Source organism: Moschus berezovskii, chromosome 6, assembly GCF_049115385.1.
Source record: "Moschus berezovskii isolate FMDL1 chromosome 6, NW_MosBer_1.0, whole genome shotgun sequence".
Classification (NCBI taxonomy): Eukaryota; Metazoa; Chordata; class Mammalia; order Artiodactyla; family Moschidae; genus Moschus; species Moschus berezovskii.
In genome coordinates, this window is record NC_142465.1 from 101723165 (window position 1) to 101795253 (window position 72089).

General features: G+C 45.2%; 1 protein-coding gene across 1 annotated transcript; it reads right to left on the bottom strand.

Moving 5' to 3' along the window:
- Positions 1 to 9238: 9238 nt before the first annotated feature.
- On the bottom strand, positions 9239 to 31064 carry EMP1 (epithelial membrane protein 1). Its single transcript, XM_055394896.2, has 5 exons — positions 30906 to 31064; positions 14751 to 14863; positions 12635 to 12731; positions 12394 to 12534; positions 9239 to 11488 (listed from the first exon to the last, which is right to left on the bottom strand). Exons 2-5 carry the CDS (start codon positions 14826 to 14828, stop codon positions 11322 to 11324), a joined length of 483 nt encoding a protein of 160 aa, XP_055250871.2. The 5' UTR covers positions 14829 to 14863; positions 30906 to 31064; the 3' UTR covers positions 9239 to 11321.
- Positions 31065 to 72089: the final 41025 nt, after the last annotated feature.

Here is a 72089-nt window from a genome sequence, read left to right on the forward strand (position 1 = left end):
GCGACCACCTTTCCCCATCTTCTTTCTTTTGCTTTGGAACCCACTCCATCATCTGCCAAAGTCATCCTCTCAAAGCACACTCCAATTATGTCATGCCCCCCACCAAAAAAAAAAAAAATTTAATTACTTCCCATGATCCCACGCAATCAGTTTCAAATTCCTAACTCTGAGAGTTGGCCCCTTTTGCAGCAGAAACCACAATCTACCTTTTCAAATAAGTCACCTGCTCCAGCCAGGTTTCCCACTCCCGTGCTTTTTTCAGCCCGTCCTTCTGAACTAACTTCCCTCTTTCTCCAGTAAGTACAACTTCCAACATTTTACCTGCCCTTCAAATTCATCTCAGATGCTCCTCAGAGGCATGAGCCCACAGAGCACAGGTGGGTGAGGGTCAGAGCAGATTTTTCTAAGACAGTCTAAAAGGATGTGCTATATAGGAAATCCATGGATGGCTCCAGGGAAATTTGTCACTGTCCTAAATTTCATGAAAAAAAAAAAGTATGCACATTTTGCAGAGATGAGTTTTTTTTTTTTAATCAAATTTAATGACCCCAAGAAGGTTTTTAAACACCCACCTAGGGGCATCTTTGGGCATCCCTGGTGGCTCAGATAGTAAAGAACCCACCTGTAGTGCAGGAGACCTGGGTTCAATCCCTGGGTCAGGAAGAGCCCCTGGAGAAGGGAATGGCTACCCACTCTAGTGTTCTTGCCTGGAGAATTCCATGGACAAGAGCCCGGCAGGCTTGAGTCCATGGAGTCACACAGAGTCGGACACGACAGAGCAACTAACACACAAGAGCCTATATCCCCACTTCCTTCTCAGTACTAATCATTCAACACCTGCTTTGGAACAACTTGTCCAGTTCTCCGTTGATGGGGTCTGTCACACATTAAGTTAACCCCCAGCACCTCCCCTGGCATATCTCACACAATTATATTAAACATCTGCTAATTGCCAGGCAGAGTGCTACAGGCTGACAGTAATAAATGATAGGTGGATCCCCTGCCCTCGAAAGGAAGCCGTGCAGTTAAACCCACAATTAAAATAGTTCGTGAAAAACATTCTGATGGAATATGCACAGGGTATTATGAAGACATTGACAAAGGGCATCCCAGTAGGGCCTGGGGTTTGCCTGGCCGCTCTTCCGGAGATGAGGAATATGCTGAGCCTTGAGGAATCAGAAGGAAGGAGGGAAAAGGGAGTAGCATGAGGAAAGACTCCCCACAGCATGGAGTAAGTAGTACATTTTAGTTCCAGGATAGAACGAGGTTGGCGAGGAAAGGTGGTGATGGACAGGTTCTGAATTTTATCATGAACAACATGAAAGCACCAAGGAAGGATTAAAAGCAGGGGAAGGACATGATGGTGTTTGTATTTTAAGCAATCACCTTTGCAACACAGTGGAAAATGAGTTAGAGCCATGAATTCTTAAGAGACTTTTCAGCTACTTTAAATAAGTACTATTAAAGGTCTAAACTAATATCACTACAAAATGGTTAGAAATAAAGGGAAAGAGTCTAGAAATATTTAGGAGTTAAAATCAACAAGATACAGTTAGTAATTGGATATAAAGAACGAGGGTGAAGACGGAATCATGAATGTATCAGGTTTCTAGCATCTAAGAGCATCTAAGCAATGGGCGGTTGTTTCCTGAGACTAGGGACACACAGTGGGGAGGAGCATACTGGGTTCTGTCAAATTCCTGGTGCTTATGGGACTGGAGCCAGAAAATTGGTCTGAGTCAAGATGCAGATTTTGAAATCATTACAAGATCAGTGGTGACTCATTGTATGAATTTTAATTAAGTCTCTCACACAGAATACAGAGATAAAAGGAACAGGGGTCAAGGAAAACCAACTAAACAAACAAAAAGATTATTCACTGGACTAGAGAATCTAAAGGATCTATTGACCCATAAGAGACCAATTGTTTCGGCGTGATGAGGGGAGAAGCAGATTGGCTTGAGTGAGGCTATAAAAAAGTGAGTGAAGAGTCAGGCTGGAAAACCAGTGCCCTTAGACCAGGTGAGAAGGCCTTTCCCAGGCCAGTGTATTATGGCTCTGTCTGCCCCTCCCCTAACCACATGTCTACGTCGACAAGAAGTTCTTGGACTTGGAGTTAAAGGAGCATTCCCAGTGGAGCCCACACTCTCCTTCCAGATTATATTCTGATTATTCAGGACCCCAAGTTCCCTGCCCAAAAGTCCCCAAGCTCACTTGTAGCCTCCCTCCCCTGTGCTTCCTCCCAAGCCCACTCCATACAGAGGCCAGACCATGTCACGAGTGTGCACGCTCTTGGCCCAAGAACTGGCTGAGGGGTGGCCATTTTCAGGATGGAGAAGAAAGGAAGGCTGGACTTGGAGGTGTGAGCCAGGGTCTCCACAGTCAAGTACTCAAGGTCCCTCAGGATGACGGATGGAGCCATAAGTGAGGGGTAAGGAAAGCAGGCTGGGAAGCAGAGACTAAGCACCAAGCCTCCTCTGCAAAACCATGTTCTACCCCAGAACCCCAAGGACTCTGACAATTTTAAACCTGATCTTGACTTTCTAGACATACATTTACCAAGGTAGAACCATGGATCACACTTTTTATTTAGCAGCCCGTTAACTTGATGTGTAACATTTAAATATTTAGACATGGGGCAGTCCAGTGGTTAAGGCTCCACATTCTCACTGCTAAGGGCAGTTCAATCCCTAGTTGGGTAACTAAGATCCCACAAGCTGAAAAGCACAGCTAAATAAATATTCAGGCAGGTAGAAATGGTGGGACCTCCATTTCTACTCTCACTTGGGGCCCCACAGACAGCAAGAAGTAAAATATTAGGGTAGAAAAGAGTGTTTTGTTTTCTTTTGCTTACGACAAGATAAAATTAAACATATTTTATCCACAAGAGAACATTTCCACTAAAGAGAGAGAGAGAGAGGTTGGAGAAACAGGAAAAGGGGATGTGCCAAAAAATATCCTTAAAGAATTAAGATAGCATGAAGTTAAAAAATTAGAGGTGGGAATGGGAAGGTTCAAGGAAAAGTCATGGGAATGAGTGGCTGAAATGAAGTTAAGAGTTGTCGGCAATTAAGGGTTGTCTGCATTTAGCACTATTCACAATAGACAGGACATAGACAAGTGGATAAGAAAATGTGGTTCACATATACAATAGAATATTATTCCACCATAAAAGGAATGAAACTGCATCATTTGTAGAGACATGAATGGACCTAGAAACTGTCATACTGAGTGAAGCAAGTCAGAAAGAGAAAAATGAATATCATACATTAATGTATACATGTGAAATCTAGGCAGCGGCGACGGCACAAAGGGCAGCCGAGAGGAGCTATCCTGAGCCTGAGGTCAGGGGCGGTGGCTGGCTTTGCTGGAACAGCCGTGAAGAGAGACCCCACATCCAAGGTAAATGAAACCCAAGTAAGACGGTAGGCACTGAGAGAGGGCATCAGAGGGCAGACAGACTGAAACCACAATCACAGACAACAGGCCAATCTGATCTCACAGATCACAGCCTTGTCTAACTCAATGAAAAAAAGCCATGCCGTGTGGGGCCACCCAAGACGGGCGGGTCATGGTGGAGAGGTCTGACAGAATGTGGTCCACTGGAGAAGGGAATGGCAAACCACTTCAGTATTCTTGCCTTGAGAACCCCGTGAACAGTATGAAAAGGCAAAAAGATAGGACACTGAAAGAGGAACTCCCCAGGTCAGTAGGTGCCCAATATGCTACTGGAGATCAGTGGAGAAATAAATCCAGAAAGATTGAAGGGATGGAGCCAAAGCAAAAACAACACCCAGCTATGAATGGTGATAGAAGCAAGGTCCGGTGCTGTAAAGAGCAATATTGCATAGGAACCTGGAATGTTAGGTCCATGAATCAAGGCAAATTGGAACTGGTCAAACAGGAGATGGCAAGAGTGAATGTCGACATCCTAGGAATCAGTGAACTAAAATGGACTGGAATGGGTGAATTTAACTCAGATGACCATTATATCTACTACTGTGGGCAGGAATCCCTTAGAAGAAATGGAGTAGCCACTATAGTCAATAAAAGGGTCCAAAATGCAGTATTTGGATGCAATCTCAAAAATGACAGAATGATCTCTGTTCATTTCCAAGGCAAACCATTCAGTATCACAGTAATCCAAACCTATGCCCCAACCAGTAACGCTGAAGAAGCTGAAGTTGAACAGTTCTATGAAGACCTACAAGACCTTCTAGAACTAATACCCAAAAAAGATGTCCTTTTCATTATAAGGGACTGGAATGCAAAAGTAGGAAGACAAGAAACACCTGGAGTATCAGGCAAATTTGGCCTTGGAGTACAGAATGAAGCAGGGCAAAGGCTAATAGTGTTCTGCCAAGAGAACACACTGGTCATAGCAAACACCCTCTTCCAACAACACAAGAGAAGACTCTACACATGGATATCACTGGGTGGCCGACCAAAATCAGATTGATTATATTCTTTGCAGGCAAAGATGGAGAAGCTCTATACAGTCAGCAAAAACAAGACCGGGAGCTGACTGTGGCTCAGATCATGAACTCCTTACGGCCAAATTCAGACTGAAATTGAAGAAAGTAGAGAATACCACTAGACCATTCAGGTATGACCTAAATCAAATCCCTTATGACTATACAGTGGAAGTGAGAAATAGATTTAAGGGACTAGATCTGATATACAGAGTGCCTGATGAACCGTGGATGGAGGTTCGTGACATTGTACAGGAGACAGGGACCAAGACCATCCCCAAGAAAAAGAAATGCAAAAAAGCAAAATGGCTGTCTGAGGAGGCCTTACAAATAGCTGTGAAAAGAAGGGAAGTGAAAAGCAAAAGAGAAGAGGAAAGATAAACCCATTTGAATGCAGAGTTCCAAAGAACAGCAAGGAGAGATAAGAAAGCCTTCCTCAGCAATCAATGCAAAGAAATAGAGGGAAACAATAGAATGCAAAAGACTAGAGACCTCTTCAAGAAAATTAGAGATACCAAGGGAACATTTCATGCATAGATGGGCACAATAAAGGACAGAAATGGTAGGGACCTAACAGAAGCAGAAGATATTAAGAAGAGGTGGCAAGAATACACAGAAGAACTGTACAAAAAAGATCTTCATGACCCAGATAATCATGATGGTGTGATCACCCACCTAGAGCCAGACATCCTGGAATGTGAAGTCAAGTGGGCCTTAGGAAGCATCACTAGGAACAAAACTAGTGGAGGTGATGGAATTCCAGTTGAGCTATTTCAAATCCTGAAAGATGATGCTGTGAAAGTGCTGCACTCAATATGCCAGCAAATTTGGAAAACTCAGCAGTGGCCACAGGACTGGAAAATGTCAGTTTTCATTTCAATCCCAAAGAAGGCAATACCAGAGAATGCTCAAACTACCGCACAATTGCACCCATCTCACACGCTAGTAAAGTCATGCTCAAAATTCTCCAAGCCAGGCTTCAGCAATACATGAACTGTGAACTTCCAGATGTTCAAACTGGTTTTAGAAAAGGCAGAGGAACCAGGGATCAAATTGCCAACATCCGCTGGATCATTGAAAAAGCAAGAGAGTTCCAGAAAAACATCTATTTCTATTTTATTGACTATGCCAAAGCCTTTGGCTGTGTGGATCACAATAAACTGTGGAAAATTCTGAAAGAGATGGGCATACCAGACCACCTGACCTGCCTCTTGAGAAACCTGTATGCAGGTCAGGAAGCAACAGTTAGAACTGGACATGGAACAACAGATTGGTTCCAAATAGGGAAAAGAGTACATCAAGGCTGTATATTGTCACCTTGTTTATTTAACTTATATGCAGAGTACATCATGAGGAACGCTGGGCTGGAAGAAGCACAAGCTGGAATCAAGATTGCTGGGAGAAATATCAATAACCTCAGATATGCAGATGACACCACCCTTATGGCAGAAAGTGAAGAAGAACTAAAGAACCTCTTGATGAAAGTGAAAGAAGAGAGTGAAAAAATTGGCTTGAAGCTCAACATTCAGAAAACAAAGATCATGGCATTCGGTCCCATCAAACTTCATGGGAAATAGATGGGGAAACAGTGGAAACAGTGGGTGACTTTATTTTTCTGGGCTCCAAAATCACTGTAGATGGTGATTGCAGCAATGAAATTAAAAGACGCTTACTCCTTGGAAGGAAAGTTATGACCAACCTAGACAGCATATTAAAAAGCAGAGATATTACTTTGCCAACAAAGGTCCGTCTAGTCAAGGCTATGGTTTTTCCAGTGGTCATGTTTGGATGTGAGAGTTGGACTATAAAGAAATCTGAGTGCTGAAGAATTGATTTTGAACTGTGGTGTTGGAGAAGACTCTTGAGAGTCCCGTGGATTGCAAGGAGATCCAACCAGTCCATCCTAAAGGAACTCAGTCCTAAGTGTTCATTGGAAGATTGATGTTGAAGCTGAAAGTCCAATACTTTGGCCACCTGATGCGAAGAGCTGACTCATTGGAAAAGACCCTGATGCTGGGAAAGATTGAGGGCAGGAGGAGAAGGGGACGACAGAGGATGAGATGGTTGGATGGCATCACCAACTCAATGGACATGGGTTTGGGTGGACTCCAGGAGTTGGTGATGGACAGGGAGGCCTGGTGTACTTTGGTTCATGAGGTCGCAAAGAGTCGGACACGACCGAGCCACTGAATTGAACTGAACTGTGAAATCTAGAAAAATGGTGTAGATGATCTTATTTGCAAAACAGACATAGAGATACAGACATTGGGAACAAATGTATGGATACTAAGGGGGCAAGTGGGTTAGGAGATTGGAATTGACATATATACACTATTGATACTAAATATAAAATACGTAACTAAGGAGAGCCTACTGTACACCTCAGAGATCTCTACTCAGCGCTCTGTGGTGACTTAAATGGGAAGGAAATCCACAAAAGAGGGGATACACATATACATAATGCTGATTCACTTCACTGTACAGTAGAAACTAATAGAACATTGTAAAGCAACTATGTGTGTATGCAGTCGTGTCCAACTCTTTGGGACTCCAAGGACTGTAGCCCACCTCTGTCCATGGGATTCTCCTGGAGTGGGTAGCCATTCCCTTCTCCAGGGGATCTTCCTGACCCAGGGGTCAAACCAGGGTCTCCTGCCCTGCAGGTGGATTCTTTGCCATACATTGACATGGATCCACCACGGGTGTACATGTGTTCCCCATCCTGAACCCACCTCCCACCTCCCTCCCCATCCCATCCCTCTGGGTCATCCCAGTGCAGTTGTCTGCACTGATTTTTATCTGTCCTTTCAGGAGCTCTGACAAACATTAAATACAATGAGAGGTAAAGAATGTTTACTCTGGAGAAAGAAATTCGTAAAGTCAGCTCAAGTATGCCATGTTGAAGTGAGTTTGACAACTCGGTTTATGGAAACAAATCTGGATTTAAATATTACTGCCAGAAAGATTTTAACTTTTTAAAAACAAGGTGAGCAAATGTCAGATTCATTTGTGTAATCGATCACACTCATAAACCCAGTGCTATAATTCTCCAACTTGATTTTGCAAGGCCTAGTTACCTCAAGAGCTCTTGCAAATTGTGTTCAAATACTCAAAACAGGTTTACTTTTGATTCATCTTCAAAATTATAGATATGTGTGCCCTTTGTAACTATTTTATGAGAGCGGGGGAAAGTTGTGGAATCAAACTAAAATAGTAAGATTTCATCATTTCCAAAAGCCTGTCAATTATTGTACCAAGGAATAGGAATCATTCTAAGGTTCCTAGGCAAACTGGATTTAAGCTATTGATATGCTAATAAACGTGGGGAAATTAAGGTTGATTCTAAATCATGCAGTTGCAGAATAGAACAAGCAGTCCCAGTTTAAGAACCTCCAGTTTAAAAATTTATATATTTGAAGCCAGTCAGAGTCATGCTACATACCACGTTCTCCTATATTCAATGGCAAACTCTGACATGACCAGGGAAGAGTGATTCCCAGGCAGCCATGCCCCCTTGGCGATTGACTCCTATTCATTTCCCATCTCTGCCTCGATCAGATACACTCCTCTTGCAATGAAGGGTCTGGAGGGGCAACAGAGGGGTCCAGGTTTCAAAATCTGACTAACTCATTTCCCATTGACGATAACAATAATAATTAAATCATTCAGTTCAGTTCAGTTCAGTCGCTCAGTCGTGTCCGACTCTCCGCGACCCCATGAATCACAGCACGCCAGGCCTCCCTGTCCATCACCAACTCCTGGAGTTCACTCAAACTCATGTCCACAGAGGCGGTGATGCCATCCAGCCATCTCATTCTCGGTCATCCCCTTCTCCTCCCACCCCCAACCTTTCCTAGCATCAGAGTCTTTTCCAGTGAGTCAACTCGTCGCATAAGATGGCCAAAGTATTGCAGTTTCAGCTTTAGCATCAGTCTTTCCAATGAACACCTAGGATTGATCTTATGAGACTTATTTCCCAGGCTAGACTTACAGAAGTCATTTTAGCCCATATCATAAGTAAGATCATTTCAATTTGTCTCTATGAACCATATGCTCTGAGTTCCAGACAATCAGCTTAGGAAGATAACTTTTGGAACCGACGCACATAGGTCTCTAAGAGGCTATCAATAATCAATGCAATTTGATTAATTTAATTTAAAATATGTCAAAGTCTTATTTTCAGCTTTCATTGTGGGGTTTTTCTGTGTGTGCTTTACTCTGTGCAGTGATTTCATCCAAGGCCACCAGGGACTGAAAGATGACCTACTCCACCCTGAAAGTGCTCATCATATTGGTGTCAACATGAGACTGGGGTATGCAGCACCAACTCTGCCTTCCACTCTTGATTCCAGTCCTCACTGCACCCAGAAAGCCTCAAAGCTTTCCTTCTGTCATACAGGCACATCCCCGGTTGTGCAATGAATGGGTTCGTGCAAATGTATGTGATACACACCTTTGCGAATTGCTTTATATGTTGAAGACACATTAGTGGAGTTGGCTATTTCAAATAAAATCAGCAAGTGTCTCATTTCTTAATATCATAAGCCATTCTAATTCAAGATAATAACCTCTAATAGTTTGTGAAGTTCCTTTTTGAAAGTATAGTAACGTTCAGTTGTCTGAAAGAGTTATCGTATAAATGCCTAATGCATTACCAGAAAGGAGCTTATTATATCAGATAAACACCACATTGTCCAAATCAAACTGATTGACAACTTAATTAGGGGAAAATGTCATACATTTTTAGAAAGAAAGCACCCACACAGTATAGGGAATCAGAATCTGTTTTTATATGCCTAGAGTTATAAACATTTGTATCAAAATATTTACAATTATAGTATATGAAATATCAGTCTATTAAAGAAGAAGCCAAATACAGCACTAGAATGACCCACCGCTGTAATGCAAATTACATGAGACATAAACGGTACAGAAACAAAGTAAAAGACCAGGGAATACATGGTCCACTCCAGTCATAGTTAAACTTTTTAACACAATGCTAGCATCTCTCTTGGCTGTATCTGACATCCAAGTCTGCCTCTGCATGGAAGACAGCCTTCTATAATCATGTGATCATTAAACCATAATTAAAAACTTCGTCATCCCACAGTTTTTTGCTTTCCAACCCATTTACCCCTAGTCCAGATAATTTGGTGGCCCACCCTCCACAGTCCCCTAACCAGAATGAACATAAAGAAATAAACTTAGTAGTAATCCTTTTATATAAATACCAGCAATTGTGGCATCACAGCTCCCCAAAAGGAAAAACTATATAAGAAATGGAATGAAGGGGGAGCTAGAAGAAGAAAAGTAGGCAAGATGTCTCAGATTCTCCCTAGGGTAGATCTTCTCAAATTGATAAAGTAAGTGTCTTCCACGAAAACAACAAACAAACCCTTTAGCCAGAATCTGAGATGGCTTAAAAATAGCTGCACCAGGCCAGAGCAATGACTGCTTAACCAGGATTACCATACTTATACCATACTTCTAAGTCCTACAAAGAAACACTCTTGTGGCAACAGAGAAGCTCAATGATCATCGGACTGGGCACCACAAGAGTTTTTAGGGGTTTTTGCTTTTCCCTTAAAGAAAATATCTGCCCATCACCTATATTTTTATTTCTCTCACAGAAATTTTCTCATTTTCCTGGAAGTACAGACACTCTATTCTTACTGTGACTGAAATCTAGTATGCTTAATACTTGACGATTGTATAGCACCTTTCACCCAAGGATGTGTGGTTAGGTTTGCATGTGTTTTAAGAAACTTCCAAAATTGCCTTGCCTCATCCGTATTGTGGGACAGGCAGGACCTCTGTAAGGCGACCCCTTCAGCTCATTTCAAAGCTAGAACCATCTCTGAGCCCAGGAGCCCTGATCCCCAACTTGGCTAGTTAGATAAAACTTCCTCAAAAGGGTATAATTTAGGGGGAGAGTAACAGATTGAGTTGCAAGGATCTATGTCCATCTCTCTCACATCTTAAACATGATTGCACGGAGAGAGGTTCCTAATAACATAACCCTAATATAATCCTGCTGTAGCCCCCTTTCCCCACAATCTGTGTGGGGCTCCCACCACTGAATTGGTTGTGAGTGGCTTTACAGAAATTCCAGAGTGCCGCCTTGGCTTTAAGAGAGAGACCAAGCAAAGTCCGCGGTAAGAGGTCTCCACAAGGGACAGCTGTGTGAGGCCTGGTCTGGGTTCTGACCACGCCCCAGGCCTTCCACTGAAAATTTCTTTCTCAGTTTAGCTAAGCTACCAACTTGGCCTTAATCACTATGTCTCTTCTTCCCATTTTGTCACAAATACCACAGAGTTAAATCTCTGCTTAACAAAGAGGGATCCTGGCACACCGGCCAAAGTCCTCCCTTGAGCCCTTCACATGGTGATGTTTTGCTTTGGGTCAGAAGGGCAGGATGGCTTCCAGGCTTGGCTTATTCCGCACAAAAACAATGTCTGCCCTGGCCGGAACTTGTACCGCTATGTTAACTGGGTGCAGTGGGTCTGAAGACTGAATTCACCCTCGGAAGTGGAGCCAGTGATGTGGCAGCTGCTGGGGCCCCAGGCAGTGTGTGTAACGGAGAACAGCTGGAGGCCAAGCCCGGTGGCTGGAGGGAGGCCCCCTGGCCCACATCCAGGGAGCACCCATCCCAGCCAAAGGCCTTCTCCCAGGGCAGGGGCTGGACAGTACAGGACCCCCTCCATCATGTTTGGGTTTCAGCCCCTCCCGCTTCTATCCCCTCCCCCCCTTCCCTCTCTGGGTTTTTCCTGCTTAGCAACTTCCACTCCCCTCCCAAATTCAAGGGCTCCCTCCTCCCCACCCCCAGGTCCCCAATAAATGTGTTCAGCCTTATTTCTTTCTCAGGACCAGATAAAGGATGCCGATGATGAAGCTAAAGCAGAAGCAGATCCAGGTCAGGATGAAGGAATAGCCATGGTGACTCTTCCCGTACAGGTTTCTAGAGCTGTTGGCATAGTGATGAGTGTAGATGGAGGCCCCCACCATGACGCACAGCCCTGCAGTGGGGAGAAATGATTCACTGTTGGTTTGGTTTCTTAACATTCAAAGTGAGAAAAAGATTTATAACTTTAGAAAGATCCTATGTTCCTCGTGGGCGATGGGAAAGTGAAATCTGAAATTTGGCCCCCAGCAGTGGTTCTGTTGATTGGCCCCGAACCAGGCTTGATGGTTATGTTGCTGTACCACTGGTGTTTGAGTTCTCACACCTGCACTGGTTTGTGTGGCTGTGAAGTAAAACACAGCTTCTCTGGTCTATCCCCCTCCTCTCCACTGGCTTTCCCACCCAGACCCCAGCACACAAGGACAGGCTGCCCTGGGGGGATGCAAAAGAACACACGTTCCATCAAACTGTGTGTACTGGGAGAGAGGGAATGGCCATCAGCAATTTCATCTAAGGACTCCCACATCCCCTGCCCCTTCAACTGTCTTGTATACAAGCTCTGGCTTCCCAGGTAGCTCAGTGGTAAAGAATCCACCTGCCAATGCAGGAGACACAGGTTCAATCTTTGGGTCAAGCAGATCCCCTGGAGGAGGAAATGGCAACCCACTCCAGTATTCTTGTCTGGAAAAATCCCATGGACAGAGGAACCTGGCGGGCTACAGTCCATGGGGTCACAGAGTCGGACACTGCTGAGTGACTGAGCATGAACCCATACAAGCGCTACAGCTGGGCAGACCCCAGCTCCTTGGTATCTGCCCAGGAGCCCCAGGTTTAAACAGTGAAGCCGATGCGGGTTCTTCTTTCAAGCAGCTATCAGGGGTTCTCCCCAAGAGCACAAATAACCAAGCCAGTAAATTGTACAAGGCAGTCTCACTGCCCCTCATGCTCAGCTGTTCAAGCCACTGAGAGCCCCCAGGGTAAGATCTACAGAAAGCTTTCTCTCAGTAAGCTGATACTCACAGCACACCAGCATGGTGGCCCCGGAGAGGAAGAAGCGGTTGCCTTTCTCCATGGTGAAGAGCTGAAACACGAAGACCACGAGGGAGATGACGGAGAATATGATAGACAGGATCATGAAGGCCTGCACAGCCTTGAGCGCATCTGTGGACAGAGGGCAGGGGAGTGAGGCCGTCAGGCTACCCAGTCCCCAAGGGGCTGGCCATGTCCTCAGGGGCACTGGGTACAACATCTTCTCACGTACCTTCACCAGCGTAGGAAAGGTTGTCATCACAGCCACCAGAGGTACAGTTTTTCCAGAGACCTACTGATCCCTCTCCAAAATCTGACACCACCCAGACCTGAAATCAAAAAGGCACAAAGAAACGCTTCTCAGTACTCTGTTAGGTGGGAAAAGAATCTGAACAAGAGTGGATATATGTATGTGTACGTGTATAACTGATTCGCTTTGCTGTACAGCAGAAACACAACATGGTAAATCAACTACAGTCCAATACAAATTTTAAAAAAAAAATTTTTTTTTAATTGTTTAACTCCCTGACTTGAAAGAAAAAGAAACAACCATCAGCTTGTGACTGGACTAAATCTTAATGCAAGATGCCATATTTAGCCACAAATACGGCTAAGAAGCTCATCTCTAGGTGGAAATAATGTCTTGCTAAAACTGAAGTCACAGAGGTCCCAAGAAAAAAAGAGAGAGAAGAATGCACGACCGAGGGGAAGTTACCTCACTCTCTGGACTTCACATCTCTCATTACTTAAAAAAGAAAGACGTAATTCAACCACTGTTTTTGTTTTTTGTTTTTTTTTTTAATCATTCTAAGGCTCTAAGAAACGGAAACCTTGCATGAGGAAACTGATTTTAAAGATGTACAATTCATACACCCTACCAAGACTGTTTCCAATAAAGGGCCTGGCAAAGAAGGTGAGAAAAGTTAAGGGAAAAATGTTCAACTGGAAAAAAGTAAGAAACATAAGGGCAGCAAAGAAAACAGCCTTGAGACTGGGAGATCAATAAGCCACTTTCATCTAAATAGACGGATAAACCTTGATTGTCACAACATGAAAAGTAATTTCATAATAACATAGTCCAGTCAGAGCTTTTGTGTGGGGGCGGCTGAAAGTAGAAAAACGACCAAAATGTATTCACCAAGGCTCACCACAGTGCCAGCACCCGCTCCTTCCAGGCCCAAAAGAAACAGTTATCCTTCTGGGATGAAAAACAAACACCCAGCCCAGTCTACACAGAGTGTCTGCTCAAATGTGAGTTACTGGGAAAGCAGGGTCAGGATGTCCAATCGCCTGCCTGTTCTTGATTTAATAAACAGCTGTGTGTTCAGCACCATGTTAGAGGCTGATACTTCAGATTTCAGCTCTAGGCATCCACTAAAATAGTTTGAAGCCACTTATTGGACCTGGTAAACTGAGAGACTTGGTTGGGGGTGGGGGAAGGTGTATAGAACCGCTAAATTCAAGTTTGGAGGAGTCCGCACTGCGAGGGGTCTGTCATCACAGTGATGTTTCATTGAATCTTGCTTATAATCATACCCACTGATGTTGGCAAAACTCTTCTCTCTGAAATTTAAAACTCATTATCCTTCAACTGTAACAAGGGCCCACAGAGATTCTGGGATCATATCTGTTTATCTAGTAATGCATGGCCTTGGTTTTTAGGTCCAAGGAGTTGTCTTGTTTTTGTTTTTTCTGAGAAAATCACAATAAAAGCAAACTGGACTCTGCAAACTACCACTAGAGGTCAGAGTAGCCCCAGAGTCAGAGAGAAGAGCTTACTCCGTATTTTTAGCTTGTCTTTTTTTTTTTTTTTTTTTTTTAGTTAATTCAGGCAAACGAGGTTAATCTTGCATAATTCCACTCTCACATGCTACTCTCTGCTCAGAACTTGCATTTGTTGGTCGGACCACCAAAGCATTTCATCATCTCACTCCCATTTCTCCTTCTAATCAAGGTTCCCGGAAGGAAGTTTGGCCCGCCACATGGTGTCTTCATTATGTCCTGAACAAAGCCTGTCCCTCCCACCTGTACTCCCTGGCTGGGCACACCTCCTGGAATGCTTCCCAAGTTCCTTTCACTCTGCATCTCTAGCAGAAAGAAACCCCACCCATCTACCCATCCTCCAAGCTCCACCTCCCCTGAGAAGCCTCATTGTATTCTCCAACCTGGCAAGATCACTCATTTAGACACTTGTTATTAATATTTAGTTGTTTGAAGTGCAAGTATGTGTTTAATTTTTTCCACAGCTAAGCTGTAAATTCATGATGGCTTAAACATCTTTTGTAGCACTTCGTGTAAATATTCAAATAACTTCCAAATGAATGAATGAACAGAAGAACAGGACTCACGTTGGCAATGGTAGAAACAAATAACATGATGACGGTGGCAATGTGGACCACAAAGATACTCGCCAGTAACACCAACATCTTGGCTTTTCGATGGCTTGAGGGTGAAGAGAGTTCTGAAAAGAAAGGAGAACACACAGGAAAAGGAGAGGTTACTCTCTTATTCAATGCGTTATTTTAGCTTTCCCACCTGGGTGGGTTCTCTGCTAAAATCAAGAGGAGCTGCAGTAAAAATCATCATGATTCCATAAATTCCTGCCTACACCTAATTAGGTAGCCCAGTTCCCCAAGTGCCTGTTCATCTGTTTACATAGATCTAAACAGAAAGAAAATTCTGCCGCAGATATTTATATATTCATCCCTCTAATACAGCCTGTTTCAAAACAAGAAAAGTTTTATGGTAACTGTTGTTATTTTGCTTGCGTTGTATAGGTCAAAAGTAGGACTTTGGTTTTTAAAAGGCCTTTCACAGCTGTCGCTTCCAGGTCTCTATGCAACAATGTCATATAAATTTCCATTTTCCATTAGGGAAGTTGTTCACACTTCTATCAAACTGCTCACCCAGCGATTTTAATCGAAGCGGATGCCTTCCTAAGATTGGCAGCTATTACTCAATACCCAGAGACCAAATGGGCTACTAATTTGATCCCGTATGGAATATAAAATATGAGAGCCACAACTTCCACTATAATAATGCTGATGGATATTCAATAATTATAACAACCCAATTACAGTTTAATGGTCTGACCTACCAATGGAATATTTTAAGACTTGTGTTGCACCTGAGTCTTTGGGCTACATCATGGTAGGGACTCTGCTTTTGGTCTGGGGGCAGAGGGTTATATTTTCTACAATTCAGTATGACAGTTCTGTGGGCTGGATGCAGTGGGAGGGACCAAACGTGCCTTCAGTTTGTGTGTGACATTTACCCAAACGCCAATCCTTCTGGACTCAGTACAGCCCATCAGCAGATGCATCCATCACACGGTGGATGGGGAACTAACAGATTAAGAATGTGCACAGGTAAATGGAATCATTCAGTCATCATCTCAGCAGAAGTGATGAGGGGAGCCCATGGATCATCAAACCGAGAACATAAAGGAAGTGTGAAGGATGCATGAGTGGGTGGCTATTCTGATTAATGCCAGTGGCAGGAATGCTTTGTCACACCCAAGACAGTTAAGAGGTGGTGCAGGCTTGCTGGGACTTCAGAAGGAAAGGGCTCAGGTTACTCACACCCTAGGGAGGGTGGATGTGTGGCTGTCCCCTCCCAGGGAGGAGATGGCTATGTACATCCAGTAACTGTGTCCCACTTCTCTCCCTCCACCTCGTTTAATTAAAGCTTTGAGCTTGAGTCTCTTCCACTTCAGACAGGGTACTTATTGGAGAGCGTGGATGCAACCATTCCAACACTTCCAGTCCTTTTGATCTCGCCCTTTCCTCATCAGGCACTCCAAATCCAGAATGATCTACTGTACCCTGGTAGGGGGAGGGAGGAGGTTGCTGTTGACAAGCCAAGAATGAAAGGCAGACACTGGCCTCCACTGCCCACCCTGACCCATTTCAACCACTCCCGCCCTCCTTTGCCATCTAAGCACGTCCCTACCACCCAGACTCTTTCTGTAGAAATTTCTCCAATTGTGAATGATCAAAATGATGATGTTTACTGCTCGGCTTCAGGGCAGAGCTTAGAGCTTTTATGCCTGTTTTTCAAAATCTCCCCATACATTCCGGTGCATTTTTGCTTTTCTCAGATCCTTGCACACCTCAATCACACCTCCTCAATTTTCTGCTTGACTTTAATGCACAGTGAAAAGAGATTTTTGAATTAGACACAGGTTGAGTTAGAATCACATAAAGTTGTTTGACCTTCTGGTCTCAATTCCCTCCTATGGAAGCTGCGGGTTGCAATGCTCATCGTACAGTGTTACATTTAATCCTAGATGGAGAACTCCCAACACAGTGCTTGGTGCTTGGCAGATACTAATGGGGCTGTGGTTATTAGTATTACTGTTACTATTATTGTTATTGCTGTTATATGAAACTGAGTAGCAACTGAGTCATCCATTCACCAGGCTGCCCCATGTGAAGCAATAGGATACCTGCTATCCAGTTCACAGGGCAGTGTCAATAAAATCATTTTGGTCTTCTTAGAAATTATCTCTACACCTAATCCTTGCTCCCTGCAGGGAGGGACCACTAGGGACCACCCTTGGGGATGAACAGGAGAAACTGACTCTTCTCATCCCTATGTTGATCACCCTCCCAACTCCCCCCAGACTCACACCATCACTAGATCCTGATCTCACCCCTCGTGGGGAAGGGAACAGGCCTGAATTAATTCTCTGAATGCAGGGAATTAAAACATTATATAACGAGATTGGGCTTAATCTCTTGGGCTGTAGAAATGACTTTTTTCTTTCCTTTGCTCTTAACTGACAAACATGCTCCTCCTAATAGGAGTTGAGGGACCAGAGATGGAATACAATACACCAAGCAAGGCCTCTTATATGAGGTCAAGGAGAATGTTAGGAGTTTCTTTTCTGACAAACTGTTGGGGATCCAGCAGAATTCTCTGTCTCCTTAGACTGCTCTGTAACCCTCCAATGTTGAGCCTGATTCTTTTTGCCCCTGCTCACACTCTCCGTTTTGATAATTTGAACATTCATGCTTTCCAAATACCCTGCTCATCCACCTTGGCTCGTCTACTGCCTCACCACCACCACCATCACTCCACATACACGAGTTCCTGCCCACCAGTTCTCACTTCTTGTCTAAACCACAGCCCCACCTGATCACTATTCCCCTGTGAGGTTCAGGCAGGAGTGGGTGAGGGGATCAAGCAAGATAGCAATTTTCTTTCAGGGTATTTAGATTTCTGTAATCACACCATGGTTTTTCTAGTAGTCATGTGTGGATGTGATTTTTGGACTATAAAGAAAGCTGAGCATCAAAGAATTGATGCTTTTGAACTGTGGTGTTGGAGAAGATTCTTGAGAGTCCCTTGAAATGAAAGGAGATCCAACCAGTCCATTCTAAAGGAGATCAGTCCTGAGTGTTCATTGGAAGGACTGATGCTGAAACTGAAACTCCAATACTTTGGCCACCTCATGTGAAGAGTTGACTCTGGAAAAGACTCTGATGCTGGGACAGATTGAAGGCAGGAGAAGAAGGGGATGACAGAGGACGAGATGGTTAGATGTTATCACCAACTCGATGGACATGAGTTTGAGCAAGCTCCAGGAGTTGGTGACGGACAGGGAAGCCTGGCGTGCTGCAGTCCATGGGGTCACAAAGAGTCGGACATGACTGAGAGACTGAACTGAACTGAATCACATTATCTTTGCACCAAAAAAAAAAGGAGCAAAATGCCTTAGGAAGTGTTCTTAGTGCACAGAACACACAATTTTATCTGCTTTTGGCTGTTGTATCCAGCCAGAAGTAGAAGCTGTTTATTGGAGCTATCACATAACACAGGTAGTAACTTCTCCATCTTTTCATTGCCCGAAATTTATCAGGTTTAATTGGGATCATCCATTGTCAGCTTAGAAGGGCTTCCTTGAATATCAGTAGCCCTCCCCAACATATTTGGAAGCAGAATGAACTATCTTTTTAAATGTCTGTCCCTATACTATAAGTTGCCCCCCTCCTAGCAGAGAAACCCCAAGATGGGAAGATGGGAGGTAATTCTTGAGATCTTTAGGGACCAGCATGTGTGTGTGTGCTCAGTCGTGTCTGACTCTTTGCAATCCCATGGACTGTAGCCCACCAGGCTCCTCTGTCCATGCGAATTCTCCAGGCAAGAATACTGAAATGGGTTGCCCTTTCCTCCTCCCAGGGATCTTCCCAACCGGGGAATGGAACTCTTGCATCTCCTGCATTGGCAGGTGAATTCTTTACCACTGCACCACCTGGAAAGCCCACACACTTAACAGGTGAGGGGAGACCTATCAAATTGGAGAGTAGTTTGGGTAGAAATAAAAGAGGACCCAGCGCTCTTGAGACATCTACCCATCCACCACATGCAGGGCCACTTTCTGCGAGCCTTATTCCCTGCCCTCATGTGAATCTTGCTTCATATAAAAGTACTGAAAAGAGACCATTTCTGATCATTTATATCTTTGGAAGTATTGGCTGCTACAGCTTCCTGTCCTAGCAGTAGGTTTCACTAAAGCTGTCTTTGATTTCTCTCTCTGACCTCTTCAAAATGCTATGGACGCATCCGCGTGTTGTTCTATCGGTGACAATTGAACAATACTCATAAAACATAACTGTTCTTGAGTAATAATTATCAAAGATTGTAATTGTACATTTAGAAATTAAAGGATTATAGTTTTACAGCATTTGAAGTGAAGCCTTTTAGGGAGGTTCGAGAGGGAGGGGACATATGTATACCTATGTATACCATCAACACCATGTTGATGAATGGCAGAAATGAACACAATATTACAAAGCAATTATCCTTCAAATAAAAATAAATAAATTTTTTAAGAATGAAAAAGAATGCTATTTACAGCCCTCTCCAGTGAAAAGCAGATACTTTGTCCTAGCTGGGGAGCTCCAACCAGACTGCAATGGAAAATAGCATGGCATTTCTGAAGATCTAAGAGACACACCTACCGCCTCACAGAGCATGGAAGCTCAGTGCAGTCCCAAAGCTCATCGTGCTGCTGTTGGGGCTTCCATAACAACGTTATTTGTGGTGCTTGGAGTTGGAGCCAGACCACCAGAGCTACTGAATCCGCAGCATTCTCAAGGGATAGGATGTCCACTGACTGCTCTATGCAGGTTGCCAGGAACAGGTCTCCCCACTGGAAGCAGGGTAGGATCCCCCTTTACCCTTACCCACCCAACAGACACGGAACAGTGTTGGTCAGGACTCCATGGGGCTGGGTGGGAAACTGACAAAAGTATTGGAGGCATGAATGCTGACTCTAGCAGAGAAGTGACTGTCAAGAAAAATGGAGGTTAGCCACTTAGAGCTACACACAGGCTCTCATTATCCCTTTTCTGTTCCTCTCTCTGCCCTAATCAACAGGCCCGCCAGTTCTCTTTCCTCCACCGCCATCCTTGTTTCTGACCACACTTCCCCTTTCCTTCCCACATCACTCAGACCACACTAGGGCAGTGGTCTCTTTACACTCCTGTCCCTGATACAAGCGTCACAGCCACTGACCTTTCCAGATCTGGATGAAGATCTTTGCTAATAGGACATTCATTGCAGTTCGTGAAACTGAACCTGAAGGTTACACTTGCTGGTGACTGGAGCTATAAATGCCCAGCTGATCTGGGGGAAGGGCTGACGGCCCTCTCCAGCTGGCTCCATCCATTTCAATACTTATTGGTTTCTTATCTCCTCCCACAAAATGAAAGAAGCAAAGGAACAAAGTCCTGAGACTGCCTTCTATTGCCTCTTCGCCCTTTGCAGACAACCTAACACACACGCAAAGGGTCGGACACGACTGAGCGACTGAACTGAACTGAACTGATCGTGAGAAGGGCTTCCCTCATGATGCAGTGGCAAAGAGTCTGCCTGCAGTGCAGGAGACGCAAGAATGGCGGGTTCGATCCCTGGGTCAGGAAGATCCCCTGGAGGAGGGCATGGCAACCCTCTCCAGCATTCTTGTCTAGAGAACTCCATGGACAGAGGAGCCTGGTGGGCTACGGTCCACAGGGTCACACAGAGTTGGACACGACTGAAGTGACTTAGCTCACATGCACAACCGTGAGAAATTAATCAGATCTCTGTGGACACCTTTCCTTTGCTGACGGGTAACTCATAGCAGAAACACTGAGAATCATCGCCTTCTAGACGGACAGTCGAGATGTTGGTAATTTGGCTGCATGATCACTAAGCCAGGGGCCAGACTGCTGACTGATAACTTCTTCCGAACCCTGGATTCTGCATGTTTATTAAGCAGCCACCACAGTCTGGGGGAAGCAGGGCCTTCGAGTGGTCCAAGGAGCAGTAACTGGGAGCAATACAGCAGAACAGAACCCCAAGACCTTCTTCTCCAGCAGAGGAAGTGATGAAATCCTGGGCTTGAGTCACTGAAGAACTAGCCAGAGACTGGGGGTGTCCTGTGATCAGAAACAGTGAGTCGGGGGCTTGTGTGAGTGATGGGAGTGGGGGTCCCACAGGGCTCAAATGTCCGTGATTCACTCTGAGTGGGTGAGAGTGTCCAGACAAAGGCAAAGTGGAAGCATCCTCGACCAGATGGCACAAGACAACTTTCTGAGAAGCACGTGGATCTGTCTCGAGAGCCAGAAGACAGTTTAGTCATTTCCCTGGCAGCCGAGACAGCCCAGACTGTTCTGGGGAGACAGGAGCAATAGTGACCAGCTGCCAAAGTCCACATTGCTCCTTCCTCTCATCCCAGTTTTACTGCTGAAAATAACACAGTCAGGTCATGCACGCTTCCTCCAGCACTTATCTCCCGGGCATCCTTACTTTGCACCCCCATTGTCATTGTCTAGCTCGGGACCACCCGCCTCTCCCATGATCCTCTTTCTGATCCTCCCTCTTAAGTATGCCCTCAGTACCACTGGGTTATCTGACCCTGGGTTATCACTCCTCTCAGATCCTCCAAACACACCACCACCCCACCACCAATCAGGAAAGAGGCTCCACACTGGCCCTGGGAATCCTAGGAATTTTAAATCCCAGGATTAAAAACAAAATTTTTTAAAAGGTCTGTTTTTATAGCCTTCCTGCAGTTAACTATCACATTGTTTTCAAGGAAGTGTAAACTCTGCCTCCTCTAGGAAGTCTTCGGTGATACAGAGGTCAAAAGTAGTCATTTTTCTCCTGTTATTAAAATCATTAGTGATAGCCCACCTGGTAACAGAATTATTTGTGGAAGTGTTTGGCTCCCCAACCCCCAAGATTCTAAGTTTCTGAAAGGAGAATCTTGTCTGTGACATGTGCCAAGTATCTGTTCAGCCAGCAAATAAAAGAATCAAGAAAGGCAATATTTTCTTCCCTGTAGAAAAACAATGAATGTCAAGGTAACTGAAGTCTTCATAATAGACAACAGAATTCTTGAGAGAAAATGATCCACCCCTTTTTTTTTAATCTAGGTGAATTTTAGTCCTGCGTTATTTTTAGAAATTATTTCTGTACACTGATGCTGGGAAGTATTGAGGGCAAGGAGGAGAAGCAGATGACAGAGGATGAGATGGTTGGATGGCATCACCGACTCAGTGGACATGAGTGTGAGCAAACTCCGGGAGATAGTGAAGGACAGGGAAGCCTGGCGAGCTGCAATCTATGGGGTTGCAAAGGGTCGGACACAACTTAGAGACTGAACACCAATATGTATTCAACATCTTACTATATGCAAACTCTGTGAATATTTCCTGAGTATCTTTGACATTTGAATATGCAAGGTTATATGTGTGTTTGTTCCCTCTTATTCAAGAAGAAACAGGTAAATGCAAAGAAAAAATTTTAAACTTCTAAGTACTATTTTATCTACAGATTTGACTTTCCTATCTACTTCTTTCAATTACACAAACTCTGGACTGAAAGGAGGCTTTAAAATCCCTCCCCAGAACATGAAACTCATCTACAAATCTATAACCAGGAACTACCTAAATCATGCTTAAACTTCTCCAGTCTCAGGTAACGCACTATCTACAAAAACTTCCCTACTCTTTCATCAGAAAGGTCCTGACAATGCATTAGAGGTGGCTCTTGGCAATGACTACCTCCATCTTACTTCTGCCCTTTGTCTAATGCTTCCTTAACAGCATTTTTCTGAAGTGGTCACTTTGCCAGCAGAACTTCCAGGTTATCAGAATATTAGCCAGAGATCCCCCAATCTCAAGTAAATCATAACACAGTCCTGAGATGACCCGACTGCCGGACAGACTCTGTCTTTTTGTCCATTGATGCTTTCAGTGAAATCCCCATCTCCTCTGGATAACTGCAGACTTTGAAGAACGCTTTCTCAGACCAAGACACAAGGCTTTCTCCAAGGCACAAGATGAAAGGCAGAGCCACTCCCAGTCGTACGATCTCCGTGAGTCAGCCCACATCTGCCCATCCTCCTTGGCGTCACACCCAAAACTGCAGCTGTGCTTCTCCTAGGAACACAGTGCAGGGTGGCAGCACTGATGCCTTTCTGTCCTCTACGCGTCAGGAGCATTTTGCTTTTGTTGGTTTGTTTTGATGTGTTTATTTCCCACTGAGGATCATGTGGGTTTGCAAAATGAATATCCACTGAACGCAAAAGCAGAAGAGGAAATGCTGTATTTGGGGAGCAGCCGTAGAGGATGTATCCGCAGGAGGAAAAGGCTGGGATTAAAGACAGGCTCGGTGAATGAGACCTTGGATGAGGTTTTCTGACCATTGTTCTTGTTGTTTTATATCCAGTGTACTTTTCCATTCTAAATGTTTTTTTTCCATGAGGGTGGGGAAGGGCGGCATTAATTTCTCCGTGGGAAACACGTGAAGAAACAGAATCCTAAAGCACCATCTCCTCCTGCTTCTGGATGTCTGGATGTTTGGTGTGGCAAGAAAGAACTTTGGGCTGTAATTCACTGCGTACACTCATACTGGGGTCTGTTTTTTCTAAATGCGGGACAGTTTTTTTTATGACCAGGAGAAACGTCAGCAGTCAAGCAACAAAAGCAACAGGAATCTACATGCTCCAAAGAAAACAACCATTTTTTTTTCCATCGTCCTGGAGGTGAGGGAACAGCACCTGCCAACTGTGAACAGGGTATATTATAGAAAGGATGGTGCTTATCTGGCCCTGGTATAGATTGGCATGATTCTCACATGGTTAGGGATAAGGAACTGGGGGTGGGGGTAGTGGGACAAGCATGTTATTTAAGGGGGACCAAAAGCAAGAAAGAAAAAGGGCACCTCTTTGAAAACCAGATTCTCATAAAAAATTCTGACTCTGTTGATTTTGGGAAAGTGACATATCCTCTCTGGACAGTAGCTCCCGGAGAGACAGAGTATTGAGTAGTAAAAAAAAAAAAAAAAACCATGAATTTTGGGTGCGACTCCTGACTGCACTCCTTTTTTTAAAAAGTTCAGATTTAATGGGTGTAGTTGGCACAAAAATTGTAAGCTATTTCAAGTATACATCGTGGTGACCCCAACCCCTTTTAACTATCATCTGCACACCTCACAGCCTTAGCGTGAGGATCAAAGGCTCGTGCCTGATACACAGCAAAGGCTGCACGGCTGCTGGTTATTCTTTTTGTTCGTTTATGGATAAGGAGAAACTTAGCCCAGTGAAATGTGCTTGAAACTTCTCAGGCAGAATCCGAGGGCCAGCAACTCTGTTAAAGCAAACAAGCAGCTTGAATCTTGTTTTGGCAAATGTTCCCAGAGAGAATAACCTCTCTCTCGCGCGCGCTCTCTATGGTTTCCCCTTGTCCTCTTTTGTGTCCGGGGAGGGGCTGGGGCAGGGTGACATCTGCCAGGGCCAAGGCCAGACCTGGGTGGGGTGACCGAGGCCAGCCCCCACCCCCAGACCGCAGCTGGTCAGGCCATCAGGCGATGTCCCCAGGGCAAGGATGGAACCTTCGCTGTCTTCTGCTGCTGACAAAAGAGGAGTGTTCTGGCGGCCAGAATGTCTCCGAGGGAGAGACTGCCAAGATAATAACTAGGGTTCTGGAAGAAACTCAAGGTGTGGCCCGGCCCGGGTTGGGGGGAAGGGGGTGGGCTCTTGGGCAGGTCTGACAGTAGGTGGGGGCAACAGGCTTCAACCAGCAGGCTGCAGTCTGGGAGGTAGTGGGGCCCCCAGGGACAGACGCGGGTGCAGCCAGGGGCACCCCGGTGCCTGGCGTGGGCTGTGGGCTTTGTGGCTCTTTCTGCAGGCAGTTGGTTGTTTAGAGGCTTAGCTGGGTTGAAGTTACTCGGTCCAGTTCCTTGACAAAAGTGGGAAAGCGAGTCCCCAGAGTGAAAGCAGAATCGGGATGAAGCCCACTCCCTAGCATCTTCCCGGCCAGGCTTTCCCCACTGCAGCACAGCTTCTCTCTCCTACTTCCGGCAGAATTCTAGCACTTCTGCCAGATCTATTGCTTCATTCTGTCTCTCCAACCCCTCCTAGTTAATTTGAGGGTCAGCACAGACTCTCCAAAGTGATGCCACTGGAAAAAAACAAAGGGCTTTGGAGGGTCACTGCTTCTTCCTACTGAGCTGCTGAGATGGTCCACCAGCAAAACCAGCCCAGGCTGAAACAGCTCACCCCACTGGCACTGCTGGCCCCCTCCCAGAGGAGCTTCAAACATTCCACCCTGGCCCCCACCCACAGCACAAGGCGCCCTCCCCAGCAGCGAAGCACAGCCAGCCAAGGGAAGCTTGAGGTCTCAGCTTCATTAAAGTATGGACACACCTGGCTGGCCTGACCTCTGCAACCTCTCCCCAGTCCGGGCATCCAGCCTCCCAGGCAGGGTTCTTTGATTATTTGAAAGAAGACATCAAAGTATCAAGGACCTCGTTCTGCTGTCAGTCCTGACCTGACCCTTCTGGAAAAGGGGGGAATGTCCCCAGGGAAAGATGACCACTGCACAAGTAATCCATAGCAATCCTAACATTGCCTCCTTAACAACAGAAGGTTCTTCACAACAGGGAAAGAAGGCGTGAGACAAAGAATGAAACTCTCGGCCCCAAGGACGATCCTGACATTGAGGCTGGGTGGTCCCTAAGTCAGAGGGGAGGGAGTCAGGGGTGCGGCACCTTCACACTTCTGCCCTCTTCTTTCGCCCTCTCCCTGGCTACCTCGCTCCAGTTTCTCCCTCTTCTTGTTGTTGGTCAGTCGCTAAGTCGTGTCCAACTCTGAGACCCCATGAACAGCAGCACGCCAGGCTTCCCTGTCCTTCACCATCTCCCAGAGTTTGCTCAGATCAAGTCCCTTGAGTCGGTGATGCCGCTCAACCATCTCATCCCCTGTCGTCCCCTTTTCCTCCCGCGCTCAATCTTTCCCAGCATCAGAATCTTTTCTGATGAGTCAGTTCTTCAAATCAGATGGCCAAAGTACGGGAGCTTTGGCTTCAGCATCAGTCCTTCTAATGAATATTCAGGACTGATTTCCTTTAAGATTGACTGGTTTGATCTCCTTGCAGTCCAAGGGGCTCTCAAGAGTCCTCCAGCACCACAGTTTGAAAGCATCAATTCTTCTCACTCTTCTAGGCCTTTCCATCTGCCCCCCTGCTCTCAGCCAGCACACAGGCCTAAGAAACCTCGGGCAGTCCCTCTGCTCCCCACCCCTTTCCTCCTGGCACCTCCCCTTTCCTCCTCGAAGCCCAGCTCCCCATCCGCTCCCATCCACACCTTTTGGCCACACCCTCCCTGAAAAGAGGGTGAGGCTCCTTTCCCAGAACTGCCTTTGTGTCTCTGTCTCTGGAGCCTGGTCTGGGTTCATTGGTGGATCACTTGCTGTTGTCAATGTCCGCACAACGCTTCGCTAACCCGGCACTGCTCAGGTTTCATAAATCAAACCTCTTTTCTTTCTTTCCGAGAGCTGGGTAAATGCTCACTGCTACTCAGCGGTAAAGCCTGCGGGCACCTGTACTTGGAGAATCTCTAAGCGGATGAAGCAGAGGAGTGCACCTGGGTCCTCCATCCTCCTGTTTCCATGCAGACATGTTACATCATTTCACTTTCCTACCAGTGTTTATGGATTAAACTTGCTGTTAGCATAACCCATGGGATTTCTCAGAACAGGAACTATCGGATCTTAGAATGATAGGGTCTCAGAGCCACAAGGGTCCACCAAGCTCAGTTCCCTCCATCGAGAAGGCAAATGTCCTGCCCACATCACATGGAAGATTCGGGACAAGACCAAGCCCCTCAAGCCTCCTATTTAGCCATCTTGCACCTACCAGAGGGTTCCAAGCAACAATTTCAACCCAAGCCTAGAGGGTTCTCAATTTTAATTACCCCATTGGAAGAGAGAATTCATGAAACAGGCTTGGGAAATATGAAAATTGCCACATCCTCAGTAGGGCCAGGGGCACCAGTAGAGGGGTCCAATTTAGTTCCAGAGAAATGCCATTTCCACAGCAGAAAAGGAAAGGTGGACCCAAATGTTGTGTTTAAAATGAAGAGAGAGAAGCAGCAATCCCCACATGGGCTTCTGCTTTCATCTTTGTGGTTCAGTGTCAGCGGATCTCCCAGTTAAATTGAGAGAAATGACTTGGAACTGAAGTGTTACTTAGCAGGTTTTGAGACATGTGTGTATGGGGTATAGGGTATTGGGAATTCAAGCAAACTCCTAATTAGAAGCGTATTTCGGCTCCCTTGGTTACTGAATAGGAATCCAGGGTCATCTGGGCAGAACTGAAGGGAGTGTGGGAAAAGGGAAGTTTATGGTCAGAAAATTCCAGTTCTACACTACTTAAGGATCATGAGCCTTTCCAAGGAGCTGGACATCCAGATTGCCTGCCGCAATTAGACCAAGGTTATGTTGACTGGCTTACTCCTTGGAAGGAAAGTTATGACCAACCTAGATAGCATATTAAAAAGCAGAGACATTACTTTGCCAACAAAGGTCCGTCTAGTCAAGGCTATGGTTTTTCCAGTGGTCATGTATGGATGTGAGAGTTGGATGGTGAAGAAAGCTGATCGCCGAAGAATTGATGCTTTTGAACTGTGGTGTTGGAGAAGACTCTTGAGAGTCCCTTGGACTGCAAGGAGATCCAACCAGTCCATTCTAAAGGAGATCAACCCTGGGAGTTCATTGGAAGGACTGATGCTAAAGCTGAAACTCCAATACTTTGGCCACCTCATGCGATGAGTCGACTCACTGGAAAAGAGTCTGATGCTAGGAGGGATTGGGGGTGGGAGGAGACAGGGACGACAGAGAATGAGATGGCTGGATGGCATCACCGACTCAATGGACATGAGTTTGAGTGAACTCCGGGAGTTGGTGATGGACAGGGAGGCCTGGCGTGCTGTGATTCATGGGGTCGCAAAGAGTCGGACACAACTGAGGGACTGAACTGATGTTGACTGGTAGCCTGTTGCTGTACTTACCATCATAGGAAGTAACAGTGGCAAGGCGTGGGCTCCATGAACTATGGACCAAGTTAAGGGACCAGCCCCACAAGGCCAAGTTAGAAGCCTGTGCTTCTGGCATTCAACTGATTTAACCATGACCTCATGGTTGTCACTGGGTGTCCCTCTGAGTACATAGATCTGAGTCCCAGGTGGCTCTGAGCTCTTGTGCTAGGCAGCTATGTATGCGGTCAGTTCAAAAAGAAACCACACGCCTTGCTTAGAAAAAAAGAGACCTCAGAATCAGATCACCTGGGTAGGGATGAGTAAAAACATAGCCTCAAAGCTTCAACAAGGTTCCCTGCTCTTTCTGAATCTTAGGTAGTCATAATAATAACAACAGCAGCACAGATCTATCAAGTTTTGCCATCAAATACTAAATAAGAGTCGAGTGTTTAGAAGATAAGGAGCATTGGATGGATCAACAGCAACAGCAAAAATGGAATAGATATTTTCAGGACTAGAGAACTTGGAAGAAAGTAGAGAAGTTATAGAGAAGCCAATTTTGCTGGATCTAAGAAACTCTAGCGATGAGAGTTGTCCAGTGAAGCGGGGTGGGCGTGGAAGTACTCTCTAAGGTGCCAAGTCCCTTCTCTGGAAATTTTAGGGAAGCATAAAACTCATCTATCCAAGGTGGTGTGAAAATAAGATTTCTGCATATGGCAGGAGAATGAACAGGTTGACCTCCAAGATCTGTACCAAACTCAATGCACAAATCAAGGATGATACGTAACTATATTTGCCCTGTGCCTTTTTCTGAGAACGTTTTTCAGATATATTCCCTATCTGATGCCGAGGCGCCTACAGAAAAGCCGTTTTGGTTCATCTCTCAGCCTTCTGAGGCACTGGCTGCTTTCTCTCCCCTGGTCCCCGTGGGTCCGGGTACCAGCTGAAACCCCCAGAGCCACGCAGACCAAGCGAAGATGGTCTGCATCCCCAGGGTGGGCTCTATGGGGCTCCTTCTCTCGATCCCCCGGAGTCTGGATACCTGTGGGAACTGGACGGGCCAAGTCTGGCCTAGGAAGGGAGCAGGAAGAGAGGAGACAGCCCCAGTCTTTTCTGCGGTCTGTGGAAGGGACGTCTCTTCCCCTCTGAGGACATCTCTTCCCCTCCTGGGAGGCAGCCACCATCTGCCCTGGCATGTGATCTGCCCTGGGTTGGTCCTCGAAGGCCTCCTGCCAACTCCCAGAACAGTTTCTTACCCTCTAACAATGTCAAATCCGGGGTGTCCTCAGACCAGGATGCCAGACCAGACATCCTGCCGGTCTGCCCCAAACCCCTGCCCCAGTCCTCAGAGTCTGGGGTGGAATTCAATCCACCCCCGAGGGTGGGAGACAGCAGCAGGAAAAAAAAAACAAAAATCTCCTGGTCCAGTCTTGTCCAAAATACATAGCTGAAATCCAGAAAAAACCCCACAGCCAGGGAACTCTCTCACTACTCGTTGGAGTAAGATGGGAAAGTGGGAATAAGAACAGCATTTTTAAAACTGCCCTCAAACTCGAGGCAGTAACACACAGCACACTTTTCTCTGCATAAAACGCCAGCGTAAAGTGAGATGCCGTACAAATAGTGAGATTCAGGACAGTTTATGTGCCCATAGTGGTCAGTGTTTTCTGTTTCCTGGCTAGTTAAATCTTTCTTACTAGTTTTAGCCTGCACAGACTCAAACATTAGTTTCTAGCTTCTCAGGATACCAATAATGACAATGGCCTCCCCAATCCACGTCAATGTAATCTAGAAATAATCAACACTTCAAGCAAAGGTGGGAGTCCCCCGCACCTTAAAAAATTGTCCTTGTACTAACTGAATCATCCCCTGGAGGGCAATTTTAGCAGGCACCTTGCCTGTACCCAGGTTGATTATGTTTGAATCTTCTCTTCCAACGAACCACATTTCTAAAGAAAAAGCTTAATTTCATCAGGCAAGCTGTATCCTGTCACTCTCCTCGTCTCGTATGTAGAGTGGGGTGGCGGGGCAGGGAGATAGATACACCAGTATCTATGTTGAAATGGGCCACACCTCAAGCAACCAACATGCTAACCTTGAAAAGAAAAAGCAAACAGAAATCACCCTTCTTCCTTTTGCAGATCCTTTCATGATTAGCACGAGTGTTTGCATTTGTACGGCCATGTTTTGGAAAGAGTGAGAAGCCGAACATTCCAAAACAATCACTGCCTGCCATGCAGGAGAAAAAAAAACACCTCACATCTACCTAAGAAATAAAAATTATTTTAACATTTCTGATAGGCTGTCTTTTTGCTCCACACCAAACTGGGCTGCTTCTGGGATAAAAGCATAAAGCGATGCGGTGTTTTGTTTTATTTTTAATAAGAACAGATGAAGTTCCCCCAACCCCACCCTGCCCTCCAAACCCAACTTTTCCCTGAGACCCCACCCTCCACATCTGGCCCCGGGAGAGAGCTCTGAAATCCACATCAGGCAGCAGGAGCCCCTCCTGCGTTACATTTCAAACACCACTTAAAGAGAGAAAGTTTCCTCTTTCTCCGTCCTTCTAACGGTTTTTTTAAAACAAACCCACCCGCTCTCCTCCTATCCCGTGGAAAGAAAAAAAAACAAACATTTACAGTTAAACAAAAGTGAATGAACAAGCCAAAGGACAGCCCCGTAAAAGCCACCAGAAAAATAAACTGAAAAGCAGATGCTACCCACCCTCACCCCCAAAAGACTGGCAAACAGAGAAACAATTCAAGTCCGGAGCAATTTAAATCACAACAGAGCAATTGACAAAGTCTGGCAGGCAGCCCACGTTGCTGTCCGGTTTCAAAGGTACGTCAGGTTTCCTCCAGAAAGAAAAGGCTATCCTCTAGTGTTCCAAAAGTCCCTGCTCCCAGCACACTTTCAGAACAAGAACCCCATTCCTACAAGACATAATCACGGCCCAGACGGACTGATTGCCCCGACCCCTGGGGCCCCTGTCAAGCTAGATTTTACTGAACCTTAAGGGAAAGAGTTGTATCAATGCTCACTTTTAGCTAAAAAGCTTGAAGGACTCAATTCAAGGAGTCCTAGAAAAATAGCACAGGAAATAAGAAAAAGCTTCAATGAGGTCAGAAGGAGGAGAGCAGCGGGAAGCAAGGAAAGTTCTCTGGGCTTCCTGGCAGGGTCGGGAACTGTCCTACCTGAGGGTCCGGTGACCAACCGAGGCGCCCTGAGTGGTAGGAGCTGGTGGCAGGCGTCCGCTCTCCTGGAGGTTTGTGACCACAGTGAGCAGAGGGCTGGCCTCCCGAGGTTATAAGTTTCCTGAGCTGGTGTGCTGGGGTGTGTGATGGGCGGTTTCTTTTCACTGTGTTTTAAAGGAGTTTCTATGAATCAGTCCCGCTTAAAAAAAAAAAAAAAAATGTGTTGGTAAGCTACGCCCTGCTCAGTTGGCAGTCAGTCAAGACAGGCTGGGAGGGAGCCATCAATTCAGAGAAGCCAGTTTAGGCTCCCTGTGACTCAGACACACAGACCACAGTGGAAAAAGGAGTGACATGGCTTCAAATGAGTAACAGGAGTCACACAAATAGATCTGTTTACCGAAGCCCATTCCTCCTCACCATAAAGGACAGTGGGTTGCCGTGGATACAAGTAAAACACAGGTGATCAGCCCACACTTTTATCTGGTGGGGGCAGGAACAGGGGGACTGTAGTGCCCTGCCCACTGACATCCCAGTTAATCGTCCCACAAGTGTGCCATTATTCCTCTCCCACCGAACACATCCACAGCTGCTCACGGTCAGGAACAGTCAGGTTGACTTCTGATTACTTCCCTGCCTGACCCTGGGCACTGTCCTGGGGATGGGCAGGGGTGAAAAAGGGAACACACCAGGAGCCCTCGGAAACCTGCCTCTGAATGATGGAGGGCTGGCTGAACGGCCCTGTAATTAGGCTCCAGGAATGCCCAGCCGGGCTTCTCACATTCACAATAGTCAGGAGGAAGTCGTCTAGTTAAGAACTTTGCTCTCTGATCTCTAATAATCACCTGGACCTTGCTCCACAATTGAGCGCCTCGTGCATAATTGTCCCGGCCATCTCCCTGTCCCACTCCTCTCTCGCTCAGCACCAGAGCCGGGAGGGGCCTTTAGAAGTCATGTCACCCCAAGGCCAGGCATCCACTGGAGCCCGGAGTCTGGCTGCTCTCCACTTAGCTATGTGACCGTATGCCTCTATTTCCTGGGGCGTAAGTGTGGTAGACAGTACCTCTCATGGAGTTATGGTGAGAAATGTGCGTAGAGAGCTTAGCACCTAATAAGCCCTTGATAAATATTAACTAGAATGAGTATTTTACTGAAGATGGAACCCAGGCCCAGAGAGGTGAAGTAACTGATCCAAGGAGAACAGCAAATTAGCAGGAGCAGCTGAGTCACAGGTCAGCCACACCCAAAGCAACTCCATTTCTGCTGTTCTCTACTGTGTCATGACAGCTTATTTCAATTCAAACTGTTCTTCTAGAGTTTACTGATCCAGCCTTGCACACAGCCATGCACTAGCACACTGTTCAGAGCACAGCGTCGCAGATGTGAGCAAGATCTCTGTCATCCTGGAATTTATATTCCATAAAAGAATAGAGTAGGGACTGATGGCTGTTCAGCTAAATGCCAGTGAAACGAGGTGGTAAAATCATAGGTGGATTTTGGGATGCATGTTTCTTCTGGGATGTATGTCTGTATTTTCCAAATCTTCTGCCATGAACCTACATTACTTTGGTTTTTAAGAAAAGATATATATTTTTTAATATTTAGAAGGGAATATTATCTGACATGATTGATGCAGAAAAAACACAAATGCACACACACTTACTCCATCACTCATCTGATAATAAAAATGCCTCTTTGAGAAACCCCTCCGGCAGTGGTTTAAGAGCAGCCTAACTCTAGGGAGCAGGGGTGTCTGATGAAGAGATATGGAGATTCTCACGGGCTGTAAGGGCAGAATGAAGGCACAGCATCCCTGAGCTGCAGTTTGCCAGGCCACCCCACCTGCAGGCCTTCCCCCCACAGTTCTGGGGCTTGCCTTTCACCTCCAAGGCTTTCTGCCAGTTTCAAATTCGCCCATGCCCCAGCAGCACGCGAAGGGGGGCCGGGTCCAGGAGCAGAGTCCAGGGATGCTGAGGGGTATGTGGTCTGGTTGCATTTTTTTTAGAGAGAAATCTGGGGCTGGGGAAGAGGGTGGGGAAAACCATCTCCCTCCTGACTCCCTCTCACAGTAAACAAAGAGAAAAAAAATCAGAAACTTGTCTTACAGTGCTTGAGCAGAGGAGTCATTTGGTCCTTCTGGACTCTTGTATTCCCATACTGGATCTGCAAAGGAGAGGTAGTGGACTGAGAAAAGGGCTCTGGGGACTTCCTCCATGGTCCAGCAGTTAAGATTCCTCCTGTCACTGCAGGAGGCGTGGGTTCGATCAGGGAACTAAGATCCCACATACCGCAGGGTTCAGCTAGAAAGAAAAAGAAAGTTCTGAGGACAGAACTCAGAAAACAGTTCTAGTTTTCCTCTCCCACCACCTGGCGGTGGGGAGGCAGGGGGGTGGGTCAGGGAATGACAGCTGTCCTGCAATTCAACCTTAAAATGAACCCATGTGATAACTTCCAAGTAGGCCTGGTGAATCTCACCTTCCTTTGTACTTGGGATATGTTCAGAGCTTGGAGAGAAAATGTTAAATGCTTTGACCTCAGTACATACATACACACAGTGGTTGTGTAAATACAGTTGTCCTTGGGATCCAGTGAGAAGAGCGCTTCCAGGACCCTAAGGATACCAAAATCTGTGATGCTCAAGTCAGTGATAGAAAATGGCATTCAGTTCAGTTCAGTTGCTCAGTCATGTCCAACTCTTTGCAACCCAATGGACTGCAGCACGCCAGGTTTCCCTGTCCATAACCAACTCCTGGAGTTTGTTCAAACTCATGTCCATAGAGCTGGTGATGCCATCCAGCCATCTCATCCTCTGTCATCCCCTTCTCATCCTGCCTTCAATCTTTCCCAGTATCAGAGTCTTTTCCAATGAGTCAGCTTTTCACATCAGGTGGCCAAAGTATTGGAGTTTCAGCTTCAGCATCAGTCCTTCCAATGAACACCCAGGACTGATCTCCTTTAGGATGGACTGGTTGGATCTCCTGGTAGTCCAAGGAACACTCAAGAGTCTTCTCCAGCACCACAGTTCAAAAGCATCAGTTCTTCAGCTCTCAGCTTTCTTTATGGTTCATCTCTCATATCCATACATGACCACTGGAAAAACTATAGCTTTGACTAGACAGATCTTTGTTGACAAAGTAATGTCTCTGCTTTTTAATATGTTGTCTAGGTTTGTCACAGCTTTTCTTCCAAGGAGCAAGCATCTTTTAATTTCATGGCTGCAGTCACCATCTGCAGTGATTTTGGAGACCAGAAAGAAAGTCTGTCACTGTTTCCACTGTTTCCCCATCTATTTGCCATGAAGTGATGGGACCGGATGCCATGATCTTCGTTTTCTGAATGTTGAGCTTTTGCATATACTCTGTGAACATCTTCACATATACTTCAAATCATCTTTAGTTGCTTCTAATACCTGGGCTGTGTGCTATACTATGTCACTTCAGTCGTGTCCAACTCTTTGCAATCCTGTAGACTGTAGTATTGCAGGCTCTTCTGTCCATGGGATTCTCCAGGCCAGAATGCTGGAGTGGGTTTCCATGCCCTCCTCCAGGGAATCTTCCTGAGCCAGGGATCGAACCTGCATCTCTTACATCCCCTGCATTGGCAGGCAGGTTCAATACCTACTGCAACGTAAATGCTACGTCAGTCATTGTAAATACAAGTAAATTCTACCTAAATAGTTGCCAGCAAATAGCAAGTTCAAGTTTTTCTTTTTGGAACTTGCTGGAATTTTTCATTTCTCTGAGTATTTTCGATCTGCGGTTGGTTGAATCCATGGAGGTGGAGCCCTCAGATACAGATGACCTACTGTATTTCTAAAAGACAAATGCCAGTCGAAGATTTCTGTTGTTGGTCAGCTGCTCAGTCGTTTTCGACTCTTTGAGACCCCGTGGACTGCTGCATGCCAGGCTTCCCTGTCTAGGGATTTCTAAAGGCTTGTAATTAACCCTTGCCATGTCACTGAGCTTTCTTTATAAAATTATCAAATCCGGGCAGGAAACTGGATCTGTCCCAGCTGATGCCTTTGGATGTGATGAAAATAGTCAGCTTGATTCTCTTCCTGGCCATGAGCTGGAGAGCTCTGAGACTGCGATGGTAAAGGGGTATAGAACCATGTGGGGCTGAAAGATGCCACTCTGTCTGCCACACAGTTTCAAATCATTCAGGGTGATCTGCCTGTCTGCTCTCAGTTCCCATTTCCCCCACTTGGCTTGGACACATGGTTTTCCACATGGGTAAAGAACTGGGCAATGTTTCATTGACCTCAGTAAAGCCCTGGGAAGGAACGTCCCCTCTCGCCCATTTACCATACCATTGCGCTCACACACAGGAATACATCCCCCCTCCTCTGAAGCAACAGGCATCCACTTCTGGCACGATGCCATCTGGGGCCGATTTTCAAGTATGAACTGGCATAAATACTTTAAATGGATGTGTAAATTCAGGGCTTTTCAGGACAAGATACAAGGATAGATCATCTCAGTTAGGTCTGGCCCCTTGTTTCTCCCAGAAAAGAAAACTCATAAGAGCTTGAACTTGCTCAGTTAGCCAAAAAGAATCTCAGACATGTTCCCCAAAGCTATTATAGTGGTAAAGAATCCAATGCAGGAGACATAGGAGGCGAGGGTTCGATCCCTGGGTTGCGAAGATCCCCTGGAGAAAGAGTGGCAACCCACTCCAGTATTCTTGCCTGGAAATCCCATGGACAGAGGAGCCTGGCACACTACAGTCCATGGGGCCGCAAAGAGTCGGAAGTGACTGAACACAAACAAAGCTATTATGTGTGCTGGGAGTGTCGATGTTCATTTTAGCAAACACTGCTTGAAAGGTAAGAAGTAAATGAAAGTTATATTGCTGCTGTTGTTCGGTGGCTCAGTCATGTCCGGCTCTTTGCAATCCCAGGCACAGAAGTATGCCAAGCTCTCCTGTCCTCCACTATTTGTTGGGGTTTGCTCAGGTTCATGTCCACTGAGTTGGTGAAGCTATCTTCTCCTTTTGCCTTCAATCTTTCCCCAAAAAAAGTTATATAGTATCTTCCAAAGTCAAATGAATGTTGCTCTTTGCCACTCTGGTTTAAAATTTTAGGATTTACCAAAAATGTCATATTCCTCGCTCTTCCTTTCTTTCTGCTATACTTCTGCCTTCATTCCTTCCACCCACTCTTTCCTTCCTGTTCTTATTGTTTACTTTCCTAAATTCCTCTCAGTGAAATATTTGAATATGATTTCATGAAATGAGAGGTCTCTAGCTACCCCCTGCATCTTCCCCTTTTTTGTCTCTGAGCAAGCTTATCCTGAAACTACTTTTGAAAGATTATACTGATGAAGCTCCAAGAACTTCCAAGAGTATAGGCTCTTGGCTGAGTATTTCTCAGCTGCATGAAAAGTCTTGCTAACAAAGTGGTATGATGCAGGTATTAATAGTTATAGAACAAGGAGGGCTGTGTTGACAATGACATCTGAACTTGACCAGGGAAGCCAGTGACCCTGCCACCTTGGACAGCTGTTATTGTTGCTGAGTTGTTAAATCGTGTCCAACTCTTTGCAGCCCCATGGATTGTAGTCTGCCAGGCTCCTCTGTCCATTGGATTTCCCAAGCAAAAATACTGGAGTAGATTACCATTCCTTTATCCAGGGGATCTTCCCGACCCAGGGATTGAACCCTCAGCTCCTGCCACATCCCCTGCATGGCCTGGGAAACTGAATAATTACAATTACCAGACTGTTATAAATCACTGTGATCTATTCTTCGGGATGTGCACGGATGGCCAGAATGGCTAAAATAACAAATCTCCTGATCTGTGGCTGCTTGGTTACAGATTCATAACCAGAGAATAACAAGCAAACAAATAAGCAGTTGTGACCAAAATAAAAAGAGAAAAGATTCTGCCTTTTTCCAACTAATGCCAATGCTGGTCCATTCTGGAAGGTAAATATTAAAGGTATGTCACCTTCACCACTTGGCCTCTCATGAATACATTATCCCTACTGCTTAATGGACCATTTCAGGTAAAGGATTGAATATTTATAAGGAATTAAAGATTTTACTATCTCTCCCTTTGCCTTGAAGGCAGCAAGCCCAGAGAGTGGAGGCTGACCACATAGCCTGTGTTCCATTAAAGTCAACCAAGTGTCCAATCCCCAAGTAAGGGAATCTCATGTCCTCCTTCAAGATTTACCCCTTGAACTCCAATACCGGTCAGAGTAAACCTGCTCGCTAAACCCCCGTCGCTGTGAGAAAAACAGTTAGAACATATCTTTGAATTTTCCTGAAGAAAATTGTCAGAGGAGGGGGTAGAAAGCTGGACAGTCCAGGCTGAAAGTCTTAGAATATATTTCCCACTGGAATTGTGTTGTCAGCAGAGCACACAAGACTTCAGGACCCTCCTGAAATGATCTTTGAGACCAAGTTATAACACTTTCAGAGACCCAGATCATTTCTTGGTGGAAAAAAAAAAAAACTAAGTGAAGTGACTCAATCCAACAAAGGTCCGTCTAGGCAAAACTATGGCTTTTCCAGTAGTCATGTATGGATGTGAGAGTTGGATTATAAAGAAAGCTGAGCACCAGAGAATTGATGCTTTCGAAATGTGGTGTTTGAGAAGATTCTTGAGAGTCTCTTGGACTGCAAGGAGATCAAACCAGTCAATCTTAAAGGAAATCAACCTTGAATATTCATTGGAAGGACTGATGCTGAACCTGAAGCTCCAAAACTTTGGCCACCTGATGCCAAGAAGCAACTCATTGGAATAGACCCTGATGCTGGGAAAGATTGAAGACAGGAGGAGAAGGGGACCACAGAGGATGAGATGGTTGGATGGCGTCACCGACTCAATGGGCATGAGTTTGAGCAAGCTCCAGAAGTTGGAGATGGACAGGGAAGCCTGGCATGCTGCAGTCCATGGGGCTGCAAAGAATCGGACACAACTGATCGACTGAACAACAAAAGTGACTCAATAATTCAGCCTCACTGGAAATTCTTTCTGGTTAAATTTTAGGAGAATTGCTTAGGAAAATATTTTTAACTGTTAAGTCTTGCAGGACTAAAGAGATCTCTTTCAAACCCTTATGACTTGCACACATGCACACACACACTCCTCCAAACGTACAGACGCCAGGGCCACCTGACTCTTTGTGGGTGGTATGTAAGAAGTGTCTCAAGGATTTGGAGCCTGGCAGGGCTTGTGGCCACAGAATTCACAGCCATTCTTCCTTAGCAGAGCTAGGTAAATGCTGACAAACACACAGAGCTCCTTTTCCAGACCCTCTGCTGATCATCCCTACTTTGGTTTCAACTATGCTTCATCCAAATTCCAGGGCTATCCCGTGCAATTTATTCCATTTCATCTTTCTACTTATAAATTCACTTTAGCCATTCTGGTCTGTGCTCCAGCATCTTAATTACAGTTGGGGGATACCTACATTTCTTATGCTACCCATTGGTGACTCTTTGTAGAGTGGTCACATCCACAGACTCAGACCAAATACCTCCAGTCTTTCTAATTTTTTTCCACTTAAATGGAGGTTTATCTCGATGTTATGTAGACCTCTTAATCTACCCCTAGTCATAACAATTTCCATTTGAAAAGCCATCGTGCCCTCCCTAAAGTTCTTTCTTCTGGATGGTGTGCTGGGAAGCACTTGCCGAGTTTTGAGGGGAGAGCAACTCCAAACCAGCCAGATGTGGGGACATTCACTGTCTGCCTCCTGCAGTCCTCACAGGATCCATGACAGCAAGGAGGATGTCTGATTTAATCAGCTTCTCTGATTATAAAAAGCATGATTTCCGAACAAAATTCCAACAGTGCGTGGAAATGTAAATAAGAAAGTTAGAAGTCATCCAAAACCTCTCTCTGAGATAATTATTACAAAGACTCCTTTTTATCTATTCATACACATATTTGGGCTTCCCCAGTGGCTCAGCGGTAAAGAATCTGCCTGTAATGCAGGAAACGTAGGTTCTACCCCTGGGCTGGGGAGATTTTCTGGAAGACGGCATGGCAAACCACTCCAGTATTCTTGCCTGGAGAATCCCATGGACAGAGGAGCCTGGTGGGCTATAGCCTATAGGGTCACAAAGAGTCAGACATGACTGAGCAAATGAGCACACACACACACATACACATACGTATATAAAATTTTACCCAGGGTGATGGATATGTTGCATTGACTCCTGCTATTGTCACACAATAGAAAGTCAACAGAAGTGACCTTCTAGCTAAGCCCCACAGCTTCCCATGTCAATAAATGTAGATACACGTAATTGTTTATTGTTTTATTGCAGTATAGTCATCACAATAAGTCCCCTACATAGGAGTCCTCAAGTTGTGAACTTTCAAAGATGCAAATGTATGTTCGCGTGTCCAGGCATCTAAGTTAGTTCGTGTGTCTGGCGTACATTGTCATGTGCATACATCCTCTACAAGTGGTTGTGCTTTTGTGTTCTGTACAGTACAGTGTAGAGTAGGGCTTCCCAGGTGGCTCAGATGGTAAAAAGTCCTGCTGCAGTGCAGGAGACCTAGGGTTCGATCCCTGGGTCAGGAAGATCTCTTGGAGAAGGGCATGGCAATCCACTCCAGTGTTCCTGCCTGGAGAATCCCATGGACAGAGGAGCCTGGTGGGCTATAGTTCACTAGGTCTCGAAGAATCAGACATGATTGAGCAACTGAGCACAGAAGCACACGTGCGCACACACACATACACAGTATAGAGTACAGTAGTACAGTGTCCTAAACCCAGGGTGTCTAGAAGCAAGCATAAAAGCAGTAGGGATGTCGCTGGTACTACTGTATTTTTCAAGGTACTATACTGTAAGATGTGCTTGTTTTGTATGTATTGTGTGAAAAGTACTATAAACCTATGACTGTACAGTACTATGTAGCCAGCTGTGTTAGCTGAGTACCTAAGCTAACTTTGCTGGACTTAACGAACAAATTGAACCCTCTCAGAATGGAATTGGTTTGTAGGTAGGGGACTTACTGTATTTGTAATGCCTACAAAATATTCCATCACATGCCTTCTATTATGAAGTATTTGAACAATTCCCTATTAATGGATAAATGGATATTTATGTTGCTTTGATTTTTTTGTCACTAGAAAATAGGACTGTGGTAAAACTCTTTGAACACAGCATATCTCTATATGGAATGTCATATTTGCCATCTTATTAAATATTCTGTCCCTCATTCACTGGACAGGCATGTAGGATTGATTTCATCCCTCAGAGGTGTGCATGCAGTCTTAGAAAATATCTTAAAGCTCTCTGGATCCTGTTCCTCATGATTTGGAGGGCGCCTATGAGGCTCAATATTTTATGGCCCCTTTCCCAACTCTAAAAGCTCATGCAAGGCATGTATGAATGGATGCAAACCAGCTCTCTCTGGTCTCTACCTTCTCTTTTTATCCCATAAACAATGATGGACAGCTCATAGTGTTGTTCTTCTGATCTTTCATCTAAGCAAATGGAGCCAAATCAGACCGCCCAACCCTAATGATATAAAGCTGGGTGGCTGACAGGAATTTGAGATTTAAAAGATTCTGTGGCTCTGGCTACCTCTCCATTCGTTTTCTCAGCTGGAGGATACCTATTTCCCGAAATTCCAGGCTCATGGCATCATCTCACCCATTTTATGCCTTCATCCCCAGTTTCAGGGTGTGACCCTTGTTAGATACACAAGCTACAGCACAAGTTCTAGAGGGTCCACGGGAGAGGAGCCAGTGATCTGTCTCTGACCAACTTCTAGCTCGTTGTTTCTTGGTCCCGTGGGGTGCCCTCAGCCAACTGGGGGCAAGGAGACAGACCAGTCTGTGCTGCTGGAGCCCTTGCCAAGGGATTTCCAGCCTTAGCCCAGAAGTAATAAAATGCAAGATCCCTGTTCTGGTGGCAAGGTAACAGCTGCATGGATTCCTCAGCCCAGGGCTGGCTGGCTGGTGAGCAGGGGAGGGGGTGGTTCGCCGGACAGTGGCTGTTGGGCTGTCCTCGGCTGGTGGAGGGGGAGTCCTGGGGCAACTTTGAGGATTCAGGTCCAAGACAGTTGTGGACTCCAGAAAAGAGACCTGCTGAAGATAACAACAGTCAAAAACTTATATTTGCATAGCACCTTCTAAATATACTTTGCTTGCATTTAACATCGTCCTTTTCTCATGTTATTTAAAGGGTGAAATTGAGGCTCAGAGAGGCCTAATAGCTTGATGAAGACCACAGAACTATTAAGGAATAGCATTGGGATCTCTTAGGTATATGCGGAAAGGGCCTTTGTTTATTTTGGGCTGTGTTGGGTCTTTGTTGCTGCACGAGCTTTCTCTAGTTGTGGAGGGTGGGGTACTATCCAGTTGCAGTGCATGGGTTTCTCATTGAGGTGGCCTATCTTGTTGTGGAGCAGGGGCTTAGTTGTTCTGCAGCATGTGAGATCTACCTGGACCAGGGATTGAACCTGTGTCTCCTGCATTGGCAGGTGGATTTTTATCCATTTTACCACCAGGAAGTCCAGGTCTGGTTTTTTGGTTTTTTTTTTTTAACTCTTTGTTAACTATTACTTTTTTCTTTCCCCTATGCTGCTGAGTTTTTGTGGCCCTTGGAAACTACAAAGAGTCTGCTACAGATCCAGGATGGTCCGAAAGGCTGCAGGATTTCCAGACATGTGAGATGGTTTTGAGCTATTCCAATTGGACACTGTCCAAATTAGAGCTTTCTAGACACTCACAGAGCAGCTGTGACTCCAAGAGGTCTCTAAATTCAAGTTCTCTGGGTGAGGAACTCCCGCAGCACAAATGACCCTTATCTTGCGATCCTGGGCCTACCTTGCATGCCCTGTGATCTGGTAGGGGTCAGCCTCCCCAGGGACATTTGCCTGAGTATCCTGCTTTACCAAATTCACATCAATGAACCAGCTCAAGCTTGGGTTCCAGGCATGCTTTGGACTATGTGGAGACATACCCTTCACCCTCCTAGAAAAGACTCTTCATTGAGGGCAAAGAATGAAAGACTATAAAGTCTTTACCACAGAAGGTACATCTGGTGGATTGGTCCATGGGTGGATTTAAAGACACAGTTAAGGACACAGTCTCTGGTGGCTCAGTGGTAAAGAATCTGCTTGCAATGCAGGAGATGCAAGTTCGATCCCTGATCTAGGAAGATCCCACGTGCCGCAGAGCAACTAAGCCCTCACACCTCAACTACTGAGCCTGTGCTCTAGAGACTGAGAGCCACAACTACTGAGCTCATGTGCCACAACTCCTGCAGCCCGCACCCCCTAGAGCCTGTGCTCCGCAACAGAAGAAGCCACTGCAAGGAGAAGTCCAAGCGCAGCAACTAGAGAGTAGCCCTGGCTCACCACAACTAGAGAAAGGCTGTGCAGCAACAAAGACCCAGCATAGCCAAATAAATAAATACAGTATTTTTTAAAAAAAATAAAGACACAGTTAAATTGTCTTCTCAAAAGAGCATAATCATTTTCAGCGTATTTTGAGGAGCGGCCTTCTAGTTATGGTCCAGGAAAAGGCTGTAACCTTGATATTTAGAGCTTGGGCAAAGTACTTAAGGTTCTTTTGAGAACAGTGGCACTCCAGCTGCTTGGGTAAGAAGCTGGCACACTGCTGACAATCCGTGGTCAAGGATTGGAGAGTCTCAGATGAGGGAGAACACAGCCTCCCTCTTGAGAAAGAGCTGGAGGGAACATTCTCCTGGCTGGGAGGTGCCCATCCATCGATGCACACCCCCAGAGAGCAACAGAGAAATTTGCAAGAGCTAAACCATTTAGGCTGCAGGGGAGCCACGCTGCATGAGCACAGGCATCCTTCTCTGTTCAGGGATGCATTCCAAGCACCTAGGACAGTTCCTGGAACAGTTGTTTTTTAGTCAATAAATCGTGTCTGACTCTTTACGACACCATGGACTGTAGCACGCCAGGCTTCCCTGTCCTTCACTATCTCCCAGAGTTTCCTCAAAGTGATGTCCATTGAGTCAGTGATGCTATCTAACCATCTCATCCTCTACCACCCGATAATTATTTGCTGAATGAACACAGAAGGCGCCTGATAATTATTTGCTGAATAAATGAAACAAAACCTGGCCTGCGTTTTGAAAAAGAATGTGGGGTGAAGAGAGGAAGGATGTAGAGTGAGTAACAGCACAGAGAATTTTCCCCTTAAACATTTATATTTTAAAAACCCTACAATAATAATTGTTGTTTCTTTAGTTGCTTAATTGTGTCTGACTCTGCAACCCCGTGGACAGTAGCCTGCTAGGCTCCTCTGTCCATGAGATTTCCCAGTCCAGTCAAGAATACTGGAGTGGGTTGCCATTTCCTTCTCCAGGGCATCTTCTCAACCCAAGGATCGAACCCGAATCTCCCGTATTGGCAAGCTGATTCTTTACCACTGAGCCACCAGGGAAGCACAATAATAGTTCAGTTCAGTTCAGTTCAGTCGCTCAGTCGTATCCGACTCTCCGCGACCCCATGAATCACAGCACGCCAGGCCTCCCTGTCCATCACCAACTCCTGGAGTACACTCAAACTCATGTCCACAGAGTCTGTGATGCCATCCAGCTATCTCATTCTCTGTCGTCCCCTTCTCCTCCCGCCCCCAACCTTTCCCAGCATCAGAGTCTTTTCCAGTCAGTCAACTCATCGCATGAGGTAGCCAAAGTATTGCAGTTTCAGCTTTAGCATCAGTCCTTCCAATGAACACCCAGGATTGATCTCCCTTAGAATGGACTGGTTAGATCTCCTTGCAGTCCAAGGGACTCTCAAGATCTTCTCCAACACCACAGTTCAAAAGCATCAATTCTTCAGCGATCAGCTTTCTTCACAGTCCAACTCTCACATCCATACATGACCACGGGAAAAACCATAGCCTTGACTAGACGGACCTTTGTCGGCAAAGTAATGTCTCTGCTTTTTAATATACTATCTAGGTTGGTCATAACTTTCCTTCCAAGAAGTAAGCGTCTTTTAATTTCATGGCTGCAATCAGCATCTGCAGTGATTTTGGAGCCCAAAAAAATAAAGTCTGACACTGTTTCCACGGTTTTTCCATCTATTTCCCATGAAGTGATGGGACCAGATGCCAATAACACCTAAAAGAAACCAGGTCGTTCCCCACAACAGCAATGAGCAAACTGAAAGAAAAACAAGCCCAGGTTCCTTTTACAAATATTGCAACACCTAAGATGAATAGCTAGAGGGAAGGGAGGCGGGGAACCCGTGGATGACGCCGGTCACGTCAGCATCTTCGGTACTCTCGGCCGTGTACCCACTTGCGCCGACCATTTTAACAAAGGGCAAAGGGAAAACATGATGCAAGAAAGGTATGTGTCGTATGTCTGGACTTTTCGCTGTCACAAAGCAAAAAACAACAAAGAGAGGATCAGATCACAGAGGGGATGGGCTGTAGATAAACTTCAGCTCAAACACATTCCAAATCAGACTCACGATCTCTTTTGCACGTGCGCCTCTCTGGTTTCCTTTATCAGCAGAGCCAGCCTGACATCTCGCTTTCTAAGACCCGGAGAGGTGCCCCTCCGAGTCTGCAAGTCCCTGTGTGCTTTCCCTCCAACAGGCCTCCTCTCTAAATTCCAGCTCTTCTCAGCAAGTCCTGCGTGTCTTAGTCTTGCTGTAGCTCAGCTCCCAACACAATATCTTGCATCTAGTAGATTTGTTATTGTTGTTCATGTCTGTCTTTTTGCGACCCCGAGGAGTGCAGCACACCCGGCTTCCCTGTCCTCCACTGTCTCCCAGGGTTTGCTCAAACTCATGTCTATTCCGTCAGTAATGCCATCCAATCATCTCATCCTCTGTTGCTCTCTTCTTCTCCTGCCCTCAATGTTTCCCAGCATCAGGGTCTTTTCCAATGAGCTGGCTCTTCACATCAGGTGGTCAAAGTATTGGAGCTTCAGCTTCAGTCTAGTAGACAAACAATATTTAATTGTCCCCAAGTTAAATGAATTAATAGGTCCATCATTTGCTCAGTCAACCTGGAGTCCTCCTTTCAACCTCCACATCCAAACTCAGCAGGTTTTTCATTTTTAAAAAATATTTATGTACTATATTGGCTTGAAGCTCAACATTCAGAAAACAAAGATCATGGCATCTGGTCCCATCACTTCATGGGAAATAGATGGGGAAACAGTGGAAACAGTGTCAGACTTTATTTTGGGGGGCTCCAAAATCACTGCAGATGCTGATTGCAGCCATGAAATTAAAAGACGCTTACTCCTTGGAAGGAAAGTTATGACCAACCTTGATAGTATATTGAAAAGCAGAGACATTACTTTGTCAACAAAGGTCCGTCTAGTCAAGGCTATGGTTTTTCCCGTGGTCATGTATGGATGTGAGAGTTGGACTGTGAAGAAAGCTGATCACTGAAGAATTGATGCTTTTGAACTGTGGTGCTGGAGAAGACTCTTGAGAGTCCCTTGGACTGCAAGGAAATCCAACCAGTCCATTCTAAAGGAGATCAATCCTGGGTGTTCATTGGAAGGACTGATGCTAAAGCTGAAACTGCAATACTTTGGCCACCTCATGCGACGAGTTGACTCACTGGAAAAGACTCTGATGCTGGGAGGGATTGGGGGTGGGAGGAGACGGGGATGACAGAGAATGAGATGGCTGGATGGCATCACCAACTCGATGGACATGAGTTTGAGTGAACTCCGGGAGTTGGTGATGGACAGGCCTGCGTGCTGTGATTCATGGCGTCGCAAAGAGTCGGACACTACTGAGCGACTGAACTGAACTGAACTGAACTGTATTTATTTGGCTGCACCAAGTCTCAGTTGCAGCACTGAGGATCTTCGGTCTTCATTGCGGCAGGCAGGATCTCTTTTTTTTTTTTTTTGGTTGCAGCATGTGAACTCTTAGTGGAGGCACATAGGATCTAGTTCACTGACCAGGGACCAAATCCAGGCCCCTGCATTGGGAAGGCAGAGTCTTAGCCACTGGACCACCAAGGAAGTCCCCAAACTCACCACGTTCTATTTAAGTCCATTTAAAATAAATATTTCAGGTCTGCCTCCTTTTCACATCCACCGCTATGGTCTTTGCTCAGGCCTCTTATTCTGTCTCGACTAGTACAGTGGCCTCCCAATACTGGTTTCCTTGTCTCTACAGGATCTGCATTACAAGCCAGTCTCCACACCAGAGGTCACAAGCTAACAGCCCACGTACACAATTTATTTGGCCCAGAAAATGTTCTAAAAACAACCCTCACCTTTAAAACAAGAAAATGTCTAATAAAACTTTGGTTTCCCAAGGTCTCTTTAAAAATCACAGGGAAAGGCAGCAAAGGGCCTAGAATAGCTGGGAAGAGCTGGAGGTGTGAAGCCTGCCACCCTCACTGGGGGAGGGAACATCCCTTTCCCCATTAGGCCTGATCCTTTGGTTTTAGGGGGCTGGTCTCCTGTAGACATGGATATTTTCAGCCCCTGCTATGTCCTGCCATCAGTTATCCGTGTGGAAGACAGATAGGATCAAATCATATCACATGGCTGCAATTTAACTTTGTCTGCAAGATAAAATCATGCATGCAAGACTCATCACACACTGGCCCAGCCCATCTTTCAAGCCTGGGCCCTCCTCGAACCCCACTCCCCATTTCAAGGGTGCTGGTCCTATTTTCTGAGACTGTGTTCAAGCTCTGTTCTTTAGTTTGAGTACCTGGCCCTGTGCTGCAGTGATTGAAAGAACATGCTGGAATCAGACTGCTTAAGGGCAAACCCTCCCTAAGCCTTCACTTCCTCAAATGAGGATGATACCAGTTGACACTTCATGGTTTTATTGGGAGGAGCAAAGAAATTATATCTGTAAATCTCTTCATACAGGGCCTGGTGAATAGCCAGGGTTTAGCAAGTGATACCCATGGTGTTATTGTTGCTGTCCAGCCCTTCTTGCCCTGAAGAAATGCTGTTTCACCTCTGTAGCCAGTTCAAATGTCAGTTTCTCAGTGAAGCCTTCCTCATCCCTCCATCCCACCCTAGCAGTGTGAGTAATCCCTGCCTATGAGCCAGGAGGCTCTGCACGTACCTCTAGGACGGCATGTGCCACGCCATCTCACCTTTGACTGCACAGTATCCATCCCCTCTGGGTACCACTCACTCCCTAAGGGCCAGGATGGGCATCCTCAAACACCCAGTGCCTAGACCCTGTAGGTATTCATGTTTTCTGAATGAGCTGAGTTGGATATGAACAAAAAGTAACCAGAGAGTCAAACATTTTTTTTTTCCAAAAGATCACCAGGTAATGCCACTGCACCTAAATTCAGTCCATAAAAGACAATAAAAAGGAAAAAGATAAATTCAGAGTATTAACAGTAAGCTACATCACTTAGTTGTATGACTTTTGCTTCTCTGAGCCTTGGTTTTCTCATCTGTGAGATGGAGATAATGCCTTTCCCACCTTAGAGGAATAGATGAGGGTCTAATATGGGTAATGGGCTTCTCAGGTGGCACTAGTGATAAAGAACCCCCCTGCCAATGCAGGAGACATAAGAGATGTGGGTTCGATCCCTGGGTTGGGAAGATCACCTGCAGAAGGGCATGGCAACCCACTCCACTATTCTTGCCTCGAGAACCCCATGGACAGAGGAGCCTGGAGAGCTATAGTCCCTAGAGACTCAAAGAGTCGGACATGACTGAAACGACTTAGCACACACACGATATGGGTAACAGAGGTGACAACACTTTACAGAGAATAAATCCTTCCCTCCAATGCCCAACACAGTCTGAACCCCTATTCAATCAATGACAAGAACTGGAGGCTACAAGAATGAACTTCTTAAAGAACCTGGATTATTAACCAACAGTTACTTATAAAGTGTGGGTGTGGGTAGGAAAAGGAAGAATTAGCTCTTTCAACAAATACCAAAAATCCACGATGGGGCTTCACCGAGAGCACTGGGCTTGGTTTGAAGCCCAGCTTTGTCACTCTGAAGGACTCTGAGCAAGTTCTTCATCTTTCTGAGCCTCAGCTTCTTCACTTCTAAAGTGAAGAGAATCAAAGCCATCCCAGAAGATTGAGAGGAAGAGAAATGACATGACCTACGTGGAAACTTTGAACAGAACTGCCACGTCTCAATCATGTCTGTAGACTTAGACTGTATTGGTGATGATCAAAGGGTATTTGATATAAGAACACTAGAAATACCAATTTGAATTTAAGCATAATGCTAATAACACTAAAATGAAGGCTTAGTATGTGTTTTTTCTGATCTGGAACGGAGAGAACTTAAGTGTTTAAGGCTCTCTACCCAAATCAAATCTGCCCAAAGCACAGCCCTGGTCCTGGTCACTCATCCGGATCTCTGCAGTCACTCACTATCTTGTGTCCTCTCCCTAGCTTGTCTCCCCTCCCCACTAAAGGTGCACAGCTCTGATTCTTCTCTGCTCTTCTGAGTGACCGTCCAGGGCCACCATGTCTCTCCTCTATGGAAAGGTATTTCATGGCACCCCACTGTTGTTGCTAGGGTACAACACAAACCCACTACTCAGGCAGCACACAAGGCCTTTCATATCTGAACATACCTCGGTCTTCAAGCCTCGCATCCCAGCCACATGCTTCCGGGTCATCTCTAAGCCTTCAATGTCCCATCTGGATGAAATGCTTCTTCCCTCTAACCTGATCTTCAAGACTCAGCTCAGTCATCAACTTCCCCAGGAAGATACCCTCTGCCCCAGTGAGTATTTGGTACTCCTCCTGGGAGCTCCCGCAGCTTCCAAGCACCTGTCTTAATGCTCATCACAAGGAGATACAATACCCATTTACTGGTCAGTCTCCTCCTTTGCAAGATCCTGGATGACAAGAATGGTCTTTTGTGTTTGAATCTTCACTCATTACCTGGGAATCCCCTGCTAGTCCAGTGCCTAGAACCCTGCACTTCCATGACAAGGGGCATAGGTTTGATCCCTGGTCGGGGAATTGAGATTGCACATGCCAAAAGCAAAAATATGAGTCCTCACTGATTATCAACCATGCCTAAGCATCGTTGGTGTTCTATGATTATTATTTTTGTATTTTAATTGTAAGTTAATTTACAATGCCATGTTAGTTTCAAGTATAGAGCAAAGTGATTCAGTTTTACACATATGGATCTATTCTTTTTCAGATTTTTTTTCCATTATAGGTTATTATACAATGTTCACCTATTTTATATACAGTAGTGTGTATATGCTAATCCCAAACTCCTAATTTATCTCTCCTCTCACCCAGTGCTGTATTATTTTTATTGAACAAAACTTGCTTATAAGTGAGTGAAAGATTGAAAATATACTACAAATACGTTCATCTCCCTGCCCTCTTTAAAAAAAAAAAAAAAAGATCATTCATCTCCTGTCTAAAAATTCACCTTTACAGACATAAAGAAGTCAAAACTGAAGCGATGGTAGATAGTAAGGCTGTATAGCATTCTGCTCGAGCACACAGACGTTGGCGTCTGAGGCTACTAACCCTCAGGCCTGCCTATATTGTGTAACCTCTTAAAAGCTCAGTTTCCTTCTCTGCAAAACAAATATAATAAGTGCACACGCTTCATAAAGTTTTTATGAGAATAAAACAAGATAGTGCACGCAAAGCACAATGCCTAACACATAATAAGTGCTCAGTAAGTGTTTAAAAGAAATGATGGGTTAAGCAGTCCTAGTAACGGCCTTGTCGATCAATGAATCAGCAAGTAATTGAATGCCTGTCAGACAGACCTGTGTGAAGCCAAGAGAGGTCCCGGCGCCATGATGATACAGGATATCTGGATGGGGTGTGGGAGGGACATGTGCAAAGCCTCAGACATGCCTGTCCCCTGGAGACCAGGCCTCAGTGGTGAGCACCCATATTGGCAAAGTGGCTTAAACATTTGGGGAGCCCCAGTTGGGAGGTTTTCCTGCCACCCAGAAAGTCACAGTCTCCATCAGACCCCTCGGACTTTTCCTTTGCTCTGAAACACTCCACTCTCTTCTCCCCCAGCTTTATTTATGAACCCTCCCAGTGCTGTCTGCCCCTCTTTTTTTCTTTCTTTAGTTATTTTTTGGCCAAACCATGAGACACAAGGGATCTTAGTTCCTCGACCAGGGATCAAACCCATACCGCCTATAGTGGAAGTGAGGAGTCTTAATCACTGGAGCACCAGGGAAGTCCCTCTGCCCTTCTTGACTCCCTCACTAGGGCTTCCCTCAGGCCTTCCCCAGGCCAGTTTTAAGTGCCTGAAACTTCTCAGGGTGTCCTAGTTGGGTTTATCAGGTTTTTATCGTGTGGCTTTCTAATGTTCACAGGGGTGAACCGACAAGATCAGGAAGAGAGAGGAAGAGATACTGCTTGACGAGGCCGGAAGTGCCAAGGCCAGCTCTCACCAGGTCTCATCCTGAGGGACCCTCCGGGGGAAGGGAAGGACTGATAGGCGATCACTGACTCTGCGATGCCGGTGAAGCAGCAGCCTGCTATGGGAAGGCTTCCGGGAGCTCACTGCCCCATGGCTGATGCCCCGTCTGCCTTCTCCCTGCCTTTTCTCATTAGCAGTGGAGTCAAGGCCCTCAAAATGCTTTCTTCCCTGAGGGCCCAGATCAGAGTGTGCAACCCCACCTCACACTCCCTGCACCCTCACCCGCAGCGTCTAGTGACAACAGTGCATCATTTAACCTCTCGTTGTCCCCCCACTTAGTCACTCACACCCGGCCGAGTGCTCTCCACTGAAATACGTGTTTGACTACTGTTGCCATCATTCAGACTTATGACAAGATTCCACAACAGCCATGCAGAGCCCATCTCTTTATTTCACATAGTCATGCAATTTCATGACACTAATAATAGTGGGACTTTATGTATATCTCTTACAACAGCTTTGTTGAAAAAATAAAAAAGCTGGTATTCCCAATTTCAAGATGAGGAAACTGAGACTCAGAGAAGGAAGTATCATGTCTGGATTAGGAACTGGTCGAGCAAGACTTGAACCTATGTCCCCAAGGCTGAGAACAAAGCCTGTGCTCTTCTGCCCACACCACCCAGCCAGCGAGCATCCCTAGAGCAAGGGATGCTCCCACACCCATACTGCCTTCCGGTCTCAGATGTCAGGATGGGCACCCCAGGACATCCCTGGTAACTTTCTAGATCCTGATGTATCTATCCAAAGGGTGTAATTATGCAATATAATCATTTTTCTTTAAAGTATTGCTTTACAGTGTTGTGTTGGGTTCTGCCTTACAACAGTGTGAATCAGCAGATGTGTTCTCTTCAACACCTCCAATCTTTCTTTTCGAAAATATTTATTCAACTTACTTATTTTGCTGCACCAGTCTTACCAATAGTTGTGGCATGCAGGATCTTTGATGTTTGTTGCAGCCTGTGGGTTCTTTATTGATTTATTTATTTTTTAGTCGCATCATTCAGGATCTTTTAGTTGTGACTTGTGAACTTAGTTGCAGCGTCTAGTTCCCTGACCAGGGATCAAACCCAGGTCCCTTGCATTGGGAATGGAACCACCAAGGAGGTCCTGACACTTCATATCTTTCCTCGATACTTTTTCTCCTAAGCAATTACCCTCTCCAGCATGTTATATATCCTTACTTATTTCTTTCTCCTCGTTATTGTCTTATTAGCCCATCAGTTCCCTGAGGGCAGGGGTTTATGATTTTTTTTTTCCACAACATTCTCCAGGGAATGCCAAGTTCGAGTGCTTTGCATGTTCTATTTCCAGTTGACTGCAGTTGAGTTAGTTCTTTCTCTGTAAAAGTCTCCAAAGATAGCAAAATAAGTCTTATAAATCTTCCAAATGCCCACAACACTTTGGGAGGTGCGAGGCACATAGATGTTACTTCAAAACCCACTTGTCTGATTGACTGAGTAACAGATTAACACAAATGAGGACCATAATCCCTCTATGGAGGGACATGGATTTTTTCATCATTGTGAATTTACCTCTGTTAGGAAAATTTTAAGGGCTTCTAGGTGGCTCAGTGGGAAAGAATCCACCTACCAACACAGGAGATGAGGGTTCGATCCCTTGGACAGGAAGATCCCCTGGCAGAGGAAATGGCAACCCACTCTGGTATTCTTGCCTGGTGAATCCCATGAACAGAGGAGCCTGGTGGGGTATAGTCCACGGGGTCGCAAAGAGTCAGACAAGACTGAGCGACTGAGCACACTCAGAGGATTTAACTCACATACCAGCAGTTGGAGGTGGGGTGTAAAAACTGATTTCTCCTTTATCCCCAAGATTCAGTTCAGTTCAGTTCAGTCGCTCAGTCGTGTCTGACTTTCCGCGACCCCATGAATCACAGCACGCCAGGCCTCCCTGTCCCTCACCAACTCCTGGAGTTCACTCAAACTCATGTCCACAGAGTCAGTGATGCCATCCAGACATCTCATTCTCGGTCGTCCCCTTCTCCTCCCGCCCCCAACCTTTCCTAGCATCAGAGTCTTTTCCAGTGAGTCAACTCATTGCATGAGGTGGCCAAAGTATTGCAGTTTCAGCTTTAGCATCAGTCCTTCCAATGAACACCCAGGATTGATCTCCTTTAGAATGGACTGGTTGGATCTCCTTGCAGTCCAAGGGACTCTCAAGAGTCTTCTCCAACACCACAGTTCAAAAGCATCAATTCTTCGGCGATCAGCTTTCTTCACAGTCCAATTCTCACATCCATACATGACCACGGGAAAAACCATAGCCTTGACTAGACGGACCTTTGTTGGCAAAGTAATGTCTCTGCTTTTTAATATACTATCAAGGTTGGTCATAACTTTCCTTCCAAGGAGTAAGCGTCTTTTAATTTCATGGCTGCAATCAGCATCTGCAGTGATTTTGGAGCCCAAAAAAATAAAGTCTGACACTGTTTCCACTGTTTTTCCGCCAGCAAATCCTTTGTTCTTTCTCAAAGTAGTTTGCTCTCCTCCCAGCCTTTGAAGACCACTGGGTCCCTACGACACCTGTCACTCAGACAGCTCCCTAAGGCCAAGTAGGCTCCAGTAAATTATATAAATTTTTGTAGCTGGCCAGTACAGGTGGGATGCATTTTCCCCAAACCATAGCAGGAGGGGCTAACTCAGAGGGCAGAGAGGTTTTGCCCTGGCCTTGCCTTCTCAAGCCAGGGAGCCAGGAGGTCTGCACGTGGACTGGCTGTGCCACAGGGGATGGCAGTTTTCCGTGACTGTGTCACCTGCTGTGTGTCTGTGTGTGCACATGAGGGCAAGCTGGCTCTGCCTGATTCACTGCCCCACCACCACCACCACCACAGAGATGGGCTGGCCCCCGGGGGAGCACCACGGTGTTGCAATCCTATGGGAGGGACCAGTCTTGACCTTATAGGAGAATTCACAAGGTGCCGAGTCAGAGGACTAGCTCCATCTGCCACCACCCAAATCAGGCCACTAGTGGCAGTGGGCAGACAATGAAATCATCTTTTTTTCTGGCTCCGGTGGTTACTATTTTTAACCGTGTTGAATGGCCAGGAAGACCCTGAGGGGAAGATAACCAGAGCTGCAAAGACCAAGCCCAGGCATTAGTTTCCTGTTTGACAGAGGAAAGCTGTGTTGGGTGTGTGGGGAGGGCTGTTAAATCTATCACAGTTTAAATTTTTTTGTAATACTTTAAGAGGAAAACTTCAGCTCTGCCCAAGCTCAGCCCTCATAGCAAAACTTCTATTGCCGAGGGTGAGGAGGTTGATGAGCCAGAGTAAGAAGAAGGAGGAAGAGACAAAATGGAAAAATATTGAACTTTAGTGAAACAGGATGTACTTAAAATTCTCCCTGTCTGTTAGCCGTCCTAAAACTGGCCTTTCTATGGGCGTGGGAGCCTCTGTGATTTCATACATACTTATAATATTGGGCAAATTTGTGAACACAAGTCTAACAATGTATTTTAAATGAAGCTAGATGAAATGCATTCCTAATCCATGGGACTTATTTATTTTTTTAGTTATAATATGGTGTGGAGAAATGATGCTGGCTGAAGGGTCACAGAGAATCACACGGTGTGAAGCTAGCACGAGTCTGGATGGGAAGCTGGGTGACCCCAACCAGACTGGGGCTCCCCAGAAAAGATCCAACCATTCACACAGGCCTGATCATCCCCAGATCTTGGAGGCCCCAGGAGCAGGGTGTGACTCCAGGAACACCCACGCCCCCACCCCCATCCTCTGCCTACCACAGTTCCCAGTGGCATTTTGATGACCTGAATCCCTCCATCCAGATTAGCCTCACTGCAAAGTAACTCTCCATCCACCAAAGGTCTCCAAGAGTCAGATATTTCTAGAATCAGAATGCATAAGTCATGAGTTCAAACCTTACATTCTGCTTCCTCTGATCTTTCCATAATTTTACAGAAGTTTCTATGACTGAACCTTAAAACTTACATTTTTCTCTAAATAAGATAAAGGCATGGTTGAACTTCACTAGCCCACTTGAATTCTGTATGTACAGCTTCTTTACAGATCTGACCTGGCTTGGGTTTCCTCGTTTATAAAATAAGGATATTGGACTAAAGTGTTTTCCAACTCAAAAATTCAGAAAAGATTCAGCCAAAACACACTCAGTATCACTCCTCTGTAGCCTTTTTTTCCCCCATTTTTACTGAATCCTGCTAATTCTTTCTCTTTCTCACTTCCTGTTTCGAGGTCTTTTCCTCTATTCCAAAGATATCATCGCTGCTTCATCCTTTAAACTTCTTCAGTTCAGTTCAGTTGCTCAGTCGTGTCCATTTCTTTGTGACCCCATGGACTGCAGCACGCCAGGCTTCCCTGTCCATCACCATCTCCCGGAGCTTGCTCAAACTCATGCCCATTGCTAGACATGACACCATGTGTAGTATTTTGTTCTTGATTTTTTAATTAAATGATACCACGTGTAGCTGGTGAGAAAAACTAGCTTCAAAAACCATTTTGTACCTGATTCAGGAACTGTGTATGGCTTCTTCCTCCTTTAACCTTGTGGTGCTAGAGAAGACTTCTGAGAATCCCTTGGACTGCAAAGAGATCAAACCAGTCAATCCTAAAGGAAATCAGTCCAATATTCATTGGAAGGACTGATGCTGAAGTTGAAATTCCAATACTTTGGCCACCCGATGCAAAGAACTGACTCATTCAAAAAGACCCTGATGCTGGGAAAGATTGAAGGCAGGAGGAGAAGGGGACAACAGAGGGTGAGATGGTTGGATGGCATCACCGACTCGATGGACATGAGTTTGAGCAAGCTCCGGGACTTGGTGATGGACAGGGAGGCCTGATGTGCGGCAGTCCATGGGGTCACAGAGTCAGACAAGACTGAGCAACTGAACTGAACTCCTTAACTCAATCATCACCTGCTTCAGCACAAACAGCCCTACAGGTCTAGTCTGCTTCTTTCTTATCCAGTCCTTCATGCACCTCAGAGTTTCCCACCCCTTTGCCTGAACAATAACATTTCCATGTAGCTTCCCCTTCTCCCTGAACCATTCTTTGTCCATCCTTCCTTCAAACCTTGGCCTGGAGACCAACACCCATTCATTCCCTTCAGTGTTCCTTCATACTCTTTTCTTTGCCATTTTGATGACACACTCCATCTCATTTTCTACTGGCTTCATGTTTATTTATTGAAAGAAAGTGAAAGTGAAGTCGCTCAGTCGTGTCTGACTCTTTGTGACCCCATGGACTGTAGCTCCACCACCGTCCATGGGATTTTGCAGGCAAGAATACTGGAGTGGGTTGCCATTTCCTTCTCCAGGGGATCTTCCCGACCCAGGGATCGAACCCAGGCCTCCCGCATTGCAGGCAGATGCTTTAACCTCTGAGCCACCAGGGAAGCCCTTATTTATTGACCTTCTCTCTAAAGAAAAGTATGAGACCCTGCCTTCCATTTCTTCTGTACAAGTTAAATGTTGAAATGTCACAGCCTCTCCTTTCTCTCCTTGGTGTCCAGTGCCATCCATGGCATATAGATGTTCGATAGTATTGTTGGATGTTGATTAATGGTGAAAGAACCCAGCTGATCTTGAACTCTCAACTAATTCAACAGCAATTAGACTCACTCCATTCTGCTAACTACACATGCTCCGTTGCAATGAAGTTGTTTATCCAGTGTTGGGAGTGCAAACAAGTCTCATGTCCTGAGTCCAGGGCTTGGATCTGGATGCCAGGTTATTGAAGACTAAGCTCTCATCACATTCTGCTGATGACTTATTCCTCAACTGTGACCTCTCTCGGTTTTAATTCTTATCTCTGCAAATTAAGGGTCAGATGACCAGGCCAAGAAATGCTATGACGAAAGACTCTCTGCAAAGGTATCATTTCATTTCTGTAAATATGATACTCTCTGTAGAGTCAACCAGTAAAGCAGTTTATATGGGGTGATAAGAATTCCAGGATGTTTGCTCATATTCCTGAGCAAACTTCATATTTAACCTGTCTTAATACTACCCCCATCATTGGCCAAAAGAAAAAAAAAATTGCCCAGAAGGAAGATCTTGGAAGGATATGGCCTTCTCTCCTTGGTTTGCAGTTAATAAAGGATGAATAATCACAGGAGACGTGGGTTTGATCCCTGGGGCAGGAAGATCCCCTGGAGCAGGGCATGGCAACCCATTCCAGTATTCTTGCCTGGAGAATCCCATGGACATAGGAGCCTGGTGGACAATAGTCCATAGGGTTGCAAAGAGTCAGACACTACTGAAGTGACTTAACACACACGCACAAAGGATGATAAGGCACTTTCCTAAAAGTTTGTTTTGAACGCTGAAAAATTCAACCCTTTCCTCAAGTCTTTTTGGATTCAATCTCCTTGATGCCATGAGAAAAGTTTCCTGTGCATCCTCCAGAAATACCAATTCTCACAATAAGACTGCAGAGTTAGACTGTGACTTTCAGCTTTGGGGCTTCTGTCAGAGGACGGTGTGACCCTCTCAGGACTGTCAGCAGAGTCATCCACGGCAAAGTCTACAAACTTATCACTGGGGAAAATGGCATCCCAAGAGCCTCACAGTATTATTTGTGCAGCCTCGAGTACCCTGTGGAAGGAGGCAGGATAAAGCTGTACACCTACATGAGACCATGCTTCTCTAGACTTACACAGGCTTGTTCTCCAGAGGCCAAGAGGGATCAGTGTCAAGGGTGTCGGGGGTATGCACAAGGAAATAACCTTAATGGGGAAGTGGTTTGTATTTTCTTGCAATAGAAAGCACTGCTTTGCTGCAAGTTCTAGAAAGAATATCTGCATTTTCAATTGTCTGATGAAGTGAACTTCCAGCCTTTTTTCCTCAGTCTTTGTTCTGCCACTCAGGACCTGCCAGCTCAAGACTCTGCATCCCCAAGAGCAGGGTCACGAACCTAGAAGGAATCTCCTCCATCAGGTTCAGCGGCAGACCTAAATCCATCCACCAAATGAAAGGGTGGTGGTGCGTTCACACACCTTTGGCCAAAGTCATTCTAGTGGAAACATCTAATGTATAACCTGAAGTCTTCCTTCCAGTGTAGAGAGGGTGATTTTCAACCTTTCAGGCTATAACACTCTTCTCCTTCCTTTCATTATTACTATGAGACCTATAAGCATTATTGTTTTTATTAATACACTGAATTGAAACAGATGGGTCTGGCCATTTGAGAATTTCTTGAAATAACAGAAGACCTCTTGGGGTACCCTGAACTAGAACTAAAAGTCCTTGGAGAAGAGGCTCTGGAGTCACATGAGCCAGGTTTCATCTGATTTCCAGCTGTAGGGACTTGAGCAAGGCATTCAGCCACTCTGAGCCTCAGTTTCCTCATCTGTAGAATGGGGAGAACACCATCTAGCTGGTTGGGTTGTTAGTAGCAACAAATTTGATAAACACGAGTCAATTTCTTGGCACATAGTTATATATTAAATGATAGATTTAACTCAATGTAATAGTGAAGAGCCAATCTGACTTCAGATTGGCTCTGTTTCTTTTACTTTACCCTTTGTGTTCCATGACTTAGAATATTGCCTTAGCCTGAAATGTACAGGAAAGCCCATTCTGAAGGCTCTCACCTTTCACGGTATAACACTTTTCCATTCATATAGAGATTTAAAGTTGCAGAACAGAGAATAACATTTGTCCTGTTGGAGGTTTATAGGAACATTGTGACATGACCCACATAGACAGCTGTAAGAACAAAGAATTCTGATGCCAAAAAGTTTGCAAAAATCAACAACACCGCTTCTTCACCTGGTCTTTAATGTTTTGCTGGAAAGCTTTGGAGGTTTGGGGAGTTTAGGAACATGAGCCACCAGTCTCCTCGTATGGTCCTGCAACAAACACCTCTCTTCTCCAGACTCTGATATTTCGGTTTGTTTGGCCTTACTATGTGTCAAGTATCTGAACGTGAGTTCAGTAACACCCGTGCGTTAATGTCAGAGGAATAGATGCCATAGCAGGCAGGGGAGAAAACTTGTGGATGGCAAACAGTTTATTCCTGAGGCGTTTTCTCTAGCTTAGGTCACCAAAGGATTAGAATCAACACGTATGCGAGGGTAGAGTCAAGCTTAACAGATAGGTGAAAAGAAAGGACGAGAACAAGTAAACAGAAAGGTACATTCCGAATGAAATTACACATGTGGAATCCAAGGACAAGCGCTAGGCTGTTGAGCCTTAGTCACCACTGAGGAGTAATGGGTTGGGATTCTCTCTCCAGCAGGGGTGGAAGTTCTGATAGGAGAAAAGCCTTATCCTTTCTCCCTGAACAGGCCTGCTCGAACCAGGGTAGTAAGCAAACCCAAATGCCATCACTCCTGGAGCAGATGTGTGACTCTGTGAAAAGCCCAGAAATATAAGGTTGAAAAGCTTGATAATCCAAAACTTGAGCAAAATGCAATGATTAAGGACCCACAGGGCAGTATTTGGGGGCAAGGTAGGCTACTTGTAACACCAGGCTTTCTAGAATCTTTCTAAAATAACAATGAATACAACCAGCTTACAAGAACTTTCAACCAACATGACCACCCAAACAGAAATCTATCCAGTTCAGAAGCATGAGATACATAAGTTGGTGATTAAAAGCCAGGATTAAGTGTAGACATTTTCTGAACCACAAATTGAACTTAGCCTAGCTTTTTATTTGCCTAAGCCTGAAGCCAATTCTAAGTGGGTTTACATATAAAAACTTAAAGATGTACATTCTAGTGAACCAGGACAGAATCAATTTTATAAAACTAGACAAGGTACTAATTGGAATATCGCATTACCCTTAGAATCAAATATAAAACAAACAGTAGCTTGAGAATTTAACTCAACTTAGACTAAAACAAGGGGCTTCCCTGGTGGCTCAGAGGTTAAAGCGTCTGCCTGCAATGCAGGAGACCTGGGTTCGATCCTTGGGTGGGGAAGATCCCCTGGAGAAGGAAATGGCAACCCACTCCAGTATTCTTGCCTGGAGAATCTCACGGATGGAGGAGCCTGGTGGGCAACAGTCCACAGGGTCGCAAAGTCAGACACGAATGAAGAGACTTAGCAGCAGCAGCAGTTTCAATTCCTGGTCTGGGAAGATCTCATATGCCACGGAGCAGCTAAGCCTACATGTCACAACGATTGAGCCTATGCTGTAGAGCCCTGGAACCACAAGTATTGAGCCCATGCACTGCAACTTCTGAAGCCCACGAGCCCTACAGCCCATGCTCTGCAATAATTTAAGCCACCACAATGGGAAAACTGAGTACCACAACTAGAGAGTAGCCTCTGCTCTTTGCCACTAGAGAAAAGCCAGTGCTTTTCTCTAAAGAAGGCCCAGCACAGCCAAAAAATATATAAATAAAATGAAAGAAATAAAGTATTTGCAATTCGCCAACAGTGATGATGACAGTGATGATGATAATGATAATGATACTGTTACGGAACCAAACTTGGATCCACTTCCTGTGCACAGTAAAATCAACCTACTGACAACAGGTTGTGGTGAAGGAAAGCGCGTTGTTAATGCAGGTCCAAGTAAGGAGTCCAGGACAGCTAGTGCTTAAAAGATGCGGACTTGCCAAAGGGTTTCAGGGAAAGGTTTATAAAGACAGGATGAGGCAGGGGGGTTGTGAGGTATGTGATCAGTTTGTGGACATTCTTCTGATTGGTTGGTGGTGAGGTAATTGGGAGTCGGCATCTTCAGCCTTCTGGTTCTAACTTATGTGGGATCTACGTACTTGTGGGCAGCATATAGTTAACTTCTTCCATCTGGTGGGAGTTTCAGTTTCTGCAACAACTCAAAGAACATGACTCAGAACGTCACCTATAGCCCTTGAGGGAGAACTAATGGTCCTTAACTTTGTTGAATGGCTTAACTCTTATTATTTTGTCTTGCTCAACTGTTTTCCTTTCTTCCTGCATTTCCTCAGTTCTCTGATTAAATTTATTCTTTTTTGTAAAGTTTCTCTAAAGACAAAAGGCAGGCAGAGGACATTGGTCGGGGTCTATTCTGGAAAGGCTTCATAAGGCCCTGCTCGGCTACAGTCCTGTACTTCCTGGTACTTGATTCTCAAAGTAATGACATTTATCTCTGTACCCAGGGTGCACCACACCTAACTTTACTCTGCAAAGACCTCAGTACCTTGTAACTGGATAATCTACCCTCTGATGTGGGCCTTGAAAAATGTGTTGGGCCGCAGACCCAGGGAAGATTAGATACCACATAGGAAAGCAGATTAACTATTAAACTAATTAACTCTTTTTGTAAAATTTCTTTTAATATTTTATTATTTTTTAATTTAATTTTTATTTTATATTGGAGTATAGTTGATTTACAATGTTGTGTTAATTTCAGGTGTAAAGCAAAGTGAATCAGCTATACATATACATATATCCATTCTTTTTTCAGATTCTTTTCCTATATAGGTTATTGCAAAGTATTAAGTAGAGTTCCCTGTGCTATACAGTAGGCCCTTATTGATTATTTATTTTACAAATAGCAGTGTGTTTATGGGAGAAGGCAATGGCACTCCACTCCAGTACTCTTGCCTGGAAAATCCCATGAATGGAGGAGCCTGGTAGGTTGCAGTTCATTGGATAGTGAAGAGTCGGACACAACTGAGCGACTTCACGTTCACTTTTCACTTTCATGCATTGGAGAAGGAAATGGAACTCCACTCCAGTGTTCTTGCCTGGAGAATCCCAGGGACGGGGAGCCTGGTGGGTTGCTGTGTCTGGGGTCACACAGAGTCAGACATGACTGAAGCGAATTAGCAGCAGCAGCAGTGTGTTTATAGCAACTAAATTTTTCAACGGAGCATTCATTGTGTTATTAGCATATTGGCCAGAGATTGTGACTCTGTGTGTGTGTGTGTGAGTGTGATCAGTATGTCGGCGTTGTTACATGTGCACATGTTTTAATAATATAAATAATTAACAACTTAAATGTACTCATTTTGTTGGAATGTGTTCCTCGGATTCTGGGACTCCTTAGAGGGAAATAAAAACATGGACCCCGCTAGTGGGACCTGCGCAGAGTGAGTTATTTGTGTTGCTGAAACATATTGGGAAGGGTAAGAGGGAATGCGTGGCCAAGAGTGACACGGACTCAGGAACTTGAGGATGGTCCTTACGCGGAAGGAGAGGAAGGCTTGGGAGAGTGGTGGGGAAGGGGGGCGGGAGTGGTGGGCAGGGAAACAATAGTGCACCAGGAGCAGGGACCTGGCACAGCTTCCAGGAGAAGGGAAAGACGCTGACCAAGGGAAATAAAGGGGGTTTATTCCCTGCAGCCAGGTATCGGACAATGGCTCTGGCTCTCACCGATTCAATGGACATGAATTTGAGCAAACTCCAGGAGATGGTGAAGGACAGGGGAGCCTGGCGTGCTGCAGTCTGTGGGGTCACAAAGAGTTGGACACGACTTAGCAACTGAAGAACAACAACTGGCTTTCAGATGTGACAAACCACGATGACTCGGCGCACAAGTTCTCTGTTTTCTGTGCAGGTTTACTCACCTGAGAAACAGGGGATGTCCCAGCCCTGGTGGAAAAACAAACCAGGTGAGGCCGGAGAAAAACGAGCTGCTGATTGAGATTCTGGGGGAAGGAAGGACCAGGCAGTTTCTGGCTCCTTCTTCCGCATTCCAGCCTTGGGTTCCCTTCTGCCCTGTGCAAGACTCTAGGTGCCTGGCCTGCCCTGCAGCCTCACGTGGAAAAGTCCTCTGTGGGGCAGATCAGGTTCATTCAGCGACCTGAAGGCACAACACCTTCTCAGTTTTCTCTCCAGCAGCACAGTCCGAGGTGTAGCCTCCACACGGACCGCAGATTGGAAATGTCCGCTCACGTGGGAACAGGCACCTCAAATTCGTCTGGTCCTGCGTTGCAGAGTTGAGCTTAGATTTCATTCCCCCTCATCTCTTTCCTCTTCCCCCTGTCCTACTTTCTCCCGTGGCTGCTAGCAGTTTTTCCATTTCATCCTGCAGACATGTGAGGCCACTAGCTCCCCAACCCAACTCTCCCTGACATCTGGAAGAGCCATGTCCACATCTGGACTCCATCCTCATCTGGGAGACCTCTTTCAACATTCTTTTCTTTGAAACTCAATCCATGTAACCTCTTGCTCAAAGGGCCTCTGAACCACTGGAATCGTTTGCACAGGCTCGGGAAGAAGGCTTTAGATGCAGCCCTACGTGGTGGAATTTATGATTCAAACCAAATCCAACATGATGCTTCTGATGCCTTTTTTTTTTCTCTCTCTCCATAGTAATTAGTTTTTCTTAGCTTCATGTTGAAAAGGGCTGAAAGTCTAGTCTGGGAGTGAGATTCTGAGCAATCAGAAGGGTAAGTAGAGTCTAGCAGCTCTGTGACCTTGAATGAGACAGTCATTCTCTCATCCATAAAATGGAGGCTTATTGTTTAAAATGAAATTAATAACCCCAATTTGCTACCCTCTAGGATTCTGCAAGGATGAGGTGGGAGAACGAATCTGAGCATGCGTGGTCGGGGGAACCTGGGAAACATCAGGGCGGATGGAGAAAGGAGAGCTTGACTGTGCTTTTGCACACAGACTTCTCCATAAATTCACAGAAGACCCCAATTCTATGGCTCTGTGATGCTCCACTGACCAGGGAAAGGCAGGAATCTGTGGGACACCAGTCCCATAGTCAGCCAGGTGCCCTCATTCTAACCAAACTGACAGTGGAGTATCTGATCAAAGTCTCAAACTTAATGTGCACACAAACGACCCAGCCATTCTGACAAAAGGCAGATTCTGGATCACAGGTCTTGGGTGGGGCTGAGGTTTGCATTTTTAACAAGCTCTCAGGTGATTCCTCTGCTGCCAGTCCACAGGTCAAATTTTGAATGACATGGTAATAGGGAGGTGGATCCCCAACCCTCAAATGCCACCTCTACTAACAAGTGAGTTTGTCATTTTTGCAGAGTCAAGGCAGGAGAAGCCTGGAGGGAAATGAGCACATTCCTGAAATGCACAAAGAACTGTTCAGCTCAATTTTGATCTTCTCTGCCAGAAGGCTAGGAACCATATGGCCTCTTGGGTGTGAAGGGAAAGCTACCTACTTCACACCACTCCCTGCCTTCAAATATTTCCCCTCCTGAGTCAGGTTCATGCCTAGAGGAGAGAATGCCACCGCCATGGATGGCTGCCTTTGACCTTCAGCATGTTGCCCAACTCCCAGAGTTCCTCACCTGGGCACTTCCAACCAAACTCTTTTGCCCCTGAGCTATGTTGCCTAGCAACCAGAGGCAGGAGAAAGACAAGGAGGAAGGTAAGAAGTCAGGGAGGAAATCGTGGTAACTGGGGAGACAGGGCTGAAACCATCTGGGAGCTCCTAGCCACACAGACACCCACACCCAGCACGTGGAATGTTAATTAGCCTCAGAGGGAGGGCACCCCTGGGTGTGAACCTAGAAAGCAGGAGGCCAGAAGTTTACAAACACTCATTCTTTCCATTACATTGTTTTAAAGCTATTAATAATAAAAAATGGAGGGAGAAAAAATCCTACTTCTTAGATGTGTTGGCAAGACAGGAGGAAAAAACTGAAAAACTGCTTATAAAAACCAGGGGAACCATTCAAGGGTGTGGAGGGGGTGCAGAGAAGTTGGTAAAAATCCCATATGAAAAACTAAAACATGACTTTAAAAGTAGCCAAAAAATAGTTTATAGGAAGGTCTAAAAAGTTGAACTGAGCCGCCGCCCAGGCGTGGGCTTCTAGCGGTTCCCGGGGGAGGAGGGGCTGCAATTCCAAGAGGCCACCCCGCTGTCCCCAACACGAGGTCCATCAGTGCATCCCAGGGCGGGGACCATCCAACCAGAGAGAGGGCGCTGAACCGCAGACGGCAGCAGGCCCGGGCGGCAGCTAACGTGGCAGGAGGACTTTTGATTCCAGTCACTGGTATGGAACGTCAGTTTCCTCCCGGGATGAAAGCCTTAGTTCAGACCCGTAGACGGTTGTACCCGGCGCTGCTCTCGTCTCCATCCTCCGGCTTCCTGCCTTCCCACACTCAGCGCCCGTTTCACATCGCAGTAAGGATGCGCCTCCTAGAACACAGATGGAATCACGCGGCTCAAAAACTTTTCATCGTTCTGTTGCCAACAAAGGAAATTCCAATCTATTTAGCGTGGCATTCGATGCTTTTCACAGCCCTGCCCTGGTCTACTTTTCCAGAGTCATCTCCAGCTTCTCCTACTTGCCCCCAACCATCCTCTAGTTCAGTCCCTTAAGCCATACCGTCCTCCCCCAAGCCACGAACGTTTTACTCTTCTGGGCCTTTGTTCCTTGCTGTTAATTCCTCATTTGGTTTATCATCAAACAAGCCTTATTCATTCTTTTTAAAATACAAAGAAACAGGGACTTCCCTGGTGGTCTAGTAGGGAAGAGTCCGTGCTTCCAATGCAAAGGGTCCAGGTTCCATCCATGGTCAGGGAACAAGATCCCACACGCCTCAACTAAGAATCCGGCATGCTGCAGCTAAGACCTGGTGCAGACAAATAAATCACTTAAATATTTTTTTTAATACACAGCAAAATTTTTTTTAATTTTCAAAGGAATACATGCACATGATTAATTTAATCTCTTGCCCTCCTCTTCCCTCTGCCCCTGCTCCCTCAACTAAACCACCTTTCACTCTAAAATTTTCTCTCCTTGTGGTTACAGTCATTTTTCTAGGAACTATTTCTGGATTTCTAGAAAGTCATTTCTTAATTTAGCAATTTTGCATAACTTTTTTTTATTTTTTGCATTCTGACTCTAATAAGAGTGCTTAGCATGCACGACGCACACTAAAATTTTTATTTTCCTAGTGGAAACCTAAATCACTTTAAGTTACGAGAAGAAACAACATAAGATAAAAAAAAGAAAAAGTAAGCGTTCACTCTCTGAAGTTAGACTAATTGGGTCCAGATTGCCAGCTTCAACTGACTTAACAATTCTGTGTTTATGATGTCTTTATAAATGGCAGAAAATACAAATTCAAGTTTCCTTCAGCTGTAAAATCTGTACTGATCTTTCGTTAGACCTACAGCAAAAATGTCATCTACATTTCTCTTCCCTCCCGTCCAAGTTGCAGGTACTGCTTCCAGAATCCTACTTCTCCTTCTGGCTTGCTTTACTCTCTCCTTTTGCAGAGCTGTGTCCTCAAATGACTTCCTTCAAAGATGTGTGGAATCAAGCCTTTTCAACACTGCATTTGTCTGAAAATGTCTTTTCTTCTGCCTTCAAAATTCACAATTATTTTTCCTGGATATAGAATTCTAGTGAAAAGGAGCTTTTCGTCATAATACAAAGCATTTCATTACAGTCTATCATCTAGAGTTGCTCTTAAGCCTTTGGTGCCCATTTATTTGTGGGTTGTTATTTTTTTCTTCATTTCTCTCGCTGTGACTGTCTCTGTCCCTCTCTGGAAGCACTTCAGATCTCTCTTTTAATATCAACATTCCGAATTTTTAAACGATGCTTGTGTTATCTTTTATTCATTATGGTGGGGAGTAGGTAGACCCTTCTGTCTTAACTTTTATATCCTTCGACTCTGGGAAATTCTCTTGTAATATTTCTTTGTAATTCCTTCCCACATATTTTTCTTTTGATCATCCATCAGCTGGATATTGAGCCCCTGGGCTATTTTTAAATGTTGTTGTTGTTGTTGTTGATCATTTTATACTCTTTTTCTTTTGGTCTTCTCTATTTTATCTTCCAACATTTTAATTAGCATTTTCATAGCATCTTCTTGTTTAATTGATGTGGTGTCTTCATAAATGTCTCTGAGGATACAAATTCGTTTCTCTCAAGCTCCTTATTTAGCCTGAACTATCTTTTGTGTTCCTATGAGATTATTTCTCTATTCCACAATGTTTCCTTTTCATGTATCACAATTTCCTCAAGTACCTAGTCACTGGTGGGATTATTAAAGCTGAATGTGAACTTGCTGTGGCACTGTTGGCTATTGGGTTCCATCTCAGGGTGAATGGAAATGGAGCCCAGATGTGGCATTAGTTCACACACAGAGAACAGATGGTTTTTTTCTTTAGACAGGGACGAACCTATGGTTTCAAACCCAAGTTCGTGTGCCCTATGCACAGTGAGGCCAAACAAATGGGAACCTCAAAGTTTGGGGCCCCATATGCTACTGGAGATCAGTGGAGAAATAACTCCAGAAAAAATGAAGAGACAGAGTCAAAGCAAAAACAGCACCCAGTTGTGGATGTGACTGATGATAGAAGCAAAGTCCAGTGCTGTAACGAGCAATATTGCATAGGAACCTGGAATGTTAGGTCCACGAATCAAGACAAATTGGAAGTGGTCAAACAGGAGATGGCAAGAGTGAACATTGACATTTTAGGAATCAATGAACTAAAATGGACTGGAATGGGTGAATTTAACTCAAATGACCATTATATCTACTACTGTGGGCAGGAATCCCTTAGAAGAAATGGAGTAGCCATCATAGTCAACAAAAGAGTCCAAAATGCACTATTTCAATGCAATCTCAAAAATGACAGAATGATCTCTGTTCATTTCCAAGGCAAACCGTTCAATATCACGATAATCCAAGTCTACACCCCAACCAGAAATCCTGAAGAAGCTGAAGTTGAATAGTTCTATGAAGATCTACAAGACCTTCTAGAACTAACACCCAAAAAAGATGTCCTTTTCATTATAGGGGACTGGAATGCAAAAGTAGGAAGTCAAGAAACATCTGGAGTATCAGACAAATTTGGCCTTGGAGTACAGAATGAAGGGCAAAGGCTAATAGAGTTCTGCCAAGAGAACACACTGGTCATAAAAAACACCCTTTTCCAACAACACAAGAGAAGACTCTACACATGGACATCACCAGATGGTCAACACCAAAATCAGATTGATTACATTGTTTGCAGCCAAAGAAGGAGAAGCTCTATACAGTCAGCAAAAACAAGACCGGGAGTTGACTGTGGCTCAGATCATGAACTCCTTATTGCCAAATTCAGACTTAAATTGAAGAAAGTAGGGAAAACCACTAGACCATTCAGGTATGACCTAAATCAAATCTCTTACAATTATACAGTGGAAGTGACAAATAGATTCAAGGGATTAGATCTGATATACAGAGTGCCTGAAGAACTATGGACAGAGGTTCGTGACATTGTACAGGAGGCAGTGATCAAGACCACCCTCAAGAAAAAGAAATGCAAAAAAGCAAGATGGCTGTCTGAGGAGGCCTTACAAATAGCTCTGAAAAGAAGGGAAGTGAAAAGCAAAGGTGAAAAGGAAAGATATACCCATTTGAATGCAGAGTTCCAAAGAATAGCAAGGAGGAATAAGAAAGACTTCCTCAGTGATCAGTGCAAAGAAATAGAGGAAAACAATAGAATAGGAAAGACTAGAGATCTCTTCAAGATAATTAGAGATACCAAGGGAAGATTTCATGCAAAGATGGGCTCGATAAAGGACAGAAATGGTATGGACCTAAGAGAAGCAGAATATATTAAGAAGAGGTGGCAAGAATACACAAAAGAACTATATAAAAAAGATCTTCATGACCCAGATAATCACAATGGTATGATCACTCACCTAGAGCCAGACATCCTGAAATGCGAAGTCAAGTGGACCTTAGGAAGCATCACTACGAACAAAGCTAGTGGAGGTGATGGAATTCCAGCTGAGCTATTTCAAATTGTAAATGATGATGCTGTGAAAGTGCTGCACTCAATATTTCAGCAAATTTGGAAAACTCAGCAGTGGCCACAGGACTGAAAAAGGTCGGTTTTCATTGCAATACCAAAGAAAGGCAATGCCAAAGAATGCTCAAACTACTGCACGATTGCACTCATCTCACATGCTAATCAAGTAATGCTCAAAATTCTTCAAGCCGGGCTTCAGCAAAATGTGAACCATGAACTTCCAGATGTTCAAGCTGGATTTAGAAAAGGTAGAGGAAGCAGAAATCAAATTGCCAACATCTGCTGGATCATTGAAAAAGCAAGAAGTTCCAGAAAAACATCTATTTCTGCTTTATTGATTATGCCAAAGCCTTTGACTGTGTGGATCACAGCAATCTCTGGAAAATTCTGAAAGAGATGGGAATACCAGACCACCTGAGCTGCCTCTTGAGAAATCTGTATGCCAGTCAGGAAGCAACAGTTAGCACTGTACTTGAAATAACACACTGTTTCCAAATAGGAAAAGGAGTACATCAAGGCTGTATATTGTCACCCTGCTTATTTAACTTATATGCAGAGTACAGCATGAGAAATGCTGGGCTGGAGGAAGCACACACTGGAATCAAGATTGCCAGGAGAAATAACAATAACCTCAAATATGCAGATGACACCACCCTTATGGCAGAAAACAAAGAAGAGCTAAAGAGCCTCTTGAAGAAAGTTAAAGAGGAGAGTGAAAAAGTTGGCTTAAAACTCAGCATTCACACAACTAAGATCATGGCATCTGGTCCCATCACTTCATGGGAAATAGATGGGGAAACAGTGGATACAGTGACAGACTTTATTTTGGGGGGCTCCAAAATCACTGCAGGTGGTGATTGCAGCCATGAAATTAAAAGACTCTTAATCCTTGGAAGAAAAGTTATGACCAACCTAGATAGCATATTAAAAAGCAGAGACATTACTTTGCCAACAAATGTCTGTCTAGGCAAAGCTATGGTTTTTCCAGTGGTCATGTATGGATGTGAGAGTTGGACTCTAAAGAAAGCTGAGAGTTGAAGAATTGATGCTTTTGAACTGTGGTGTTGGAGAAGACTCTTGAGAGTCCCTTGAACTGCAAGGAGATTAAACCAGTCCATCCTAAGGGAAATCAGTCCTGAATATTCATTGGAAGAACTGATGTTGAAGCTGAAACTCCAATATTTTGGCCACCTGATGCGAAGAACTGACTTATTTGTAAAGACCCTGATGCTGGGAAAAATTGAAGGCAGGAGAAGGGGAAGACAGAGCATGAGATGGTTGGATGGTATCACCGACTCAATTGACATGAGTTTGAGTAAATTCCAGGAGTTGGTGCTACAGTCCATGGGTTTGCCAAGAGTTGGACACAACTGAGTGACTGAACTGAACTGAACTGCAAGTTTGGGGCAGAGAAAGAGTCAAGCAGGGAGGAATGGCAGGTCATGCTCAAAAGACCCAAATACCTGATGCTTTTCAGGGTAGAGCTTTTAAAGGCAAAATTTGGGGTGAGGTTTATAAAATATATGACTTTTTCTGATTGGTGCTTCCCAGGTGGCTCAGTGATAAAGAATCCTCCTGTCAACTGCAGGAGACACAAGAGATATAGGTTTAATCCCTGGGTCAGGAAGAGCCCCTGGAGTCAGAAATGGCAACCCATTCCAGCATTCTTGCCTGGAAAATTCCATCGAAAGAGGAGCCTGGTGAGCTACAGACCAGGGGATCACAAAGACTGAAAGACTGACCTACTGAGCGTGAGGTAATTGGATGGTATCCCAGGAATCTTGTGCTCAGCCTGAAATTACCATCCTCTAAAAAGCAGAGACATTACTTTGCCAACAAAGGTCCATCTAGTCAAGGCTATGGTTTTTCCCATGGTCATGTATGGATGTGAGAGTTGGACTGTGATGAAAGCTGAGCACCGAAGAATTGATGCTTTTGAACTGTGGTGCTGGAGAAGACTCTTGAGAGTCCCTTGTACTGCAAGGAGAGACAACCAGTCCATTCTAAAGGAGATCAGTCCTGGGTGTTCATTGGAAGGACTGATGCTAAAGCTGAAACTGCAATACTTTGGCCACCTCATGTGACGAGTTGACTCACTGGAAAAGACTCTGATGCTGGGAAAAGTTGGGGGCAGGAGGAGAAGGGGACGACAGAGAATGAGATGGCTGGATGGCATCACCAACTCTGTGGACATGAGTTTGAGTGAACTCCGGGAGTTGGTGATGGACAGGGAGGCCTGGCGTGCTGTGATTCATGGGGTCGCGGAGAGTCGGACACGACTGAGTGACTGAACTGAACTGAACTGGTCTGGGTAAAAACCTTAGATCCAGTAAGAAGAACTCTTTAGGATTTGTATCAGGTTGTTATGTGTCAATATATCCCTTGAGGAGGAGCTGCTGCTGCTGCTAAGTCACTTCAGTCGTGTCCGACTCTGTGCAACACCATAGACGGAAGCCCACCAGGCTCCCCCGTCCCTGGGATTCTCCAGGCAAGAACACAGCTTTATTGCTGCACCATTGTTTCTTGACTGCTTCTCCTTTGTTTCTGCACTCTCTCCCTTCTCTAATTAGTAACTGCTGGAATCTGCCCTTTGGAACTCAGGGAAGGTCTAGGAGACAGGAATCTTTTTCCTACAGACAAGAATATAGCCCATACAAATGAGATTCTGAAAAAGGGAAATCTAAACGATAGGGAAAGGAAATAGTTGAGTGGTTGCCTGGGGCTGGATATGGGGACAAGAGATTGGTTACAAAGGGGCATGAGGGAATTTTGGGGTGACGGAACTGTTCTAGGTCTTGTGTAGTGGTGGCTACACGAAGGTATAAATTTTGAACCTCAATGAATTGTATTCTTAAAATGAGTGCATTTTACTGTATGTATATTATACCACAGTTAAATTGGTTAAAAAATAAATGACAGTACACACACACACACAAAAGAAACTGGGGACATGGTGGGGGTGTTGGGGGTAGGGGTTGTACTTGGAAGGGTTTTTCATGATGCTATTCAGTTTCAACCCTTCCCCACAACCTCAGGGTGGAGAAGTTGGGGGTTTCTCAGCCTATCTCTCCCTTTTGTGCTAAGTCACATCCGTTGTGTCTGACTCTTTGCAACCCGATGGACTGTAGCCAGCCAGGCTCCTCTGTCCATGGGATTCTCCAGGCAAGAATATAGAGTGGGTTGCCATGCCCTCCTCCAGGGGATCTTCCAGACCCAGGGATTGAACCTGTGGCTCCTGCATTACAGGCGGATTCTTTACCCATGAACCACAAGGGAAGCCCATGTCTCCCTTTTGCCCACCATCAAATCTAGAGCTTTCGAGTCCTGAACCGTTTTAGGATTATTCAAGAAAAACTTCCACTGACAGTCACCCACACTGCTTATGTTCTTCACAGCACCTACTTCTGTCTACCTCAGCTCATCAGCCCCCAAGCCTCCTCCCAAAACCAAGCTTCCCTAAGACCAAGTTCCTGGTGGAGTTTACAATAACTTCTCTATCCAAAATTTAATTCCCTTTCTTGTCCTGCCCCTGTTCCCCTCAGGATTGAGGAGTATCAAAGAAAGGAAGGATTAAAATTGAACAGGACCCCACAGGACCCTCCTGGGTATGTAAGTCCCCCTGAGTCCCTTGTTTATTATTTGCAGAAAAATGCTTTAGTCTCCTAAGCCCTCCCTGAGTTTCTACTTATCAGAGAAGTGAGGGAATGCAGAAACAAAGCAGTCAAACGAGGAAAGTAATGATTGCTTAAACAATAGCGCAGCAACAAAGAGTCCTAATTCCTCCTCAAGAGATAAAATAACAATCCGACACATTATCTTTGAGGTGTTCTGCAGAAACTAAGACCCCCAGCCAGGTGAAGTGTGAAGACTACATGCTGATCACAAGTGCACAGACCTCAGATAACCAGAAGGTTCATGATTAAGATTCCCCAAACATCACCCTGTTCCCTCACCACCAACCAATCAGAAGAGAGTCATGCACCCTACAGCTCTCACCCCCAAATGTTGCCTTAAAAAATGCCTCCCTGAAAGTCATCAGAAAGTTCAGGCCTTTTGAGAACAAGCTGCCTATTCTTGCTTGGTGCCCTTTGATAAACACTTCACTGACACCATGGTGCTGTGTCAGTAGATTGGCTTTGCTGCACATCGGATGAGTAGACTCAAATT

Coding starts and splice junctions, on each gene's coding strand:
- EMP1 (XM_055394896.2), bottom strand. CDS start 14,828: ATGTTGGTGTTACTGGCGAGTATCTTTGTGGTCCACATTGCCACCGTC. Junction 12,535..12,634: donor CCTTTCCTACGCTGGTGAAG/GTACGTGAGAAG, acceptor CTCTGTCCACAG/ATGCGCTCAAGGCTGTGCAG. Junction 11,489..12,393: donor GGCCACCATGCTGGTGTGCT/GTGAGTATCAGC, acceptor TCCCCACTGCAG/GGCTGTGCGTCATGGTGGGG.